Raw genomic sequence first — 72,089 nt, forward strand, 5'->3', positions numbered from 1 at the left:
TGTACACTGCTTTGTCCAAAGTTGCCACGGACAGAGATTGATATTGTTGTAGCACATTGTGCAGCCAACGTGAAGCATTTCAATGTGCATGTCGAAGTGTGTGCATGACCAGCTCATGTATAGATTTGACTGTACATGGACATTACTACTCAAGGGCCATCACGTTGCTGACACAGGTGTGTCATCCCTGTACACATTTGACCTTTAACAAGGACATACGTGCAATTCCACTGAGGATATGTTGTAAGATTGGGGCATGTGTGGTAGCAGATTTTGCTAGTCTTTGTGTGACACATTGGTGACAGTGATCTCGTAGGGAGAAAGTGTTTTTTTACTGTGTTCCTAGTTCCCATCTCATTTCATACAAGTGATGTCACCATCGTTAATGAGTCTGGTGCTGTGTTTTGTATGTGCATATGTGATTTGACTTGTCAATGTTCTCCATGGTGAAATGGATTGGGCAAGGAAGCTCTCTGGCTTTTCAATGATAGTGAGAGCCGGTGTTGTGTGTTGCAGTTTGGCTGCTGTGAGTAGCATGTCTCCTCCAATGCAGTCCAGGTTAGACCTTGTGTCTACAGTGTCTATGACAGTGAGTGGTGTGTTGTGTGAAGGATGCATATGTTGCAGCACGATTTAGGAGTGGAATCCAGCTCACAACAGCACCGAGTGTGAATGAGACCATGCTACGTTGTCTGCTATATTGGTGTGTCCATTCCATTCACTGTCGGATGTCTCCTGTCAATGATGTATATGTGAGTTCCTGTGTGTTTTGTGCAATGTACTATATATGAATCGCCACACTTGTCATCTGCAAGACGCACCTCCACAGCCAGGCCAGGGAGTACCCCTGGACACTGCATCCCCAGACAGTGAGTTTGAACATATGGTTGCAATGGCTGTGTGTGCGACCGTGTTTGGTTTGGCCAGTGCATATGTGTGATTTTCAGCCACATCATTTATCAGGCCCATGTGTCCGACATCTTGCCTGGGCATTATCTTTGTGAGTGACTGGTACCACGTGTGCAATGTGTTTTAGCATAGAAGGTGTGTGTATGGCCAGCATCGGTGTTATTTGTTTTCAAGTCAGGACCTCCTTCTCCCCCAGGCCAGTTATCCCATCATGAAGCGTGCCACCATTGCAGTGGGTGCAGGTTAACTTTCAGGATGTCAGTCAGTGCAGTCCTGGTGTTTGTTGGTGCCCAGTTCCCAGCAGGGCCTTGTGCTCCCTACAACAGAGCCCAGTGTCAGACATCTTGTCAGTGCATTTCCACTCCGTGAGGTGAGCATGGTTCAGTGTGAGCTTGCTGGGCCATGTGGGTGGGTGGGGATTGTCTGTAACTGCAACTCCAATCATGCTTTAGGCTACACCCCCCTTCCCAGCATGCCAATACTTCCTTCCTTTTGAATCTGCTTCCCTGTGAGGGAGTGTGACAGCAATGGCAAGATGGCTGACGGAAGTCCTGGTGTTTGATTGGCTACAAGTCCAAAGAGAGCCCCTGTGCTTCACACGGCAGAACCCAGTGCGATGTATCTTTGGGTGATATTTCACTACAGTGTGAGTCAATGCATTATACCCGGTGAGTTGTGTGGAGTTTGTGTTGAGGGGTGTGTGTGTGTGTCTACACATGCTGGTAAGTATGGTCAGAGCTGTCAGTCTTCCTTCCCAGCCAGCCAGACATCCCACCATGAAATCTGCTTCCTTTGAAGGGCGTGCAAGTTGGCTTTCAGGATGTCAGGCAGTGGTGCCCTGCTTCTGATTTGCGCACAACACCTACCAGGACCTTGTGCTCCCCACAGCAGGACCCAGTGTCAGCCATCTTGTCAGTCATTTTCCACTCCATGTGATGTGGGCATGGTTCAGGGAGGTCTTGATGGGCCAGTTGGGAGGGGGAGCATTATCTGTGACTACAAACCCCATCATGCTTTTGGATACACTCACTTCACCTGCATACCCACTATTCCTTCCTGTCAGTCAGCTGCACTGTGAGGTAGAGTGTTTGTGGTGGCAAACTGTCTGACAGTGTTTATTTAGCTTTGTGCCTCTGCCTTGCTCTATTTGTTGGTAGGTTTGTACATGTCATGACACAGTTACAAGTCACTATGAGATGGCAGGTATTGTGTTTGTCTGACTAGCATGCACATCTTGGGATGATTATCTATTGGTTACTGTGGCTTTGCTAACGGTGCATGGTTTCACTGTCCCCTTGCCACACAATATTGAGTATATTGGTTGTGTACTCACCAGGCTCTGGTATGTCTGATAGACCATGGATGGTCTCTGGTGGTAGGATGTCCCGCACCTTCTCCTCCCAGGACCTGAAGTATACTGGTTTTGCAGGAGGGCCACCACCAGTGCGCTGACTCAAGGCGTGATCCTTCTCGATGAGTTTCTTGACCCTCCTGCACACGTCAAACCACCTGTTCTGGATATCATCCTTTGTGCGCAACCTTGGTGCTTGTGCGTTCACCTTGTCCACGATCCTCGCCCACATCTTTGTTTTCTGTGACATGGGAGTCCTTTGGACCAATGTACCAAACAAATGTGGCTCTACTCTGATGATTTCATCTACCAGCACTTCTAACTCACTATCTGTGAACTTTGGGTTCTTCTTTGGGGGCATGGTGATGGGTGGTGGTGGTGGTGAGTGATGTGTGTGTGAGGGTGCAAGTGAGGGTGGGTGAGTGTCAGTTTTGCTAGGTGTATGTTTGAGTGCTTTTGGTGAGGTGCTAATGGTGTGAACATTGTGTGATGGGTGAATTGTGAGTGTGTCTGTGGTTGCTGACTGATGGTGTTCTCTGCTGTCTGTTCTCTTGAATTTGCAAAGGATCATGGTAGTGATTAGTGTCCTTTATATAGGTGGAGTTGTGGGTGTGTCTTTGTTCAATTTTTTTTATATTTATTGACTTTGTCATTGCTTGTTTGGTCCTTTTTTTTTTTTTCCTTTGGGTTTTCTAGGCATGAAGGAGACGTTCTTCTGACCGAGACAGACGCTGATGTTGGCTCGTGCGGGCTTCTCTGGGTCTTTCACGCTGACTTTCTTCTGTGTTTCATACGTGTCGGTCGCGGAGATCTCTATTGCTTCAGGTCCCTGTTTTCTGTGCGTGTCGGTCATGCGGCTTGGGCTCCGTGCGAGTCGGTCTGGTTTTACACGCATTGCATCGTACTGCGCGGATCGGACATCGCGGGTACGTGTCGGTCGGGTTCATTCCTGGTGCGTGTCGGTCGGTGCGAATCGCGTCCGGTTTCCGGGCGAATCACTGGTTTCCCTACGGTTTGGTCGTACGGCTTGTATTCCGTACGTGTCGGTTGTAATTCACACGCGTTGCATCGTACTGCACGGGTCGTACGGCGCCGGTCCGTGTCGGTCAGTCTCCGTTCCCGGTCGGTGTCAGTCGGTAGGTTTTGCGACCGGAATCGGCCCCTTAGTGGACTTAAAGTCCGCCCATTCCTTACCATTGATTAGCTGTATTGTCCGTAACATTTGCTGGCTTGCTTGCTTATTCGATGGTTTGCCTTGTCCATCATGTCAGTGCCTCCACTGAAGCATATCCTCTTTACAATACTTTTACTTGTCCGGCTTGTATTCTTCAACTGCTAACTTTTAGGAAACTACTTTATTTTATTTTTCTTTATGCACTCCATGCCAGTGCATGTGTTTTCTAGCTCGCACCTTTATGTGCTACTTCTTTCTCCCCAAACACAGGCCCCTGCCTCATCAGTTGCTCTACCTTGTTTGCTTCTTCCCCCACACTCTCTTCTCATGTTGCTTTTCCTCTACTCATCCACCTTTATTTTTCTTTTCTCTTTTTCTCCCTATGCTTCCCCTGACCGTAACTCTGTTGCTCCCTAACACAAAAAAGCACTTTCACACACATTTTTTTTTCATTTTCTGATGTTAACCACGTCTGCCATCTCATGAGAGTCAATATAAAAAAGGAAATGGTTATTGCATCATTTTGTATGTGTGTGCATGAGTGGTGGTTCAGGCGACCATCTGCAGAATGACACAACCTGCAACAGCGGCTGCCTCATTGCACTTTGTTTTTCTTTCCAGCGCTGCACAACATCACTTAAAACATTTTCCTGATACTGCGCAGTATTGGCAAACAGCATTGGAAAATCATTAGGCCCTAAAGGCCCGATCTATTAGCTTTGCCAATGCGTGTTGTATTTCCTACCATAAAATATGTGCGCAGTAAGAAATTCTTCCACATGAGTAATTAAATAAATTATAATGGCAAGTGTATTCTAGCATAGGAAATATAACTCAACACATGTAAGAGTCAAAAGGGAGGGTTGAAAGTCAGATTGTGCATTTCTCAATACACAAGGATGCACAAGGCAAACCATTCGCATTGGATGATTCCTGATCAGGTTGGCTCCGATTGCGGGAAATGCCTATATTTAGGACAGAAGCCCTCACCCACACTTAGAAGTCATGCATCATCATAGAGTTCCTCCTCACACCTCTCACTGAGGTAAGCAGTGTGGGTTGCGACTCCCCCGACAAGGGAGGAGCACTTTGCATATTACCTAGGAGCTGAAAGAACTATCTGAGCTGGTGACATAGTTGCGAGTTGTAAAGGCTGTGAACTAAATGTAGGGATTAAAATTACTAAAAATTGATTCTATTGCCACAAAGGATAGACTAAAAGTAAGTTTCTGTCAGTCTAAAGAACCTATAATGAGGTATTTGGCATTCATCTGGACCAAACATGTAAAGTCCCTCCACCATTAAATAAAGGAAGAAGAACAAGCATGTGTGCTGTGTAACTGAAACAAATAACAAACTTAATTTACAACCAGTATCCCACAACTAATGTGATTGTGAGTAGTCTTCACCACCTACAATAAAAGCAACAATCAAAAGACAGATTTAGAAAATGTTAATATAAAATTTTTCATATTTTTCAATAGTCCCACATGTGCTCCACTTGAATGCAAGTGTATGTGCCAACTATGCACATTGTGGTCACTGCAAAGTACACCCGGCTGACCCTCAATGACTCACACCTCCTCAAACATACAGCAGACAGGGTGGATAATATAACATTAAAAAGGTTGTCAATGTGTGATTAAATGAAAACCTCTTTGATAACATCTTGTAGTTATAATGCTGAAGTATGAATACATACATCATGCTTCATGGTGTCATCGCACACCTGAGGACAGTAGACTAAGGGTATATTTATATGTAGTGTTATCGCAACCATATAATTAGTGCTGTTTCTTCAGGGGGTCGTAGTCATGCTGAAATAAATATTAATTATCATAGTATTTACAAAACCCAACCAAGAACTATCCTGTGTCAAGAGGGAGGGAAGGGTTGGTTAAGGAACGTGTTTCTGAAAAGATAGCAGATCGTCAGAAACCACAGAAAAAGGGGAAGCTTTCGAAGAGTGTTATGTTTTGTTATGTTATGCAGATTCGTAGAGAGCACTATAACCCAGTAGGATATTGTGACACTGAGCAGGTGTGAGTCTGGGCACACCTAGGGCCTAGTGGGACTACTCAAAAAGCTAAGTCTTCAGCTTCTTGCAGAAGTCAAGAAGTGAGGAGGAGGCTCTTATGTGTAGTGGCAGGTCGTTCCACTCTTTAGGAGCAAGTGCCCAGCTTATATCAGGCCTGTGATGTAAATTTCTTTGATTTGAGGGCAACCGGTGGTGCTTGATTATGTGTTGGTTATAGCTTCTCGATGAGCTTCTTAGCCATGCTTACGTAGGCCAAACTGAAATAATAACTGAGCCATGACTAGTGATCTGTAAATATGTCTGCTTTTTGTCTGATGGAACAGTAGGACCTTGCAGAACAGTCACATCTGGACGGTGGACCCCTTTATAACTGCATTTCTATTGGGTGGATAAAAAAAAGGTAAAAGGTCTAAGTAAAAAGTATTCATAGCGTCATCATGTTTTGAGCTATGTTATGACTGTTTGCAACATGTGAGGATGAACTTTATTTGGTCTGCCCAGGAGTAGAATATGAAAGATTCAAAATACATTTTTGGGTGCACTATTGAATTAAATTAGACGTCTTCCAATATATGAATAGGTTCTTCTCTTTGGGCAACTAACAATAAAGAAGGCACTCAAGATATATTATAGTATAAAAATGTGTTGCCTTTTCCATTTACTTCTAAGATCTCCTCAAATGTTTTGCAAAAATTGTCAACATGTTTCAAAATATGATCTCTTAGATTCATCAGGGCAAATCAAGAGTGTATCAGAGGCAACCTTGGTACAGAATAACTTTAATTCTTCTCATATCAGGCAATGTTTTATATTTGTGTTTCTTAGTTTGATGACAGTCAGCAAATCATGCAGCCATGGTCCTAAGGTATAAATACTTAGTGGCCGATTATGATGTCGGTCATAAAGCTTCCAATCTTAGGTAGGAGGCTTTACGACCGTCATCATCAGTTTCACTTCCAACCGGTTGATTACGATACAGCTGGTCGGAATTGAAACTGGCCGGACATTTTGGCTGGCTTCCAACTGGCTCAGTCCGAACCGGCGCATCCGAACCGGCCGGTAATCCCTATGGACGGCGGTTTACGCCATCTGGATTAGGATGCACGGTTTCTGGCAGGGTTTCCATGCCAGCCTTTCTGACAAGCAAACCCTGTCGGAAGCGTGTTTGGGGGCCCCTAACAGGGCCCCCTTTCACTTGCGGCCTCTAGTTGGGGGCAGAGGTGCCCCCCTATTAATCCCTGCACCTTGTGGCAAGCACCTTGAGGTGCCACGGGGTTGCAGGGATTAACACAATCTCCTATTTCTCTATGGGAGCATTTGTTTCGGCCGGTTACGAGGGAGGGGGCAGACGGGACACACGCGCACTCGCACACATGCACATAACACTCACAGCCAGGCATTCCCACACACGCACACACAAACACATCCATTCACAACACTCTTTACCAAACTTTCATACATACACGCACGCACCAAACATTAATTTAAAAGAAAACACAACACACAGCTCTGCCTCGGAGGTTCCAGGAGGCCTGGGACTGCTGCCTTTCCTCATTGGCCTAAGGTCAGCCAATGAGGGAAGGCAGCAGTCCCAACCTCATCACAGAGTGGGATGGGGTCAGTGAGACTGCTGACCCCACCTCACTCTGTGATGAAGTGTCACTGATTGACACTCAACCCTGGGTGCTTCAGGGCTTAAAACTGAAGCGCCCAGGTGCGAAGCAATCAGTGATGGTACCCCTTGTCACTGAGGGGAGGGCCTCGGGGACCTTCGCTATGCTGAGGACATCACGCCCACAGGAGCTGTGGCTTCTTCAGCCCAGCAAAGCTCAGCTCAGGCAGCCATGAGCCTGCACATTTTGCACATGTCTGGCACCTGGATGCCTGAACTGAAAGTGAACAGTGTCTGTCAGGCTGACCTTTGTGAAACCTGACAGACACTGTTCGTGAGGGGCAAAAGGTGGAGGGGCATGGCCCCTCAGCCCCAATGGAGCAGCTGCGCCAGTCTTAATGTGGCATTGTGAACATCCACAGTGTCTCCATAAATATGTAGGTCATCTTCTAAGCATAATCGGTTCTTTACATCCTTCAAATTAGTCTGCATTAACATTTGGAACACTGCAGCCACAGATGCCAAACCAAAAGGCATCCTATCGTACCTAAATCCCCTACCAGTGTAATGAAAAATGTAAGTGATGTAGAATCTGGATGTAGTTCTATTTGATAAGCCATGGATAACTCTAGGGCTCTGAAACAAGTGGCCTACCCCATAGTGCTCAACACCGCATTTATTCTTGTGTCTTTCAATCCATATGGTAATATTTAAACTTCTCAGGGTGATGCATAAACAAATGTATTTGTTTTCACCCTTGTTGACTATTACTATGGGGTCCAACCATTTTAAGCAATCTACACGTTCTCCTCAAATGTAATTCCTATTTAGGTTCTTAATCTCGGGTTGTGGCAACCATGTATTTTATGCTCTGGGTTGGTGGAAATGTTTGTAAGATGTTGAGTATAAAAAACAAATTTTTGTTTTTCAGCTCCATTTCACGTTTCCTTACCTTTCCGATCACAATGATTTGCTTGTATTTTTATGTGAACACATAAATGTATACGTATTGAAAAAAAACCGTAATGGTGATTTGTATTGATGTTTGAGCTTTACAACAGCACAGTGATGAACTTTAAATTACAAGATTTGTTCGGGGTGGCTGTGAATGCCTTGGAAAAATTCAAGCACTTAAATTTGTCTAACACAAACAATAAGCGTTGGCATTGCCAATAGGTGTCGCCTTTGGGACCTTATAAGTGTTTAACCATGCAACAGTTAATGTTGTTGCACCAAGGATATTGTGCTGCATAACTAAATACTTATAAGGTCCCAAAAGCGAGACCTATTGGCTATGCCAATGCTGGTTTTATTTATTCTTGTTTCTCCGTTCCTCTCAATGGACTACTTCATAACCTTTACAAATGGCTGTCTGAGTTTTCCTCACATCTATGCCTTACTTAAACCCTCTTCTGCTGGAGGGGTCATGGCATGGTTGTAGTTATAGTTCCAGGCAGGCAATTTACAGGAATTGCAAAGACTGAGAAGATGGGAAACCACAGGAGAGCTCCAGCAAGCACAATCACTGCTCTGCGCACTGATATAACTAATATCCAAGGAATAGAGACAGACACTGCTTTTTGCTTAATCAGCTGCTAGATGTTGACAAAGCTACTCTTTAGCATATAGAGAGTTAATGATTATTCTGACTTCCTTCTTCAGTGCATACATTTGGTAATTGGAGAACCACTACATACATAGGGGCTGGTGTCTGCCTAACAAGCTGCTCCCCAGAGGTGAGGAACCATCACCTGCAGTCCAATCTGAAGGAATAGCTAACTTGTCCTGGGAACCAAGAACTTCTGCCAGAGGGAGAGAAAATGAGTCTAGCATCCCTGCAGGAGCAGCTGACTGTTAGAAGGGCCTGTAGCAATTGACCCTGGTGGAGGGGGTCAATCCAACAGAGACTCATAACCTGAACGATCGATGTGAATAGCAGCGTAGATCAACCCTTACATTTTTGTCAGAGGAGCTTTAGCATTGCCGAACAGTGCGTGTGATCTCCTCTTGTCATCCCTCACAACGCTGCTATGGCACTGGATCTGAGGGAGCCCGATTGGCCAGCCACACTGAAGCCGGTAATCAACACCTGTGCTTGGCACCCACTATGTACTTATGATCCCCTGACGACGGTGACTGTGGAACTACCAACCTCATGTTATGCAGGCAGTCTTGACCGCCCTTTAGATTTAAAGACTGTAACTAAAGTTTCCCTAATTATGGTGCCCCATGGAATAGAGTAATGTCCAAGAGGTGCCCAGAATAACGCTCTACCCTGAAGCAGAGATGCCATCGCCTCCTGGCAGATTGGAACTCGGCCTCCCGAATCTCTGAGACTCATCTTCACTGACCGGCTAACCTTGCCAGGAAGTAGGGCCACTGTGAGAAGCATTTGCTTCTGCCACAGCCTTCTAGAGGCTCACTGTGTGGCTGACAGCTGCTCACAAAGCGGGACTGCGTCCAGGCCCTGACCATGGGAAGGATCAACTTGCCCTTTGAGCTGAACTAGCAGAAGTGGCTGAGAGTATAAAGGGCTGAGTGCCCTCGCTGACTGTGTGCTAAGAGAGTGGGAGGAGAGTGCTGCAACCCCAAATTAGAGACAATGCCACAGAAACCCCAGAGCACTGACACTGAGCAAACACAGTAAGGAGTGAATAGAGTGCTGATAGAGGGGAGTACCCTATTTGAAGAGCATAAGATTCGTACCCACATAATGAGCATTCAAATGTGATTGTAGTATAGTATTTTGCTTGCCTTTTATAAAGAGAAGCTCTGGACTGGCCATTAACAACCTCATTTACAAGGAATTAACACTGCGCAGTGCCACAAGCCATTTGGCTGTGCCGCACTGTGTTAATTCTGAAGCCAAGGGATCCGTCATTTCTACAATGGTATGACGGATCCCTTTGCTCTCCCCTACACTGGCACACAATTTGCTGCCATGCGCTGATACAGGCAACCTTGCACCATGGTGCAAGGATGCCTGCATCACCGGCATGATTGTTTATGTGCAGGAAGGTATTCCTTCCTGCACATAAATGATCTAAAATGCTGTTTTTCTGTGTATGCTGCATCAGAACACATAGAACAGGCAAAGCGTCCTTTTTTTATGATTTGATTATGTGCAGGAAGGCACACTTTTCTGCACATAAGCCATCACCAGATGTGTTTTCCTCATTCTATGTGTGCTACAGAATGCAGCACACATAGAAAGAGGAAAAAACGAGGAGAAATTAATACATTTCTCTTTGTTGCGCCTCCCTACGCCTTCCCTGCGGAGGCGTAGCATTCATACTCCTTTCCAGGTTTACAATTTCTCGTAAATCTGGAATTGTGTCAGGTTCAATGGGTGTTGTGTGGAACACCCACAGGAACACCCATGGAACGCCCCTTTCACACAAAGTGCTGCATGTAAAGGGGCCGTATTTACAAGGACAGGAAAAGTCATGCAGGATGGCTTTTTCTGTCCTTGTAAATATGGGGCAGCAAAATGCACTGCCGGTGTGTCACAAAAAGTGACACACTGGCGGTGCCAGGGTCTTGTAAATAAGCCCCTTAATTTATTGCACTGTTATGGGTGGTGGTGATTGCTGAGCCTGAGTAAACCCACAAGAATCTCCTTGAGAAGACTTTAACGACTCACCATTACTATCACTGAGAGTCTAGTGCTGAAAGGGTTCTACTTGGCCCAGATAGCAGAGCCCTAATAGGCCCTGGAACATAGAGGCAAACAGCCTCAGTCCCCACAGCTGTGGTCCAGGAAGCCCCTATCTGCCCTGCGGCCTCCTGAACAGGATCTGACAACAAAGTTATCCCTCATAAATCACATCCTAGTTACCTTGTATATCAAGGATCCACCGCTGCAGTTTGGACAATGGAAATGTCTTTCAAACTTTCAAATACTTGTTCTAGTGTGTTGTGTTTTCGATATCTGCTCTTTTGTAAGCTTGCTCCTGTGCAGTTGCAATTGTGAGAAAGCAGGGGCTGAGGAGCCGACTACAGTCATGTCTGATCCAAGTCGAACAGAATGCTGGTGCTGACTGGATCCAGACAGCACATGCGCGGAAACCCTTCTGAAGTATGTTTGACAGTAGCCTACAAACTCTGGCGTGTCTCGAGATGTGGCCATCTTGGATCTTCAGATCTAGTTTTGCTCGTGGTGCACACTATTCATGCTTGACAGTCAGGCTACAAGGTTGCTGCAGCCAGGCCCTTACTACATTGATGTTGGATTTCAAGTGTCAAGATCTCTTGCTTCGTAAAGGATTGCACTATGGTCATGGTGGATTACAGAGCAGTACCCTAATGGCATATGTGATTGAAAACTACATTAGAACTCTTTCATGCACATTTATTTTGAACTCTCAAGACTGCGGGTGTATGTTTTGCCAAAAGTTCCTGTGAAGAAAGGAGACAGATTCTTATGTTGACATTATATTTAAAAGGTGTGTCTTCACAATTGAAGTTACATTTGGTATTCTAATGACATGTTACTTATGACATGTCTTCATCTTTTAGAGAGCCACTACAACCTTTAGACCTACTCGACGCAGAAGTGACAAGACGGAATGTGGAGTCCTATGCGTCAATATTCTCTTTTATCACATTCACCTTTCCACCATTCTCCCACTGGCCCTAATATTATAGCATATGTGGTCACTGGTAGGGAAGGTGAGAGACTGAAAAGAGCATTCCCTCAGTTGGTTCTTAAAATGTTGGTACACTCTGAGAGGAGGTTCTTTTCCAGGGTCTTGAGCCATGGCCTCAGTGGATATGCAGGGTAGATGCAGAGTATTTTGACATCACATGATTTATATGACTTCATCCAGCTGAGTCACGTGATGTGCAAGTAGCACTAGGCCTTGGAGCCTTGTCACAACCCAAAGTATTCCTATTGCTGCTCAAGGCACATTTATTTTAGAAGGTGGTGAAGTGTCTCCTTGGTGTTTAGGATTTGGATGTTCCCCATGATTGTCAATGGTGGATCCAGAAAATCAGACAAAGCAGTACGTGAAGAACAGGTCTGCATCACAGGCCGTCTTTATGTTCTGCATCTTTCATTTGTGTTTCATCCTCTCTGTGGCCCTGAAAGCAAGCAGTATAACATAAGATCAATCCAGAGCTCTTAGTAGAAGAGAGAACCCCGCAGTTTAATAGACTTTCACCTTCACAGCGTCCACAGGGTGGGACTCTGTAAGAAAGGTAGTGTGCTGGCTCACTGGATTGAATAGGGTGCACAAGGCCTGTCTCAGGATCTTTGAAAAGGTGGTCTGTGAAAGCCATACACAGGCCCACTGTCTCTATGCACCACTGGCACTGGAATGGACTTCAGCGGTTCGTTGTTTGGCAGAGGTATCACAATCTCTAAATCAGTGGTGGCCTTGAGTGTGTCACCACTAGAGGCCAGGTGGCCCTCCTGTTCACTTAGGCCAGGTGGCCCTCATGTTCGCTTAGGCCAGGCGGCGCCTCATGTTCGCTTAGGCCAGGTGGCGCCTCATGTTCGCTTAGGCCAGGCGGCGCCTCATGTTCGCTTAGGCCAGGCGGCGCCTCATGTTCACTTAGGCCAGGCGGCGCCTCATGTTCACTTAGGCCAGGCGGCGCCTCATGTTCGCTTAGGCCAGGTGGCACCTCATGTCCGCTTAGGCCAGGCGGCGCCTCATGTTCGCTTAGACCAGGCGGCGCCTCATGTTCGCTTAGACCAGGCGGCGCCTCATGTTCGCTTAGGCCAGGCGGCGCCTCATGTTCGCTTAGGCCAGGCGGCGCCTCAAGTTTGCTTAGGCCAGGCGGCGCCTCATGTTCGCTTAGGCCAGGTGGTGCCTTATGTTATGTTATTTACATTGGTACAGTACCATCCACAACTGTTATGTCATTAGATCACATTTCCTTTCAGGGCGCCATTTCACGCGCAATCAAGTTGAAGGAGCCATCCTTCGACCGTGCGTGTGGTTTGTGTTTGGTTGTGAGTGGTCAGCAGGGTTTTTTAAGTAATAATTTTCAAAATGGCTAATCTGAGTTGGGATTAAAGGAGTGAGTCTGCTCTTCGATGATCCGCCAGTGTTTTGTGTCTGGGCGGGTGTGCAGAATGGGTCAGGGGTTCATGCCCCTTGCCATAGCTGAGTGCCACCCTGCGGATGCAGAAGTCAGAGTGATGCCGAAGAGAAAGGCACACCTTTCTCCGCAGGGACCGTTGAAACGCGCCACCCAATTCTCAGTAGTATAAACATTGACATTTTTTTAAAAGCACAATAACCTATAAATGGAGAACTTGGTGCTGAACGGGGAAATACACACATATTTACTTAGATCGCTTTGTACCAAGACCTTGCGTTTCCGAAGGTACTAAACAGCTAGTAACATGTTCATCTTTGCTTGTTTTCTACTTGAAGCATTTCGAGAGTGTGGTATCGGAGAGTAAAGTTTATTTTAGAGACAGGACCAGCAAGAAAAAAGGAATTTGCTTTTTATGTGCATGCTGTGTGTTCTTGTTTTGTAATTGTCAGAAATTCTGAAGGTGCGTTCGAATGACTTTTTCATGGTCTTGAACAGACTACGTCACGCGGTGATCTCCCAGTGTTCCCATATGGAGTAATAGCAAATAAAAAAGTGACATTTAGCGAGTACAGCGGCGTTATTCATAGGCTGCCCCCACCTGCCTCTCAGATATTATCGTAGAATGAGATTGTGCAGATAAAATGCTCCGGTGGCCGCGGTGCACACGGGGTACTCGTGTTCCCGTGCTTGATAACGTGTCCGCATTCCAGTTTCTTTGGAATGCTTGACTGCCTATTTTAAGGAATAATTAGCTTATAAAAACACAAAATGTCTGGGAGGTACACGCACGGCAGCTCTCGGTTCACTTTACGAGCACCTGCCATCGACGCCACCGGCGTGTGAAACCACATTAAACCCTTTCTTCTCCTGGCCTGGGAGCGCCGGGCGCTTGCTTTGATTGTTGACCTGCAATAGCTTGAGGTACTTCAGCGTCCACTTTTTTTGTCAGTGGAACAACACCTCCTTTTAGTATTTTGACTAGGAGCCTTTGTCGTTTTAAAAATGTTAAATGCGTTACACGCGGTTTAAACGAGGCTTAGCACTTTGTGCGGTGTGTCACACACGGCCGTTTAATGAGCACCTCTGGTGCCGGGATCCGGGCGACCCCTGAACACCTGCAAGCACCGTGGAGCTCTGACAGACATCTTTGAAGTGCAGCTTTGATCCTGCGTGAAAGCAACTCGCATTGTCAGCTTCTGACTTTGTTCTGCCATCTTTAAAAGATATATCTAATCCAGCCACGGGCTTGTATGTGCACCACTGGCGTGTGTGCACCGACCAGGTGATCCGTAGTTGCTAGATTGCTACTATAGAACCGTGATGTACACTGGGAATGACAGCAGTCGCGCAGGTTTAAGAGGGTGATGAATCATTCAGTGCTGTTCCTTCCATCTCGCTACCCCTAGGCCTGCTAGATTTCAGTTCTAAGGAGATGCTGTGTAGCGGTCAAGCTGGAATCTGGGGACCTGCTTGGTTTACTCACCAGTAAACTACATTATTCCGCGTCATTGTCTTCTTCATCACAGTCTTTCACTACATGAGCGCTACTTTTTTCCTCTACAAACGTCCCCTATACTCAGGGCCACTAGACTTATGCAGCAGGAGAGGGCCAAGTTATGTGGCAGGGTATGTGGCAAAAAAAGACAAATTATGCGGCACATTTTTTATAATAGTATTACTTCATTATTTTGTACATTTTAAATTTAGTAGCACTGTCTGAGCATTGGCTGCACTGCGTCAATGCCAGTTTAACACCCAAACATAGCAATAACCAATAAAGAGGTGACCAAAAAGCCTTCCACCGTGTGGAGACATGTGTTGATGCGTTTTTAGTGACATTTGAACCGTTTGAGCTAGAAACAAACATTTTTTTTGTTAACATCTGCAGATTATGCTCCAGATGATGATTATGTGGCAAATGTGGCAAATCTTACATGGTAAAGGTGAATCCTGGAATACCAAAGAACCAGCTACAAATATAAACAAGCAATGTTATCCAGAATTTAGGGCAGAAAGTCAGATGCGATGAGGAAGACAATGACTCAGAGTAATGAAGTTTCCCAGTAGGTAATCCGAGTATTACCTCCTCCTTGGTTTTTCTCACTCGACCTAGTCTTTCAGCACATGAGCGTATACACAAGCTGAAAACAACTGCTTTGGGCCAAAAAAAAAGAAATGTACACATAAATTACTGCAACATCCAGTGCTATTTATTAAAATATAGAACTAAATCATGTGACTGTAGATAACACTGCTTCACTAAAAGATGAGGAGAATACTCCCCTCATTTGGAGTCTAAGATGAGAGATGAAGGTGTTAAGAGAAGCCCAGGTTGCAGATGCACAAAGGGAGATTGATTCTATCCCTATTGGAGGTATGTTTTAACACCTCTTATATAATTATGTTTTTATGGAATATTTCTTGAAATATACAAATTTATTTTTATTTTTATATTTTTTCCGTTGCAAATTGGTGGAGGGCTCAGATCATGTTCCTTGTGATGTACAAAGGTAATCGATAGTGCTTTTCTAATATTATTTGAGAAATTAAAAACCTCATATTGCTGGTGAAACAGCCATTAACATAAATAAAGATATGTCCCTGCGGAGCGTAAGACAGGATGTGTTTTAATTAAAGGCAACATGAAAAGATGTGAGGGACTAACTGTTTTGTCCATCCTCCTTCCTTTATCTTTCCATATGCAGGTTTTTATTTGTAGCTCTCCACATATGGAAAGTTGATCGGGTTGAGCGTGTCTCTGCAATTTCCGCAATCTGAATGCTCCTCACCGGTGAGTTAGCTAAATTAAGGATACTGAATGAATGAATGTGGGTCTTCTACCTCACTATTTGAGATACCTTCAGTCATGAATTGAGTATGAGGTGGCTTGAGTATTCTTTCAACTTTTTGACTTTTTTGTGTAGTAAGGACCTGTATGCATAATATATGTTAACCACTGTATGTTAATATCTTATTGTTTCATGATGATATTTATGTGAATTTGTGGTTGTGTGCGTTTTCCACACAGGATGTTTAAGATAGCAATATTCTTAGGAGGGGAATATCCATGTTGTCCTGAAGAAAGTGGTTTTATATTTTATAACCCACCAAAGCACATCAAAGCATAGAGTGTGTTAAATTTGAGGAACATGTGATCACATCAGAAAATAAATTAGTTTCTGCTACGTGGTGTTTTTATTGATTCCTACAAATTAACTGGATTCAATTACAGATGTGACTGTCTTGGACTGTTTTCTCTCCTTTACATTATGGTATTTGTGTGGTTTTTATGTCCATATTTATGACTTGTTTTTATATCTAAGAAATTTTAAATTTACAAAACATAACAAAATGTAAGACATTGAAAGAAAAAAGTTTTTATCAAATTTGGAGCTATAAAAATTTAAGTTATTCTGCAGCACTCGACTCTTTCAGGACTGGGGTAATGAATGTGAGGGGATTCGATGTTTGTAATTCCAGTTGACTGAATGATCAGTGATTTCCAAGGGAGCTATTTACGACTGTCACTTCAGATGGAGATGCATCAGCAAAGAGAATAGTACCCCCAATGACAAGCCAGCGGCGAGGGAGTCCACCTTGATCAAAGATTAAAATTCTTCCTGAGAGCCTTCCAGAAGGTATCTACTCGCCAGAAAACTAGGGAATGAAGATTCTTCCTGTTTGCCGAACAAAACTTTCCTTATAGCTTTGTGAGTAGAAAAAGAATCTAGGTCTTTGTGTCAATATTGCACAAAAAAGTCCTCATCATTAGTTGCTGCTGAAGATTCAGGCAGAGATGATTAACCTAATGTGCTTAATTATATGTGTGCGGTCGAGTCCTAAACATATCTGCCTCTTTTTTAAGTTTCAAACATTTTTATTGAAATAAGAGATGTTCAAATATTACAGAATACAAAGAGAAAAATAAGAAAAACAAGAAAAAAGCAACTAAAAACAGAAAAAATAGCTAGTTAAGTAATGGCAATATCATAACATAAGTTATAGAGTAAAATATCCCAGAATAAGAGAAAATATAGGCAAAAACTGGCAATTGATGTGAGATACAGCATTTAAAAAGGAATATGAGAAGTACAATATAATCAATAGCAATGTTGAAAAAGAAAAGAAGAACACAAAAGAAGTACCTTGTTGAGAAAAAACAGGAAGTCATGGAGGTTTAGAAACTTCTTGCTGTAACGGGAGTAAAGAAAGAGAGGCGCGGGCATTTACGTCAAAAAATACTGTAACTGGATTCCATAAGTCTCTTCGTTTAACGGCTAAAGTTAAGGGATAAACAAAAGTAGTGTCTAATCTATGATTGTAGCAAACAGCATACCACCACGCTTTGTAAGATAATTTGGTAAAATCCTTCCAGTTTTTGGTGATTTGTTGAAATGCCACAGCTATTAGTAAATCAATTATTCTAATACTACTAGTGCAATGTTCCCAGATGGGAGATAAACTCCCTAAGAAAATGTGAGATAGAGAAAAAGGATGAGTGGAAGAAAAAATCGTGGTAATTTGAGACCAAACCTGCCTCCAAAATTTAAGAACAAGGTGACAGCCAAAAAGCATGTGGAAAAGGTCCGCATGTGGTAGGGAACAAGACCAACACTTATCTGAGGTATCTGGGAAGTGACTGGTGAGGGTGAGAGGTGAAAACAATAAACGATTGTAAATAAAAAATAGTGTTTGGGTAGTGTTGGCCGCCCTAGAGGATGTACGAATTTTTAACCACAATTTGTCCCATAACATAACAGGCCATGAAGTTTCAAAATCATGTTCCCAATGTTCTTCTGTATTGATTTTGATGCGAGGATACGACAGAGTGTGAAAAGAGGCGTATATTTTGGAAGCTTTAGAATGTGTAAGAAGTAAAGAGTACAAGGAAGGCGTATCAGAAGATGTGGGAGTTAATGAGGGAGATGCAGCAAGATGAGCTTAGTAGGCTTGCTGTAAGGCGCGAGTCAACACTAAATATTTGGCTTGAAAAGTAAGAGGAAGGTTGAAAGAAGTCGCAGCTAAAACAAAGGGAATGATTTGAGTATGATGGAATAATTGCCTCACCCAAATAAGACCACGTGACCTCCAAGATTTCCAAAAGACTGGCTTATTGTTAATTAAAATGGATGTATTATGCCAAATAGGTTGATCGAAAAAGGATGAACTAGGTAGACAAGGAAAAATTTTGGAAGTATGCTTAAGAATAGGGGTGGAAATGGATTGAGGTCTTCGGGAGAACAAAAGATACTCTTTGAAAGAAAAGGGAAAAATGAAAGACTGCTCTAAGGTTAACCAGAGAGGAGATGTTATTGAGATGTCCTCAATCCAATGAGAAACTTGATGTAACAGGAAAGATTTATGGTATAGGGAAAAGTTAGGAAAATTTACCCCACCCTCCTTTTTAGGACGCATCAGTTTAACCAAAGACATACGAGATTTTTTATGACCCCATAAAAAGGAAGAGAGAATAGAGTTAATCTTCTTGAAATATTTCAAGGGAATAGGAAGTGGGATGTTAGAGATTGTGAACAAAACAATTGGAGAGAGCATCATTTTGATGGTATCCAACCGTCCCCACCATAATAGATAGAGAGGATGCCACTTGCTAGTAAGAATAGTTAATTTTTGTATACAGTCCTCCATAGACTTCGTAATTGTACCCGAAAGAGAGGATTGGAAGAGGAGGCCTAGATATTTAATAGAATTAGGATTCCAAGTAAAACCTGAAGGGGAGAAGTCATCCTTGAAAGTTCCTTTAGTGAGTGGTAAGATCTCGCATTTATCTTTATTTAGCTTATAACCCGAAACTAGAGCAAAGGAATGAACTTCATCAAGAAATGCTGGGACGGAGGTGACTGGCTGAGACACAAACAACAAAACATCATCAGCATAAGCTGCCATTTTAATGTTGGAATCATGAAAAGTAAAACCGTGAATATCATCATTCTGACGAATTCGTAAAAGAAAAGGTTCTAGGGCAAGATTAAACAAAAAGGGAGAAAGTGGGCATCCTTGCCAAACCCCCCTTCACAACGAAAAATAAGAGGACAAGCCTCCATTCGCCGAAATGGCAGCTCTAGGAAAGGAAATCAAGGAAGAGATTTTTGGTCCGAAACCGAACCACTTAAGAGTAGCAAATAGATAAGGCCATTCAACTCGATCAAAAGCTTTTTCCGCATCCAAAGCTATGGCTGCAAGGGAGTGAGGGCAGTGCGAAGTCTTAGAGAGAACGTCAAAAAATAATCTGGTGTTGTCTGATAACAATCTGCCCTTAACAAAGCCAGATTGTTCTTTCCCTAAGAGCTCGGGTAATGAAGATTCTAAACGCAAAGCCAATACTTTAGAGAAAATTTTGTAGTCAATGTTTACCAGAGAAATAGGGCGATAGTTTTTACAATACTGTGGATCTTTACCCGGTTTCGGAATGATGCAAATAAGAGCATCGGAGAATGAAACAGAAGCCGAACCAGTTTGTAGAAAAGTGGAGAGAAGTAGATGCAATTTAGGAATTAGCAAGTTTGAGAAACAGGAAAAGAATTCAACAGTAAAGCCATCCGGCCCCGGCGCTTTACCGTGTTTGAGAGTATGAAGAGCTTGAAGAAGATCTCTATGAGTAAGATCAGACTCTAAGGAAGAAAGGTCCGGGGGGGGTATCAAAAGGACATGATATAGTAGACAAAAAGTGGGAAATGGATTGTTCAGACGAAGATGTTTCAGAGGTATATAATGTTTTGTAAAAAAGCAAGAATTCCTGTAAGATGTCCTCATTTTTATGTTTCAGCAAACCATCCTGACCATAAATAGATTCAATGTTAACTTTGTTATGTTTGACCTTTAAATAATTAGCCAATAGTTTACCAGCCTTATTCTGCCCACCATAGAATTTGGTGCTAGATTTTAAGAGAAAATTAGAGGCATTGAATGTAGAGTCTTTATTAAATTGAAGTTTGGGAGAGACGAGGTCATTTAAGCAATGTTTTGAATTAGAAGTATAATATAAGTGCTCTAAATGTTTAATTTTGGAAAGTAGAGTAGTAGTATCCTTTTGGGCTTTCTTCCGTTTACGAGAAACATAAGTAATGATAAAGTCCCTAGCCGACGCCTTAAAGGCATCCCAGACTACAGGGAATGGGACCTCATCTGTATGATTAAGCAAAAAATATTCATGAAAAAAAGACGTGAAAGAAGATATAAATTCTGCATCAAGAAGAAGAGCATTATTAAAACGCCACTTTTTAAAGGAACTAGGATTTTGTAACCCATCCAATGTAATGGAAACTGGGGCATGATCTGATATTAGAATGGAACCAATATCAGAAGAAATGAGGGACTGAGTAAGGCGATGTGAAAGAAAAAAATAATCTAGTCTAGACTGAGTGTGATGAGGGGGTGAGAAGAAAGAGTATTCTCGGGAAGTGGGGTTGCAAAGTCTCCAGGCGTCAGTAAACTTGAATTGTGCGCTAAGATGAGTAAAAGCTTTTTGTGACTTATGAGGAATGTAGGTGCTAGCTGAGTGCCTATCCAAAAAGGGGTCACACACTCCATTACAGTCCCCTACTAGAATAAAATTATCAACATAATGTTGAGTAATTAGCGGAGCTAAAGAGGACCAAAAAGAGGGATCACCACAAGTAGGGGCGTACACATTTAAAATAGAAAGGGAAACATTATCAAGAGTAAAGTTGACTAACACCCATCTACCTGAAGTATCAGCGAAATGCGTTACTGAGTGCATTGGGAGAGATTTTTTAAATAAAATCACAACGCCTTTACGTTTACCATCACCTGGAGAAAAATACACTTCGCCCACCCTACCCCTTTTCAATTTGGCAGATTCCACTGCTGATAAATGTGATTCCTGTAAACAAGCTATATCTGCATTAAGTGTGGTCAGATGGGATGCAAACCTCTAACATTCCAAGAAAATATTTTTAAAGGCATGAAGCAATGTTAAAAGAAGAATATATCAACATATCAGTAAAAGGAGAAGTATAAAGATAAACAAAGAAAATGATATGAAAAGCATTCATATAAGATAATAAGAGACAACAAAGATAAAGGAGAATAGTGTCAGAAAAAACATCAAAGTGAAAACCAGTAACAAGATAAGGAAAGAATGGGAAGGTGAGAGCACATAAATGTAGCATAAATAAGATCAGGAACGAAGAGAGATGGAAAAATTTGATCAAGATAAAGAGGAAAGAGGGATCTAGCGAGCATAAAGAAGAAAGAAAAATAACAAAAAGAACAATAAAACAGAAGAGGAAGGATAATAAACTTACATATTGTCGAAGACTAACAAAAGGGGAGGAAGGTGAAGGCCACATAGAGCAATGACGAGCCATAAGCTCCCAAGGGAAGGCAGGGAGGGAGGACAACCGCAACGAACTCCAAGGACATGAAGGTAAATGGTGACTTGAAGGAGGAAATCTGTAATAAGGGGGGGAAGAAAGGGGAGAACATTAGATGTGAAGCACATATAAAATTAACAGAAAAAAAAAAAACACAAATTGAGAAGACCGTATAAACAGAACAGTCATAACAGACCAATCAAGAACAAAGCGTATAATCGTTAATACAATATCTGTAAATGTAACCAAATATTATTAAGAACTAGACGATGCAGCAGTGTCCATGCTGGTAGCGCTATGAGAATACAGAAAGCTCTTCAATTTCAGCGGATCATCATAGGTGGTAGTCTTGTTATTGAAAGTCACCTTGAATAGGCAAGGACGAAAAAGCCCATATCTCGCTCCCATAGAGCGGAGCTGTGGACGGAGTGAAAGGAAGTCCTTACGCCGATCAGCAGTAGATTTTGCATAATCCTGTGAAAAGAAAAGCCGACTACCAGACCATGTGAGTCGAGGAAGTGCCCTGGCAGCAGACAAAACGGTGAGTAAATCGGTGTATTCCAAAAAATAGAGTATAACACCTCGCGGCCTCTTAGCATGAGTGGACGAGAAGCTAGTTGGAGGAGGACCTAACCGGTGAGCCCTTTGGATGTTCAGACTAGTAGTATCCGGTAACTGAAGAATTTTCGGTAGAAAGGATTTGAAAAATGCTAAGGCATCAGATCCCTCTGAATTTTCCGCCAGGCCATAGATGCGAAGGTTATTTCTCCTGCCTCTGTTTTCCAAATTCTCAATTTGTTTGTGGAGCGCAGACACTTGAGCACACAATGGATCAACCTTGGCAACTGAGGAAGCAAGATTGTCAACATGTTGTGCTAATTGGGTAACACGACCATCAATACTCGACCATTTATCGGAAAGTAGCTGAAGAGTAGATTTGGTTTCCTCAAGGGTAGATTTAGTTTCCTCAATAAAAGGACGTAAAGCCCTGATTTCTTCCAAAAGTATATCCATCGTCACTGATGAGCTTTGCTTGGGAGGAGATGGAGGATCTTTTTTTAGCCTTTTGGTTGAAGCTTTAGTGACGCCACTCGTGTGTGGAGCAGAGACTGAAGAAGGGCTCTTTACCGATGGATCAGAGGAGTCATCCATCTCTAGGCACCTGTATCTAGATCCTGTTTGAAGAAGAAATTTACGAGGAGTTGGAGAAGGCTTGCGTAGCTCCTTGTACAGTCTACCCATAGATGTTAGAACAAAAGCAAAAGTAGTAGCCACAAGATGAGGAAACAATGAACAGCAGCACAAGGTGACGTAGGCATCCAGAAGCGTGACCAAGTTAGCACTGCATCAGAACATTTGGAAGAACCAGGACGAAATAACTTGTAAATGAGGCAACAATCAGCATAGAGCGCAATTAGAAATCTTCGTACTACTGCCAGGCGACGAAGAATAATGTTAGATAAGAGCAACAGTGAAATGGCAGTTATATGGACACGTAATAACTTCACATAGCTTTATGAGGTAAACGAACAAATGTCAAATTGTAGTTAGATAAAGAACGTGGCTCATGTCTGGTAAGCAGTAGGGGAGATAGTTCGCAAAATAATGTTCAAACATAATGCAGTGTCGCTGTGAGGAAGAAGGAAGAACCAGATATGAGAGGAAAATTGCATAAAAAGAAAAACGGTCAAAAAAGAGCCAGAACTCCGCTCAAACGGGAAGAAAACACATCAAGTCGTGCAGCAGGCTATTTAGGTGAAGAATGGTCAGGACAGTCCACCGTTACCTTCAATAGACAGGAAACGCCATGTTTGGGGCACCGTACGCGCCGATGCAGGAGTTTTCTTCAACGAAGAAACAAAATGGCGGACACGGTGACTGAAACCGGCGCCTCACATATTCGTTGACAAAATTGAAGAGATACAGGCAAATATGAGGCGCCAAAGTCACCCCAGCAGTGCCACAGCCATTCCGAAGGACAAATTCACGATTTCCATGGGTGCAAGACACGTTGGGAGTCTCGCTGCGGTCTCTCCACACCACGCCACCCGGGAGAGCTACAGAAACGCCGCCATTGTCCGCGGGCGCTAGCCACGCCCCAACATATCTGCCTCTTAGTCCACTTGCTCCTCAGAAACATCAGTGTCCGGATCCTGAGAGGAAGGATTGATTCCTCTTTGAAGTAGGAGAACCTTCTCTTGCTTTAAAAGCTGCTCCTGTAACTTTATTAATCATGTGTTACAAAATGCCCATCTGTTGAAGGTAAGGAGCATTATTTGCTGTAGAAGCCTGATGAGGGGGTTCAATGTCCTCCGAGTCCTTCTCTGTTTGCTTTCTTTACTGTACTGTGCCCATTTTCTCTCCATAGTACCCCCAGGAGTAGCAGCTACAAAGTAACTGTGAGATAATACTGAGTGCAACAGGCTTAACATTCTGCTTTACAAGGTTGGCAAGCAACCCATTCAATCAGCAGTCTCACGCTAATCAGCACCATATTAGAGGCAGGCAGAGCACAATTCAGACACCTTGATTCAAACCAGTGAGAGAGTGTAAGACCTTAACCATTAGAAAACAAATGTTTGTTATTGTCATTGTTGAGTGGGTGCTTCAATATTCAGGGAAGGCTTATGTTCATGCTTGGATCAATCAACAAGAGGGGTGAAATAACGGGATATCACTCAGCGCTCACCTGACAGTCAACACAACATGTCAAAATTATAAATAATCAAAGTGGTGCTCATACGGGAAGAATGTTCACCCCACATCCAAAATTCGGAACCCCTCACAGGGTCCTATACATTGTATATAAATCCAGCTGGTACACACTAGTCAGTACATAAGCATAATTTGAATTCATAATCTTTCAAATTTCTATTGCTGTATTTCTTTAAATTTCTGAACGCCACACTTCAATGTGTAAATCTTGGATTCCGCAAGTCATTTATTTTGTTTTTGAACAGAGCAGAATGTCTCAGTTGCTAATGATGCTTATACATGTCACATGAGACACTGATATCTGGTATTAAACGCAAGATGGTTTTTTGAATTCTCACACCTACCCACATGTATTCGTTTACATTGTATGCATGCAACGGGAGTACACCGTGAGACATTGGTGGAGACAATATGGTTGCTTCTAATTGTTTTTCTTTTTATCAAGCCCAGAATGTCTATATTCCTATTTTCTTTAATATTGTAGCAGTGACGAAGTCAAAATTGTCGACGAAACACATGTTGGCCACTGAGACATTCTTCTCTGTGAAAAATCAAAATCAATGACTTGTGGAGTCCAAGATTTACACATTGATGTGTGGAGTCCAGAATTTGAAGAAGTACAGCAATGGAAATGTGGAAGAATATGAATGCAAATTAGGCTTTGTGTGTGCCAACTGGGTTTATATTTTATGTGCATGGTTGCTCTCAACCACTGAGCGGGAGGGAAGCATAGTTGTAAAATTGGTATGGGTAGGACAAACGTGCAGGAGGCTACAGAAGAAGGACCTGCTTGGAACGGCCTATCTGTATTGGCCCAGAATTATAAAATAGACAATAATAAAACAACAGTTACAAATGATAAATACACACAATACATTGCATATACAGCAAGGAGCACACTATGACGATAAAATGAGAAGTGCAATTGTTCAACCTGTCTGTGTAGGCTGACACATATAGTGATTGTGTCAGCCATATTGATTGGAGAGAATCTCTTTTTTAACTAGTATAGGTGATGTTTGTGCAGAAGAGACTGGTACTCACGTGGTGAAAGACTTGGATCAGGAAGACTGAGGAGAAGATCATGGGTCTGAATCCCCACCTTGACACTCGACAAATTACTTAATCTTCCTCAGTTGCAAAAATTTTTATGCGAAATGTAAGGGTAAAGATAGAACATATAATTGGGTAATTCCAAAGATGTAAATCCCTGCTTGATGTACATGATCTTGCATGGCAAAGAATGGATAATCTGTCAAGCACCTTTGAAGACCAGTCACATGTTGATGGTGATTGCGCAATAGCACATTTAGGGTCATGATTCAATCTCTGTTTGCATCAACTCCGGCATCGCTGTAAGATCTCTTGTGCAAATCCAGGATGCAATATCCTTATAAAATCTAGTCACCTTGGGGTGTTTACTTTCTCAAGTACCTGAAACGACTCCTCTTTAAGTCTAACAAAATATTCCGGCTGTATGCACTCATGATATGTGCATAATGCAAAACCTTGGGAAACATTTTCCCAAGATTCCCCTTATCGGACACTAATTGCCATATGTGTACCATTTTAGCTGGGATCTGTTTTCTCTACTTCACCTCAATAACACATCTCCTAACCACCAATTATTAACTAAGCTGTGACAGCTATGTGTTGGGTTGAGTTGGGTGCCAGCAGTATACATGCTGGTACCCAACTAATGCATCAATCCCCAGCACTAATCAACATCTGTTTTCTACCTAGCATATGTTCCATCACAATCATTGCCAGACCTTTAAAGGAGCAAAAACATTAACTACACAGATCTGTTACCTGATCTTTGTTCAGCTCATCCTATTAAGAAAACTTGTCACCTTAAAATACCTTCTTCACAACTAAAGACCAGTAGGCAGTAGATGTACATCCTGTACTATTGTTTGATGTTCAATGATCATTGGTCTGTTAAATTGTTCTGCATGATGATTCTTGGTGCAGTACCTGCTTTGAGACTTAGAATCCCTTATCTTAGTCTTCACTTATTTCCTTGCACATCATTAATGGGTTGATTGGCTTAATGCCACCATACTTTCAGCTGCTACTGAAACCTTATACACCCTTGCTCCGAGAGGCTTGAAAGTAGTTACTGTGTTGTGTCTCTTACTCTTACTTTAGGCACACAAACAGTCTAATGGACACAAGTTGTAGTGCTGCCTCGTTACGCCTTCTAAACGTTAGGTAATTGGGGTGAGACAAGAGGCTTTGTGCATGTTTGAAAGGCATTAGCTTTGAAAACTCCTCTCATCTTGAAAATGAATTATCTTTGAGGCACGAATAACTAGGGATCTGTCCTACTCCTTCAACAAATAAGGGACCTCAACCAAGACCGTTCACAGGCAACTTTGGTGAGCTAGCCTTGCCAGAGCCATGTGGACAGTTCTTCAAAACTGATGTTAGACTTGATAGTTGCATTGCATTTTTGTTGTTTTTTGGCCATCTCTTCTGTCTTGGTTTTTGCTGTTTTACCACCCCGTTTCCTGCTCCTTGCCTCCCGCCTCCCGGTGAGCCCCTCCCACCGCCTAGGACTACTTATGGAGGGTACTGCATGGCTGTGCCAAAGGCAAGCCCGTCTGCACCTATCTGTGCCTGGACCGTGCCCAGTGCCAGGAACCCTGGCTGTTCTACCTGGCATAGTTACATCGCCGCCGACTTCTGAGCCCTGGATCCTGGACACCTCAACAATGACTGCTGCCTCACATCCCCACACACCACCACAGGTCTGTACTCCTACCAACATTGCTTTTTCACTTGCAGGACCAAAGCAGACAGCAAAACCAGAGATACCGCAAATACGACCGTGCCCACCACGTCGACTAAGACCATCTAGGCAAACTCCAGTGCATCCTACTCAATGCACGATCACTCAGCAATCACACCACGGAGATTTGGGACACCATCCCTCACCCCGGACATGATCTTTCTCATGGAGATCTGGCTGAACCCCACCCTGCACCAGAAATCGCCATCACCACCCCTGAAGGATACAAAATAACACACTGGGACAGAATCAACAAACAGAGAGGTGGAATCGCAATCATCTACAAGGGCACCATTAAATCCATGACCTCCCCAGATGACCCAACCACGATTTTGAAACAGCTCAACTACACACAGATGAAAAAAGCACCATCAGAGACACCCTCGCTTACAGACTACCAGGACCACGCACCAGCTTCTGCAACACCATCATGAAGCTCATCACCCCTACTGGCATCAACTCTGAGCACTACATCTTCCTAGGGGACCTGATCTTACACCTCGATGACCCTAGCAATGCCAACACAACAGACCTTCTGGAGAGCATGTACAGGATTCGCCTCAAGCAACTGGTCACCGACCCTACCCACATCACAGGACATTCACTCAACCTCATCTTTACTTCCAGAGCCAGAGTTAAATACAGCCATGCCACACAGCTTACCTGGACCACCACTAAAGTATCTTCTTCACAATCTCAATACTCACAAATGCAGACACCATGCCTCACAGTCCCACGTGCAGATATTGGAAATGGATATCAGAAGACCAATGAAACAACACTCAGCTTCCACCTCCCAAACTCAACATCCGACCCAGACAAGCAGCAAAAAACTTCTCCCGGTGGATCACAGAATGCGCAGACAAAATCGCCCCAACTAAGAAAGCCAACACCTAAGGACAAGGACCAACCAAAAGAGCCAATTGGTTCACCAAGGAATGGAAATCCACCAAGTACATCAGCCGGCAACTAGAAAGGAAGTGTTGCATCTACAGAAAAACAGAAGACTGCGCCGCCTAAAAGAAATGAAGAACAACCTAGCAGACCATATTGAAACCAGCTCAAACCACAGCACAGAACTCTTTGCCATTGTGAAGGAATTCTCCAACCCCACTGATGCAGAGAATGACATCACACCCTCCCAAGAAGACCTGCGCAACACCCTGGCAGATTTCTTCCACAGCAAGATCTCTGCCATCCACGAACACTTTGAACCTCAGCCCTTGTCTGCTCACAATATCAACCAGCTCACACTCACAAACACAAACCGTGAATACCTCCGCAAGCAATGGGACTGCCTTACCACGCAAGATACCATTTCCATCATGAACTCTGTGCACTCGGGAGCACCCGCTGACCCTTGCCCCCACCACGTCTTCAACTATAGAAACAAGATAATTGCCGAGGAACTCAGAAAGGTCTTGAACACCTCCATCACATTTGCCTCCTTCACTGAAGACTTCACGCTGAAGTTAGACCCCTCCTGAAAAAACCATCCACCGACCAAACCATAAAAAAGAACTACTGGCCCATCTCTCTGCTCCCGCTTCCAGCAAAGGTCCTTGAGAAAGTGATCAACCGGCAACTCCCTCATCACCTGGAGCACCACAACCTCCTGGACCCCTCCCAATCTGGATTTGGAGCAAACCGCAGCACTGAGACGGCTCTGATAGCAGCCACTGACGACCTCAGGGCCCACCTGACCTCAGCGAAACGGCGGCCATCAGCCTCCTGGACCTGTCAGTCACTTTTGACACCATCTCCCATCATACACTGATCAACAGACTATACCACATCAGAATCCAGGGACATGCCCTCAAGTGAATCACATCATTTCTCTCCGGAAGACCCCAGATGACCTGTATCCCTCCATTCACATCAGAGCCCAAGAAGATCATCTGGGGAGTCCCCCAACTGAGGTGCCTCAGCCCCATGCTCTTCAGCAGCTTCATAACTTCCCTGGCACACATTATCAGATCACATGAACTTAACACGATCTCCTACGCCGACGACACCCAGCTCATCCTCTCGCTGACTGGAGAACCCTCAACCACCAGAAGCCTCTCGCACACTTGCATTCTGAACGTCATCGAATGGATGAAAGACATTCAACACGGACAAAACGGAAGTCATAATTTTTGGCAAAAACACCTGCATGGTGGCCTATGAATCTTGGCCCACCACCGGCCCTAACAGACCCAAGCCTGCAACCTTGCCATCATCCTGGACAGCAATCCTTTGATGGAAAAACTGGACAATGCAATCTCTTCTGCCTGCATTCACATCCTCCACATGCTACACAAGATCTTCAGGTGGCTCTCAGTTAAAACCAGAAGGACTATCATGCAGGACCTCGTCACCAGCAGGCCGGACTATGGAAGCACACTCTGCATAGGAATCACGGCACGCCTCCTAAAGAGACTTCAGACGATACTAAAGACAGTGGCAAGACTCATCCTCGACCTCCCCAGAAGGACCCACATCACACCCCACCTCCAGAAACTACACTGGCTCCCAATACAGAAGAGAAGCCAGTTCAAGATACTGACACATTCATACAAGTCTCTACACAACGAAGGTTCAAGCATACCTCAACAAACACCTGACCTTCCACCAACCAGCCAGACACCTCCTATATGCCTCCCTCTTCCTTGCAGATACCCCCTGGTCCACCGAACCAACAGAGAACAATCTGTTTTTGTACCTGGCAGTCAAGTCATAGAACGTCTTTCTCCTGCACCTCAGGACAATCCCGTCGCTCCAGCAATTCAGAAAAGAACTTAAGATGATTAAATGAAAATCCACCATGCAGCAGCCAACATCGCCAGCGCCTCGAGTCCTCACGGGTGAGTTGCTGCACTTTACAAATGTTTGATTGATTGATTGATTGATAGTAAGTGTGTTTGGAATTCACAATGTGTTTGCATTAATCACTGTTGTTCAGCGTCACTTGCTCTATCACAAACTTTTTGATAACAAGAATGGGGTACGTACCCCTATGGGAATTGATACGATCTTGTTTGCTAACTGGTTTCCATTCTACGTCATATGACCACACTCTACTCCAGGAAATACAGCACATGAAGACAAACGTAACCCCTTTTTATGCTCCTATTTGCCTTTTCTCTCATGACTGAAACCCAAGACTGAATCTATGTGTAGACAGACATGGAGAATAAGTTAGAAGTAGAACTCCTGTACTGATGAATACGCCAGACTCGTATGGGCTTATTATGGGCAGAATCATCTTGACATTTTATCAATTAATAGCTTGTTTTTATTAATGTGTCTGGGAAGCACAAATAAAATTATGTAATTCAGTAATCATTTTCTTCTACACATTTTTAATTTGTTTCTTAGGGTCCCAGTTTACCTAATTTGTGAGATGGTGTTAAACCAGATGCTTATAAAGCACTCAAGGTGGAGCCTACTGTATATGCTCTGTGTGTTTGCAGTGAGAAGGGGCCCAATGATGAAGCATGCCACATAAGTGCCACCTCCGTGGGTGAGGGAAACCATCTGGCAAACATCCATCTAGAAGACATCTGCAATTTGGATGCCTCTACATGTCCTCTAAAGAGAATTAGATACTCATTTGTGCTTTATGTACTTACGGAGGTTGTACCACAATTCTCTGAAATAATGCAAGAACGTATTATGAGCAGTGATGAAGCCAAGCTTTATTCTAGATCCTTGCAGTCATATGGAAAATGTTTAGGAATTACATTTTTAATTTGCCTATTTCTAGAGCATAGACCTTCTTGTTCTTTTTACTTGCTCCATTTTTAATCTGTCCCTCTGAAACACTCTGTCTCAGGCTTACCCAGCTTGGCTTCCTCTATTTCTATCTCCATATGGTTTATTTGGCAAACTATAGCATCAAAAGATTATGGTGCTGCAGGACTACCTGGGTAATTTAGTATGGCATTAGAGGTAACAAAGACAAATCACTTTAAGGGAAGGGCCCCTTCTCCATAGCCTGGTTCTTAAATAGGAGATCCAATAGCACTGCTATGAGCCCTACCCTGCTGTTTTGAGCTACCTAACTAGGCCTTTGATGGGGCTAAGCTCTGGGCTGGTCGCCTTCCTCTGTGACCTGCATGAGGGCGCCAGGGTTGTATTCTGGCCCCCTTTTTTATATTCTTTATATTAATGGTTTGGAGTCAGCCCTTTTACAAATTCGGACTGATGTTGTGTGTGTGAACGATCGTCAGTAGCCTACACTCTTATATTCGGATGATGCAGTTCTAATAGCTCACCCTGCCATGCTTCTGCAGCCACATCGATACCTATATGGAATTTTCATGGATGGACTTGATCCTTCTTTTAACTATTCCAAGTCCCATGTTATGGTTATAGGAAGGACCTAGAAATCGGTTTTGGAGCACGGCCACCATCTTCGGTCTCTCGCACTCTCACGCTCTAGTCTTGCTGCCTATAAAAACAGCAGACTGGCGCAACCGCGCAGAACTACAGTTCTAGGACAAGTCAGCGCTAGTGTTCTATGTTTAATGTTAATCTGATCTGAATTTTAGATGTTTGTGAATTTGAATTGCATTTTGTGTATGTCGCTCTACTCAAGTGCCATTTGAGGCTGCCTTACCTGGGGTGGGATTAAAACGTTGTTTACCTCGTGCATGTACCTCAGCACTCCTCTCCTTCTTTTTTGAAACCTTGACGGCTCCCTTAAGAGCCGGGCTGCCATCTTAGGTCTCTAGTGCTCTTACACTCTAGTTTTGCTGGCTATGAAAGCAGCAAACTGGCGTGACTGTGCACAGCGGGCATGCTTCAGCGCACCAAAGGCAAGCCCGTCTCTGCCTGTCCGTGCCTGGATGACGCCAGGGTTCAGGCACCCTGCCGGTTTTGGCCCAGATTTCGTGCAGTACACACCGGACAAGTTATGATCTTTGCCGCCACTTGGTAAATGTGGGCATAGGTCCGACTGTATGCCTTGGGGGCTCCTTTGTGCTGTCTCTAAAGCCTTCAGAAAGGTGGGAGGGCAGTAACATCTGTAGCAGCCCGGAGTTCGCCCACTGTCTCTTACTTAATTGTCGTTCTCTTCCCAAACAGAAAAATTAAATTGCCAACCTTATATTGGCCCAACAACAGGTCGCTCTTTTCCTGGTGGAAACCTGGCTACATGCCCAGTCTGCGCCAGATATTTTAGAGGCTATTCCCACGGGCTATGCAATGTTAAGACTGAACAGACCAAAGGGGAGGGACGACGGTCTGGAGGTGATATATAAACATCTGAGCTGACGTCTGTCTGAAGTGCAGATTAGTGGATCTGAAGCAGCCTTCTTTTTACTTTCACTAATGGCCCGCTGTTCCCTTAATGGTTTTCTGATTTATCGCCCTCCTGGGTCTCCCTCCTCTTTCACCACGGCTCTAATGGACATCATCCCTGCATATGCTCTGCAGTATTCTAACTTTCTAATCTTAGGGGAGTCTAATCTTCACTTTGATGATCTGACCTCACACATAGCTACACGCCTGATGGAGGATTTAAAGACGCTTCACCTTTAACAGTTAGTGCAGGAACCCACTCATTCTGAGTGGCATATTCTTGAAACCATTTTTACCAATTCTGCCTTAGTCAAAGTAGCTTCCCTGGCTCCTATTGCCTCGTCCGATCACACTCATATCCCCTTCCAGATCCTTGATACGTATCCTTTTCCCAAACCATCTCCTGCCCGCTCTATTAAAACTTGCAAATGGACCTCAATCACTCAAGAGGACCTTACATCTGCCTTGAGCGGCAGACCTCTATGCTTAGACACCGTGTCCCCAGGTTGCAAATCAGCAGGTTTTGGCCTAAATCGTGGAGGCTTTAGATTCTATAGCCCCATTGAAATCGCGAAACATTTCTCGCTCCAGACCTTCTGCTGCCTGGTTCACGGAGGACCTTCAACAGATAAAAACCTCATCCAAGCCCCTAGAACGTAAATGGCGCAAGAGCTATTGCATCCTAGACAAAGACATCTACTCACAAGCACTGAAGGAATATCATAAGCAGATCAGGCTAGCTCAGACCCGATTTTTTTTATACAGAGAATAGATGAGGCCAATATTTCCTCCCACGAGATTTTTAGCATAGTTAAATCTCTCACATCTTTGGACACAGCGGTCGCGGTCAGATCTCCTACTTTTAGTAGATGTAATCAGATTGGAATTCCTTTTCTGATAAAATATCATCTCTTTATGCCTCCTTTCCGGAAAGTTCTAATAACCTTAGACACTCTCCTTCGAGAATGATTCTCCCTCATTCATCAGACGGCTCTTTCACCATAGAGAACATCTCAGTGGAACAAATGTGCCTCTTAGCTGCTAAAATTAAATCTGGCTCACCATTAGACCCCACGCCCCCAGCTATTCTTGAGCGTGGGCTCACCACCCTTGCCCCTACATTATGCACTCTGCTTATTTCATCCTTTGAAGCAGCCCAACTTCCAGCAGAGTGGAAGCATGCCATGGTGGTTCCACTTCTTAAAAGATATATTTTTTAGACCCCATTCCCCAAAACCAGAGAATGTTTTTACCTATTTCTTTGCAAAAAGTGAGGAACAGCATGTACATTTTCAACTAATGAAGTTCATTGATGAGAACAGCCTCCTCCATGAGACACAATCTGGTTTTAGGCCACAGTATAGTACAAAATCTGCTCTCCTTCTAGCTTCAGAGATCCTATGAAGTTTGGCTGATGAAGGTAAAACTGCTGCACTTGTCATGTTAAACTTAAGTGCAGCGTTTGACACTGTTTCGCATGGTTTGTTGCTAGAATGGCTGTGGTCACAGGGCATAAGGGGAAGAGCTTATAAATGGCTGTTGACTTTTTATACAAGTGCTCGTTTCAGGTGTTCCAGAAGCCAGACACCTCAGATATTATCCCTCTCCAGCAGGGATCCGCTTTGAGTCCCATCCTGTTTAACCTGTATTTCCATCCTTTGGCAGACGTACTTGAATGCCACGGCATGAGGATTGTGCCATATGCTGACGACACTCAGATGACAATCACTTTGGCACAAGAAGACGGCAGTGCCACAGTAAACTTCAAATCCTGTTTGGTAGATCTTGTGGCATGGATGGATACTAGTTGCCTGAAATTAAATTTGGATAAGACAGAGATCCTTGTGATTGGGAAACAGCCCTCAATTTGGTCCTCTGCATTGTGGCCATGGAAACTTGGCCCCACCGTGATCCCTAAAACGAAAGTCAAAAATCTGTGCATCCTTTTTGGTGCTCTGTTATCTTTTGTGAACCAGATAAAGGCCACACCTGGCACTTGATTTGAAGTGCTAAAGTTGCTAAGGAAGATTCTAGGACTCCTACCAGACTCAGCAAGAAAGACAGTAATTCAAGTGCTGCTAGTGCCCCTGCTTGATTATTGTAATGGACTCTATCTGGTGGTCAAAGGGGCAGGCTGGGAATGCTTCAGAAAGTACTGAATGCAGCAGCTTGGATGCTGTTAAAAATTCCAAAACCGTTTGCCATTAGCCTGGCTTTTGCATAACTATCTGGCTCCCCATCAAGCACAGAGTTTCTTTTATAGCACTCTGTTTTACTCATAGGATACTGAATCAGAGGGGTCTAAGTTATCTGTATCCTCTGATTCAAGCCTATACTCCCTCCAGACATCTTAGTTCTTGTTAAGCGGCTTTATCTGGAATCCCTAGAGTGCGCAGAATGCACCAAGGGGCAGGTCCTTTGACTCTTTTTACTCTGGAACTCAATGCCATTGGATCTGAAATTCCCTTCCTTAAAAGCACGTTTCCGCACAAATCTCAAGACCTGGCTGTTTAGGCAAAGTAAGTAGAACCATCTGATTCTTCAAACCACACCGATTCTACCTGACTGCAGACTGGTACTTCTTCATTAGCGCAGAGTAACCAGGCACTTTATAAATCCTTTAACATAACAAATGCTTTACATAACACATTCCAGCTCCAAACAATTTGTTGTGAAAGGGCACCACGTTAGTAGGGTCGAGACCATTTATTATTTGGACATACTAATGGACTCCCACTCTTCCTAGCAATCCTTACTCAAGAAAATAACATGTTGTTTAAAAGGGTGGTGAATAGTATCAGACCTTTTTCGAATTGCCTAGGCCAGACTCACATTGAGTCGATTCCTAAAGTCTAAAAGGCTAAATGCATTCCTGTTGCCAGTTTTTGGTGTGAAATATGGGGTTACGTGTCCCCTACTCCCTTACTGGTGGCTGAAAATATTTTTTTAGAGGTTTCTTATATGTCCCCCAAGGTATTCTCATTGAGATAGTATATGAAGAATTGGGGTGGCGTCATCTCTCATCTCATTCATCTTCGGCCCCTGCTTTTATGGTTATATCTTTGGCTGAAGGAAGAGATAATCTTAACAGATTCATAGTGTGCCACTGTATGAACCTGGATCACATGTCACAGATGCCCTGGATGTCATTCATCAAGAACATTTTTACTAAGTTGGACAGACTGTAGAGTCTTTGTAATAGAGTGTCATGGTCAACTGTGTCAAAGGGGGCTGAGAGGTCTAAGAGAAGTAGTGCAGCAACCCCGTTCCGGTCAACTGTGTTCTTGAGGTCATCCCAGATGCCAATGAGGGCAGAGTCTGTGCCTCTTCTTGGACGGAATCCTGTTTGGAAGTTTGAAAGCATGGAATTATCTTCAATTAATTGAATTGCCCAGGAAACCTCCATCTGTAGTTGTCAGTTTAAGATGGTCTAGGTTTCTTTTCTTTAGGAATGGGTGTATGTACACCTTTTTTTGGACGTCTGAAAATATTCCCTTAGTTAAGGAATTGTTGATAATTCTTCTTACTGGTGTGGCAGTCGAGGTAGCTAGAAGAATTTTCTTGAAGGTATGTGGTGGACACGGGTCAGAAGGGCTGCCGGCAGGCTAGCTTGACCAGGTCCTTAAATTCATTGTGTGATATTTGTTGGAAGGAATGCAGAGGCTGCGTTAGCCTACTCATGGAGGGTTGTTTTGGATAAGGGTAGGTGCTGGTGGTTTTTCTTTGTTTTAAATAGTAGTCCAACGTGTCTGCTTTGGTTGTGTAATGATTGGCCAGTTTGTCTGTGAAATCTTGAGTAATGGGATGAAATTTTAAGTCAATTTATTTAAATTACTCATGGTTTAGGAAAACACCAACAAAAAAAATATATTAGACATATAATGTATACTTATGTTACAATTAAATGAGGATGTTCGTCCTGATAGTCAAAGACACAGACAAATTGTGTTTCACTTGCAAAAAGCTCTTGAAAAGAAACTTACTTTGTTGCTTAAACATGACATCATTGAAAGCTCTACTGGTCCAACACCATGGATTTCTCCCATTGTAGCAGTGCCTAAAAGAGACAGTGAATTCGCTGTACGCATATGTATTGACATGCGTCAAGCTAATAAGGCAATCGAGAGAGAGAGACATCCTGGTTCAAACTTTGCTGATATGATAATACAGTTGAATGGTGTGAAGTTCTTCTGTCCACTCGACTTAAATAAAGGAAATCACCAGTTGGAACTTGAAGAAAAATCCAGGTACATTACAGCCTTTTCTACACATATTGTTCTACTTCGCTATAAGTGATTGAGTTTTGGTGTATCTTCTGCTGCAGAACTTTTCCAAGACATAATTCAACATATCATACAGCTTGTAATAAATGCATTTAACTATAGGGACGATCTATTGGTTTTTGGAGCGACACAGAAAGAGCATGACAAAGGAGAGCTTTTGGTTTTTGAACAATGCAGGCTTGAATCTGAATGATGACAAATGTGAATTGCACACAAAAAGCTTAACATTCTTTGGTCATGTCTTTTCTGATGGGGGCATGAAACCTGATCCAGCTATAGTTCAAGTGTTGTCTACTGCAAATCTCCCACAAGACATTTCTTGTAACAATCATTTCTTGGAATGGCCAGCTACTTTTCTAGATACAAGACTTTGCTACGGTCAGTGCACAGTTACGAGAACTAACAAAAAAGAATACTGTTGAAATCCATGCCTGGAATTTGGGGTCCCCTCATCACGAATACTTTTGACACTTCCCTATCTACTTCTATTCTGCCCCTATGGTCTACTGCAACAATACTACCCATATTTAAAAAGGATGATCTTATGTCACTCAAGTGCTATCGATCTATTTCACTCATCGACAGCACAATCAAAATCATCGACAGGTCGCCTGGTCGAATAGGCAGCTGTCAAGGACATACTTTCCCCTTTTCAATTTGGATTTTGGCCTAAACTAGGAACCAATGAACCTCCCTCTGGTGAATTTGTTATACTGTCTGCACTCAGACCTTTAAGCCTGATTTGTCTAAATTCACTTGGGGAGCTTTCTTCTGAATTCCCTCTAAAGAGTGGGGTGAGGCAGGGTTGTATACTGGCACCTTTATTATTTATTTTGTATATTAACGGATTACCAGCCCACTTATTTTCTTCCTACACAGAATCGTAGGCCCTCTAATTCCCGCTTTATAATATGCGGACAATGCAGTATTGTTAGCCCTCACTTCAAAAGCCATGAGACATCAGGTGGACTGTTTTGCATCCTTTATGCACAATTTGAATCATAACACTAATTATTCCAAGTCGCTCATCATGTCCTGTGGCCCGAGCAAACTTAAGGCTAAACAAAATTAGTGTTAATGGGCATGTTTTGACGGCTGTTGAGAATTTTAGTTACTTAGGATTAAATTTCAGTTCTACAGGGTCATGGAATCCCCATTGTGCTCAGGTCTGTGTCAAAGTAAGTAAAACTGTGGGCACAGTCTGCAGCCTTATTAGAATGCAAATCAGGGGGACTGTGTCTCCACCGGACTGTGTCTCCACCTCTGAAAGTTTATAATTCACAATGTATCAGTGTAGCTACCTACAGAGCTGAGGTATTGGTTTTCTGTAAATGCGGTTCTCTCCAGGCAGAGGAAAAATGCTTTTTGCGTAGGTTGTTAAGTACACCGCCGTCCACTCCCTGCCTCATTACCCATCTCGAGCTAAGCCAGGGCAAAATTGATGACAGTATCCAGCTTGCACCAATCTTATTATGGGTTAGTATTCGGTTGAACCCAGCCGCTAAACTCTGTAAGGACATTATATCTGACTGCCTGGCGCTATATAAGGCTCGCTCCATACCCTGCCTAAGTCTTATCCTAACCTAGTGGCATCCCCAAAAATGCCAAGTTGTAGTTGAAAACAATATTCAAGCCCACCGTGCAACCAATAGGCTGAAACTCGAGTAATCTAAACCTTCGGTGTCGCAGTATTATAGTTTTTTTATACACAGATGCTTCCCCTTTGTATTTGTTGCTGGACCTGTCAAGATGGGAGCGGTCCCTTCTTTTCCGCTTCAGAGCCGGGCCAATTTATTGGTCTCTCTTTTCTAAACACTTTTTAGACCCAGAGGGGAATATAGTTTGCTGCTGCCACTGTGATAATTACTCCGCACAATCACTATTGCACTTTGCTTTGTTTTTTTGCAATCTGCACAGCTTAGCACGAAAGCACTTTCTGAGACCCCTTTTAAGGAGACTAGCCCTTCGACTCTGTATTACAGCCCTCCTCCACCTACAATCTCTATGTTCATCTGGAATTGATTTTACTGTCTGTGCCTTTCTGAAAGCAGCACTCAGGGCTAGATACACTATGATGGGATAGTCTGTCAGAACTCTATGCGCAGTTGTGGCATAGTACACACAACTTGGCAGGTATGTTGGGTTGACTAATGGGGGATAGTAGGAGCACATGGCAGACCCTATTTTAGGTTTTTGTTCTCTCTCCATCTCCCCTTAATGCGCTCTTAAATGCAGCTACTGCCCTTCACTCTGTAGCCCCGCACTGAAATCTGACTGATCTGTATTTCTTTTTGCTCATCTAAAGCATACATATTTCATGCATTACTTGATGTGTCTTTCCTGAATCCTAAAAGTCCTTTATGCACTTTTATTTTTTATGCTGCTTTTTACTCATGACCATTTTAAAATGTATGTGTGATTACAGCTATATGCAATATTTCTATGTACTTTTATGGCCTATTGTTTTCAGACCGAATAACGTTATATTGATTGATTGATTGACTATGTCTTTTGATTGGTCACGTGAATGTGAAAAGAGCTTACAAAAAAACAAGCAAGTTATTGAAAGTGTCACTGAAATGGCCTACTTTGATCCCAAACTTCATACAGAGGTTGCAGTTGACGTTAGCCCTGTCTGGTTAGGCACAATCTTGCACAGCACAATGGAGGGACAAATTCCCTGAGACATATAGTGGCAAATGAGAGTAAAATCTTGTCACAAATGGTACATGCTGACTCGCAACCTGAAAAAGAAAGTTTGGCAGTGATTTGGGCTTGTGAATATTTCTATATATTCTTCTACGGAAAGACTTTCACAGTAGTGACTGATCCTCAGGCACAGTTGACGATATTTAGCAATCCCAAAGCCAAGATGCCTCCTTGAATTGAATGTTGGGGTTTGAGGTTATATACAGTTCTTCATTGTCTAGAAAGATCAGAATCCTGTTAATTCTTTTTCAAGAGTGCGATTACAGTGCCCTGGCACCCCATCTAAGACAGTGGAGGCCTACATCAATTTTATTGTGACATTGAGCAAACCAACTGCCATGTCTTTAGAACAACTTATCACTACAGTGAGCCAAGATAGTGACATGTTAAAATTAAAATACTTTTTTGCTCATCAGTCTTGGACTCAGCACTCTAGACCTCTCACTAATGGCAGTGAGCATTTGAAGTTAAAAAATGTAAGAGATTAACTTTCAGTGACTCAAGAAGGCCTCATTCTGCGAGGTACACAAATTGTTATTACTGAAAGACTACGACAACAAGTGATTAAAGTCACCCATGAGGGTCATCAAGTAAAAGTTGCCACCAAGAGAGCTCTCCGTGACCATATCTGGTTTCCTTACCTCGATGAAAGGGTAAAAAGAGAATTAAAGACTTGTCCTATATACAACTGTCATTCGTTTTAAGTTATTCAGCACCCTTTGAACATGTCAGACTTGCCACATCATGCTTGGGAGAGAATTGCTATTGATTTCTTTTGTCCTCTGGAGAATGGACATCATCTTCTAATCATTGTTGATGAATACTCCCATTTTCCATTGGTAGAAGACCTTTTATCCACTACAAATTAAAAGGTTATACACAAAGTACATGGCATCTTTGCAACAAGATGCTACAATCTTAAAATCTGACAACAGCCCACCTTTTAATAGTTGAGCATTCAAAGACTTTTTAAATCATCTCAATATAAAGCATCAATAAAGCACTCCTCTTCGGCCCCAGGCCAATGGTAGGTTCATGAGTACTCTAAAGAAAGCTGTTCAGCATGCTGCATTGGAAAAGCTCAACCTCAAAGTAGTTTTGAACACTACTCTTCGAGCTTACCGTTCGACCCCTCACTCAAAAAAAGGGGAAAGCCTTGCAACTCTCATACAGTCATGACAACCAAGCTGCCACAATGGACCAGCCTCAGATTCAAGATTGAGGAGGACATTCATACTATGGACTTTGGTCGCAAACAGAAGATGAAAATATATGCTGACAGACGACATCATGTAAAAGATGTCACCTTAACAAGAGGAGATCGAGTGCTTGTCAGACAACACAGAAAAGGAAACTTTGATGCTCCTTTTGAGGCTGAGCCTTTTACCATGACTAACACCAAAGGACACATGCTGACTGCCCAGCATACTGGGAAGTCCCTTATCAGAGATTCCTCTCATTTTTTACATATGGCCCATCACTCACCAAACATCAATGTCAATGTAGAGTATGGGTCCAGACAGACTGTTGATGAATCTGTGTCTGCTGATGATTCCACCACACCTGTGCAGATCACTGACACATCAACTACCAGATCCCGGTTTCCAGTGACCCGATCAAGACGTGTGATTCAGGCACCACTGCTCTTAATTGAAGATTTATAATTACCTGTTTATCTATGTATTGATCCATGTATTTATTCGTATATATTTGTTTATTTGTATATTTATTTTGAAAAGTTGTAACTTTCTATTTAACAAAGCGGGAGATGTAGTGTATTGTAAATAAAGGAATGCGGTAACTCTCTTGGTTCTCACTGTACACCGTAGGTCTGTGATGTAAGTGTTGGAGAGATGATTTGAAGACATGCTTAGAATTTTGAGTTCTGACTTACACGCAGCAGAATAAAGACGTGTAAAATGACTCTGTGTGTGGCGTGGTTATTGGCGAGTACCTGGGCTGGAAAGATGCTACAAAAGCCACTAACAAGCAGCAGCTGTGAGCAAATCCTGGAGGGTGAGCAGCCCGGAAGTGTGGGTGCTATAGAATTGAGAACAAAAGCCGAGCAGACTGGGGGAGGAGAGGGATGAGATGGGGCAAGAGCAACATGTAGTGCTGGGGTCAGGGGTGTAAAGGGGGAAGCAGTACACAGGAGAGAGGGGGAGGGCAAATAAACACATTCACGCCATCGAGTTCTAAAAGTAAAGACAAAAAGCAGTTCCTTAAAGGAAAGCAGTGGATGTATACAAGTCATATAATCCAAAGATAAGTAAGGACGCTATGCTCCAGGGTAGGAACAAACACAAGAAGAGGAAGGAAAGACACTGACTACGAAGCAAGCAAATGAGTGATGATAAAATACAATAAGATAACCCAAAGCCCACTGTAGGTATTGGTATTGTCCATAAAATCTTTTCAACACCATACTACTAAAAGATGTTCATAGATGGGACCAGAGCAGCCAACGCACTGATGGCCAAACAGTTGTTCTGCATTAACACTTCTATTGGAGGTCCATACGAATAAACAGATACATCAGTGATATACAGCCCTCAGAGTTGGTTGCCCTCCATGGGTGTAGATTGATAGTACCAAACAAACACAGAGGCTTCATTAACATCACACCTGCTCTTGCAATCGGCATGAATTCCAAAGAGGCTGTTATGTCATTTTCACCATAATTTAGCTGCATGTTACAAGTGGAACCCTTTTGCCTGTGTGCATGAAGCTGTAAATCTCATTTGTGTTGGTCCATCTTCGGGATACCCCATATCCCTTGCGAGATGGTAGGCTTAACTCTGGACCTTGCTGGGTAGTTCTTGGTAGGCGGCTTCCTGTCCAGCTTCAGGTGAAATGTCTGTTTTTGGGGTTATTCATTCATTCATTTCAATTTTAGCTGGTCCTGCCATTTGGCATTCTGTGGGAAATTGCCCATCCCACTTTGCAATTTTGCTGACAAGGATAGGGGAGGAGCTATTTTCGTAAGCTTGATCTTTTAGGGCTTTGTTTTCCCCCTTAAAATGCTGAGGGCCAGTCCCCGGCTGGTGGACTTCATCAAGTTCATTTCACTTTACACACCACATCCCCTCATTAAGCAAGCTTTTTTTTTAATATATATATTTTATTAGTTTGCAAATGAGAAAATTGACATGACTAACATGGCCCATTTGACAAAATACATGTGCATGAAAATATATAGTGGACAAATAATATAGGTAACATAATAATAAACAAATGAGGGAAAAATAAAGATTGTTAAGCCCAAGCCACCCCCTCTCCCACCCCACATCTGTGACACAGTATCATACTAACTCAGTCTGGCTTTTGTATAACATCGTATCAGTGCGCTCATCCCTATGTGGTCGTCCCTCTGCCATGGAAGGTCTTTATTTCATCATCTATGCAGTTGCCTATTCGATGGACCCATGGCAGCTTGATTCCCCTGTATGTTGCCAATCTCTGCCATATTTGAGAAGGGCCAACCGTGGATTTTGGGGGATCTGACTGGAAAGGACTACACCTAGGCATGTGAACAACCCCGCTTAAATTTGTCTAGTGTATGACAACTCCATATTGTGTAAATGAAAGTACCTTCGTCTGCATTACAGCGAAGGCAGTTTGGAGAAGAGATCTTTCCCATACGCCAGAGACAATTATTTGTCAGATATACCCTGTATATGTATTTGAATTGAATCACACGAAGCATGGCTGCAATTGCATCCGCTCGTGGGGAGCCTAGAATCTCTGTCCAGTTCGCGTTTCCCAACTCCCCCATATCTGCTTCCCAGGCTACACGAAGGGCACCAAACCTGTCTGGTTGGTTAGATATGAGGGTCTGATAGATTTTTGCAACTTTGTGGTCTGCTAGATCTCCCATGATGAGTTTACCCTTAAAGGGATTCATTCAGGGAGGCTCAAAGAGGATTTATGTAAGAGGTCAACACATGGTGGAGCTTAAAATATCTGTAGAATTGGCAGCAATGGAGTTGGAATTCCTTTTGGAGATCTTATAAATATTTAAGAACCATGTCTTGCATGACATCCCCTAGAGTGGAGATTCCAATGAGATCCTATTTTTGGAACCCTGATAACTTGGCCATGTGAAAGAGCCTGTTTCCCTACCAAAGGGGTGTCTGTTCCATCAATCTTCCCTCCAGTTCATCCGGTGAAGTGTTGAATGCCAAGATTTATGGACAGTGTGTGTCACCGGGCGGGGGGAGCAATATTTCTTTCTGTGCTGTAAAGATATGCCACTAGTGGTGTAGTACCCATTGACCATTTGTCTAGTGCATTTTCCGGGTCACCTTGTGTATCATACCATCAGTCATTTATAATCAGGAGATGGACAGCTGCTAGAAAATAAGATTCGACATCTGCTGCTTCAATGCCCCCACAGTAGGTGGACTGGAAACATTGGGCGATAGCAAAATGAGGGGTACCTCTGTCCCACAGAAAGGTTTAAAGGATAGAATTCAGCTTGCAGCACCAGTGTTGTGGGGCGTCATATGGTAAATGATGTAATTGATAAAGGAATTTGTAGAGGGAGACCATTTTAAAGATTTCTGTCAACCCTAAGAGGGACAGCAGGAGCACTGATCAAATTGTAATATCCTCTTTAAGGTGGGTAAGTACCAGCTACTGATTGGCATTCCAAGCTACCATCGCATCAGGGGACAGAAACACACCCAAGTATTTAAGCCCGCTGGTGGTAAGTCATAGACCTGACGCCCATCGCCGGTGATGGGGCCCGGTGCCCACTGCATAGACCGTAGACTTTGATGTATTAATGTATAGGCCTAAGGTTCTCCAAATATATGCATGATCTGTAGCACTCTGGGACCTGTCTTGTTCAGCGAAGTAAGGAAAAAGAGAAAATCATTTGCATATAGGGAAATTTGATTTGATAACCTGTTCCCCCATTTGAAGCCCCATACCTGCGGATCCATTCTCACCAATACTGCTAGTGGCTCCATTACAAGAGCAAACAGAAGGGGGGATAGGGGACAGCCCTGCCGTGTTCCCCGCCGTATCGGGAAGGAATCCGAACAGGCACCTGCCACCCTCAGTGATGCAGCCAGGTCTGTGTACAACAATTGGATGTATGAAGTGAACCGCTGGCCAAAATTGAGACACCAGAGAAGGATGGATAGGTACTCCCAGCTGACAGAGTCTAATGCCTTGTCTATATCGGCTAGAAAAATCATTGCTGGCTCCTGTAAACTATCTACCATAGCAATCGTGTTGTTTATGCAGCAGATATTGTAACGAGTTGCCTGATGGGGCATAAAGTAGGACTGATCGGATTGAACCAGATCTGGTATGTATGTGATGAGTCTATTCACTATTGCCTTAGCCAATAGTCTTGCCTTGAGTTTCAATAAGGAAATAGGATGGTATGAGGTGACATCATCCACTGAGCCGCCCGGTTTGCTGGAAACCACTATTTCCACATGGTGCCAATCTGGCGGCATCACTGCCCCACCCAAGATGGACAAAATTGATTCCAGGAGATGATCCAGGAGTTTATGCATATATGCCTTGAAAAATTTGCAGAGGAACCCTTGGGGTCTAGGAGCTTTGCCGGGTCTCATGTCAGCAACAGCCAAGGCAAGTTCCTCTTGTGTGATTAATGTGTCTAGTGCCTCACGGGCCACAGGAATAAAGATTTGGAGCAGAAGAGCCCACACAAACTCCTTGATTTGTGTGGTCGACACCACTTCTTTCTTGGTATAAACTTCTATAAAATGAGAGGGGAAACCACGTACCACCTCTCTTGGGTCTGTAAGTTGTGTGCCTGAGTCAGTTTTACTGAAAGGAAGGGGAGGTGTCTTGGGGAATACCCTAGCATAGTCTATGGAGCATTTGACTCGACTTGTCCCCACACTGGAAATATGGCTTTGAGATGCCCTCCATGCCAATCGCGCTTCATCCATCAGCACTGGGTGGTATAGTTGCTTTACCTGGACCAGCAGCCTAGGTGCATGTTGTCCGTCTTGTTGGCAACCCCGCATGTCCAGGTCAAAGATCCCGGTCTCCAGATCAATTAGATGTCTCAATTTATGCTGTCACTCATCCGTACAATAGCCAATGTCTGTCCCCTGAAGTGTGGGCTTCATGACATCCCATAGTGTCAAGGCAGATGTAACTTATCCTGTATTATGTCCAAAATAACCGTCCAGAGAATCCTCTATATATTTACGGTAGTCAGGGTTCTGGAGATGCCAAGGTGACAACCACTAACAAAATGTTTGGTGCCCAGGGCCACCGGGGGAGTGATCAGATCGGCCCCTTGAAGTACCATAACATCAGTTACTCTGTGTAGACAATTATGGAGGACCAAGAAATAGTGTGCCTTGAAAAGAAAGCATAAGCAAAAATTAACATAATAATGGCAACATCACAGATCATTGCATTTGTGTCTGAATAGAAAAACTACAACTAAGAATAGCAACTTCCTCCCCACCCCATACTTCGAAAAACTGAAGTATCTGTCTCGGAAACAGTCGGCGTCTGTCCTGAACTGTTCCAATGAATTGCCCCACCCAACACTGACAAACTTCAAGGGGTGGACAAGTACTCCTAATCACCATGTTGCGTGGCCACCAATGGCAGTATATATGGGTGAAATCAAGGAGAGCTTGAACTAGTGTACATACAGATTAATGTCATTTAGTCCGCACTAGAAGTCTGGGAAATTGGTGACCCCCCCGCTCTAGTCATTGAAGTGTCTGCCATTCATAGGGGTGCCACCAGAATGTGCTTGAGTGCAGATGGCAAGTCGACTGAGCTCCATTGGTCTTGTTCTGTTTGTCACCCTCAAAGGAATCTGATTCCATGTGCGGTGGCGTGTGAGATTTAATGTGGGCCCGCTCATCTGTCCATTGCAATACCGCTTGTGGGGTATCAAATAATAGTGTCTTTAATTGATATTTTACTTTAAGTTTTGTTGGTTATTGGAGCATGTAACAGATGTTTAACTCGCGAAGGCACCATTTTGCGGCCTGGAAGAACTGGTGCTGCTGCTGCACCCTCCCTCAGCATCCTCCACACGTTCCACCAGCTCCTTCTTCGCCGAAGTAAGTTTAGTTGCTGTTTCCTGTAGAGATGCGACTGAGTCCTTCACCCCTGACACTCTGTTTTCAGCCTCTGTGATCCGCTCGACTGCATTACGGAGGTCCTGTCTAAGAAGAGTAACCTCGGAGTCCACAGCACCTATCCTAGCATCCAGGGCATCACATGATTGTGTTATGGCTGCGAGAAGAGAAGCATTATTAAGGACTATAGGGGTGTCTGCCACCGCCTGTGCCAAGGGCCCGCCCGGCTGGGTATGTTTGTCGAGTGTGCTTTGTTTGACACTTGGTGGTCCCCGGTCTTTAATCACAGTCTGCTCGCATGTGTCCAGTCTCTTGTTGGGTCTTCGGAGAGTCCGCTATGGTCGATTCCTGCCCAGCCCCCACTGATTCGCCATAGGGTGGCACGAGCAGTCTGGTGTCTGGCACACCGAGTCCGTTAATTTGTAGGCCTCATCCCTGAACAGCAGTGCCAGGGTGGACGCAAGCTGAGCCGTGTGAGAGGAGGGGGCCCACTCCACCACAAACCACACCGACACCGAGGTCGGCCATCTCCGTGACCAGTGTGCCCACCCCTACATTGCCCCCTAATGGGGTTTGGAGTAGTCCGGTGTAATGAGTTCATCCTTGACAGAGAAGCATGGCGTGCACGAGGGATCCTGAATCAATTCTACCTGTCACGGCCCTTTGCGTTTATAATTCCTCCACACCTGATATGACCGGGGGCATCCAACCGCACCAGCTGCAGACAATGTTAATGTAGTTGTACCCAACTCCAGTGAGGCAATCTATGATTCTGTCTCTCTCTGATCCTGGATCCTCATGCGTCAGATCTATTCCATGGCAGACTGCAGCCCAGACTCCCGGTCTCCAGGCGCTGGCCTAAGCACTTTCTCCGGGTGCCTAAGATGTGTTGGCTGTTGGTTTCAATTAATAACCCTGCAGGATAACATCGGATTGTAGGTGGCCACTTGGAGCTGTATTAAAACGCGGCCACCATGTTTGTGGTACAAGCCTCGCCCCCATCATTGGATGAGCTTAATGGTGCTCTCAACCTCAATCCTGTTGTCATTTGTCTGAACTCCATCTGCCATGGGGAGAGGGGTGCCGCCCTGCCATTTCCATTTGCACACTATGTGCACCAAGCTCTCAATGGGAAATTACATTGAAATTACATAAACTGGCAGGTGGTGCACATTAAGTGACAGATTCTACAGGCACCATTTGACAGGGGCACAGAGGATCGTAGGGACAGCAAAGAAGTTATGCAAACACAAATGACACTCCACTCCCCTCCATGGGGTGAATCTTGGCTCATTTTCATAAACTGGTTAGTTTCTCCTAAGGAGGTATCAAAAGTGGGCGTAGCCTGTCACTATTTGTGCAAGGGAAAGTATCTATCAGTATCTGGGCTTCAACCAGGCCCTTAAAGGTGGGCTAAAGGTCCCATAGATACACCATAAGACCCTCCAAAGTCCCACTTCACTGTTGGGGTGATCACCTGCAGAAAAACAGGGAGCGAACCGTGAAGTTACACTATCCTTTACATCATGGGTACTCACAAACATTTGCCACAAACATGGGGCCACAAAGTACGGTTTGTGGTGTGACAGAGGGCCACATGGATGTCAGGAGGGTGGCGGTAGGGGGTCTGGGTGGGTCAGGGATTGTGTAAGGAGGTTCGAAAACACGATAAATAAACAGGCAAGCATGTATGTGCAGGTTAATAAATGCTTACCCATTTATTTAAAAACAAAATCTGAATATTAGTGCTAGCAAGTAAACAGCAGCTGGTACTGCTGTTCACCAAGGGGACCACATTTAAAAGTCAAGAGGGCTGCAAGCGGCCCCCGGGCCGTACTTTGAGTATCACTGCTTTACATGTTCTGTTTCCACTAGAGCATGCTCTGGAAACAGAATCTTTTTGTTAATGGAGCACAAGGCCTCAGTCCATACCAGTATCACCTGCTACTGAATTACCTTAGAGGCTCACAGCCCTGTTTACACCACTGAGAAGTCTAACTAGCTGTTGTTTGTGGAGCATATGCTAATTAAGTGAGTTATCATGTTCTCTGGAATACATTGTAAGTCATGCAATTGCTTTCTGAGAGGCTACCTCCAGCCTCCATCTTGTTTACCATCTACATACACAAGATCCAAAAGTCATTAGTGGGCTATGGCAGTCAAACACAACAAAGACACCAACACTCATCCTACTTACACATAGTTTGACCATGCATGCTACATTCATGTGCCACACAGACGGCATGAAGTATAGGGTTGGACAGGACTAGCAAACTGTTACAAACAGGAAAGGCCAGTAGGCAACTCTCTGTGTGAAAGCAACAGATAAGAAATACTTTCTTGTAGGTAAAATCAATCACTTCCACCCCTCTCTGTCCTCTGCACTTGGGGTGCTGATTGCAGTCATGCATATAAAAGGAGGAGTGCGCATAGGGCGGTATTACACAAAGCGCCCTGGGGTGGGATAGGTGTTTGCGCCCGCTTTGTGCACCCCTGGCGCACAATGCCGATATTACTGAAGGGGCTGCAGATGCTTGTGCGGTCCCTTCTGTAATACTAAAAGTGCTGGTGCACATACAACACCACAGCTTTCTCAAAGCGTGGCCATGTGTATATGAGGGTATCCTATTGCGTCTGTACCGCATTACAGACGCAGAGGCAAAAAATCTGTCAGAGGGTGCACTGAGGTTGCACCACCTAAAAGGTGACGCATTGTCAGTGCGTCCCATGATAGCAGCCTTCAGCTACAGACCTCAAGACATACTCTTGCAGGCGGGTGCAGTCACTCACTGCACTCGCCTGCAAGGGGTTCGCTTATCCCCTTTAAAAGTGCAGGTGGGCTGCCGCCTGCACAGTGACACACGGAGCGACTGTTTCAAAGCTGCTCCATTTTTCTTAGCTGTCCTGAGGGCAGCGCATTCTATGTAATAGGGCACACTGTCTCTGCTTGCGGTCAGCGCAACCTGTTTGAATGTGTACTGGGCACAAACAGGGAAAGTGCGCCCTATACATAATAGGGCCTATGGTGCGCCCCCAAAGAGCCCTGCCCTGGGTTTCACTCCTTTCCATGCAGGCCCTCGCCGTACACATGTGATTGTTGTGTGTGCTGAGAAGGGATGTCCGGGGCCGGGCACACAGTCCCGAGGGTAATGCAGGGAGACATTTCCGCTCCCCCACACTTAAAAAGAATTGTTGTTAACTAACTTTGTGATGGTTATCAAATTGATTTATTTTCACTTCTATATATATAACGTGCTTGAAAAGTGGCAGACAGTGTGAAACGTGTTGACAAGAGCAGTAACATACACAATGCAAAAAGATGTAATAAGTAGAGGCTTTGAAATCTGAAGTGTCTCCATTAATTTTATTCACATGCTTTTATTTAGTGCTTTTGACACAGATTTTGTTATTACATATAGCTATAGTAGTGCTCTTATTACTAAAGTTAACAATAGATATTCGATCAATTTCAGAACGATGCAAGATTGATTCAGCCCTGTCAGGATTCAAACCAGCGACCTGCAGTTGGTACAGATGTTGCAGCAGTTCTGCATGGGCATAGCTACATTAGCCAAATAATTTCCTTTTCATCCAAAAGAAGAGAGCCATTTGAGTACGCAGATATCCAGTGGTGTGCCACATGCGTGCAGAATGTAACCTAATTCTAATCAGGCCTCTGTTTCCGGTGTCTCTGAATCCCTGTCACTCAACAGAACACCAATAGTCAACTCCATGTTTCCTAATTGGCTCAGAGGCGCCTCATCCCCTCTCGCTCAATCAAGCTGTGAAAAGGTTCTGCTAGGTGTCACTAAAACGGTAACAGACTGTATGGCTTGTGTGTGGAAGGGACAGCCAACCCTCTCCACCAGCTTGTTGATAAACAAATGCCGCTCATTTAATGCTTAGCTGAAACCAGGATCAGATGTTAAAGCCTTTCTTTGGAAAACAAACCGAACAAACATTTTAAGGCTATTTGCGCTCCTTCCATGAGTGACACTTCCTTCTTCCCGTGCCTTCATCTGCATTTGACCATGTTAGTCAAGCCTTCCTTTAAATGAATGGGGGCTTGTTCTCTTACTACCAAAACAGCCCTTCCTGAACCCAATGTATACAGCACCCTTTTTTTTGTTGCATATTTATATAGCGCCAACTCGACCCGAAGGTATTGGAGCGCTTTACATGAGCACCGTAGTTACATTACACATTCAGGCACAGGGAAATTAAGTGATTTGCCCAGAATCACAGGATGTGGACGCGACCTCGAGGCTCGAACTCTGGTTTCCAGCACCAAAGTTGGCAGTTTAAGCCCACGGGCCACATCCTCAACCATCTGACTTTGTGCAGCTGTCAGGCCGGGTTTTTTTTTATTTTGGTCTGGCGTTAGCCAATATCTTTTGTTTGAACTAAAACTAAATGTATAATATACTTTCTTATAGGGTTTTTCAGCCAGCCTTTTTCAACCTTTGGACTGGTAATATGTCAATGCCATTCACATTTTTCGTCTACTCCCTCACTACAACATACAGCATGGGGCAATGTGTCCGCCCACTCCAGCCATTGGCTAACTTCTCAGTGACTTAAGACATTATTCACGAAGAGAACATCCTCACACAAATTAGTTCTCTTCAGTAACAGGGACTACTACCACTTTTTTGCTTTTAGACAATTATTTCTTTGAGATTAACCATGGCCCAGCAACTTCCCCAACAAACGTTTCCAAAAATCAAGGCAAAACGAAATAATCATTCACAATGCCAAAAGGCTGCCAGCCAGTGCCAAACCTATTGACTTTGCCAATACGTGCTCTACCAGGCGATGTGTGTAGTGGGAACTGATCAGGGTGCACGCCAGAATAGTATTTATAGACCCTCCTTAAAACAGAATGTGAGGCGTTCAATGAGAGGATGGTTTGCTTTCATAACTCCAGTTTTTCACTGTTGAAACTGTATTTGGTCTATCGACATTGTGGCTAAGGATTTCCACAAGAAGGGAGACTGAAGACACGTAGGGGCATATTATCAAGCACGGCATTAAAATTATCGCCGCTTTAGCGGCAGAAAACTGCTGCTAAAGCGGCGATAATGGGCTTGATAATATGCAGCAGAGAATTCCAATAGAAGCCCATGTTGACACCAGAACATGGGCTTCTATGGGAATTCTCAAAGACATATTATCAAGCCCATTATTGCTGCTTTATCGGTAGTTTTCTGCCGCTAAAGCGGTGATAATCTTAACGCCGTTTCTTGATAATATGCCCCGTACATACTTAAGAGATTCTTGGTCACAGTCAGGGCCGTGGATATCACTAGTGCGGCAGGTACAGTGGGTCCAGAGTCCACGGGTTTCGGGGGGGGGGGGCACAGCACCCTAGGTCTAGCTGTTTTTTTCAGTACCCAACCTCGGAACTGGGGACTCATTTTCCTTCCTAATGCCCATGGCATCCTTGCAAAGCCACTGATCACAATCAAGTTACCAAGTGTGTATTCTTGCACACATTACTTAGCTCCATCTCCATTACTAGTCCATGCGTGGCATGCTTGTGAGACTGGTGTGGGACTTTTTCAGCTGATGAGGAAACATGTCTGACGTTCCTTGCCGTCTCCTGTAATGAGGACACACCAGTCTGCCAGCATCCTCTTTTTGGGGTTTGGGCTGACTTGTCTACAGTGGATCACCATTTGTGGAAGTAAAGTCGTGGTAGACATGACAGTAAAGCTTCCTGGGTGCACTCCACGGGATTTAAAGCCATTAGCTCGAATCACCTTTCTCTTCTCTCAATGGATGACTTACCACTGATGTTAAAATTAGGCAATTTTTAAAAAATCAATCAATCAAGACATTTGTAGAGTGCGCTACTCACCCGTGAGGGTCTCAAGGCGCTAAGGGGGTGGGGGGGAGGAGCTACTGGTCGAACAGCCAGGTCTTGAGGAGTCTCCTGAAGGTCAGCAGGTCCTGGGTCTGCCGTAGGTGGGCGTGGTGGATGTTCCACGTCTTGGCGGCGAGGTAGGAGAATGATCTGCCACCGGTGGTTGTTAAGCGGATGCGTGGGACGGTGGCGAGGTCGGCGGACCGAAGCTGGCGGTTCGGGGTGGAGAAAGATAGTCGTTCGTTAAGGTATGCTGGTCCGGCGTTGTGGAGTGCTTTGTGGGCGTGGGTGAGGAGCTTGAAGGTGATCTTCTTGTTGACCGGGAGCTAGTGCAGGTCTCTAAGGTGGGTGGTGATGTGGCTGTGGCGAGGGAGTCCGAGGAGTTATGCGTGCGGAGGCGTTTTGTATGCGTTGGAGTCTCTTCTGGAGTGTGGCCGTGGTTACTGCGTAGAGGACGTTGCAGTAATCCAGCCTGCTGCTGAAGAGTGCTTGGGTGACCGTCCATCTGGTTTCGGTGGGGATCCAATTGTAGATCTTTCTGAGCATGCGGAGGGTGTTGAAGCAGCAGGAGGAGGAGATGGTGTTAACTTGCTGGGTCATAGAGAGCGTGGAGTCCAGGATGAAAGCCAGGTTGAGTGCGTGATTGGTGGGTGTCGGGGCAGCTCCCAGCGTGGCTGGCCACCAGGAGTCGTCCCATGCGGAGGGGGTGGATCTGAGGATGAGGACCTCTGTCTCGTCCGAGTTCAGCTTCAGCCGGCTAATCTTCATCCAGTCTGCGGCGGCCTTCATTCCCTCATGGAGGTTGGATTTGGCGGTGTCTGGTTCCTTGGTCAGGGAGAGGATCAGCTTGGTGTCGTCGGCGTAGGAGACGATGTTGGCGAGTGGTGCCATATAGTTGTTAAAAAGGGTCGGGCTGAGGGATGATCCTTGATATACGCCGCAGGTGATCATGGTGGCTTTGGGTCGGAAAGGGGGAGGCAGACTCTCTGGGTTCTGCCGGTGAGGAAGGAGGTGATCCAGTCCAGGGTTTTGTCTCGGATCACTGCGTTGCAGAGGCGTGTGCACAGGGTGTGGTGGCAGACGGTGTCGAAGGTGGCCAGGAGGTCCAGGAGGATGAGGGCCCCGGTTTCGCCGTTGTCCAGTATGGTTCTGATGTCATCAGTGGCGGCGATGAGGGCGGTTTCGGTGCTGTGGTTGCTACGGAATCCGGATTGGGAGTGGTCCAGAACGTTGTTAGTTGTCTGTTGGCCGTCTTTTCAATGATTTTCGCTGGGAGCGGGGAGATGGTTCGGAAGTGCTTGAGGTCCTTTGGGTCTGCCTTGGGGTTCTTGAGTAGGGCGTTGATCTCTGCGTGTTTCCAGCTTTCTGGGAAGGTGGCGGTCTCGAAGGAGCTGTTGATGATTTTTCGGAGTTGGGGTGCGATGATGGAGCTTGCCTTGTTGAGGATGTGGTGGGGGCAGGGGTCGGAGGGTGAGCCGGAGTGGATGGTGTTCATGATTTTGATGGTGTCTTCATCGTTGATGTGGTTCCAGGAGAGAAGGAGGTCGGCGTGTTTGGTGGGTGTTGAGTCGGGGTGGTCTGCGTCTGTTGTTGGCATCAGGATGTCAAAGCTGCTGTGGATGTCTGCGATCTTGCGGTAGAAGAAGGTGGCCAGGGAGTCACAGAGTTCTTGTGACGGTGGGATGTCATTGGAGCTGGAGCTGGGGGAGGAGAGTTTTCACGATGATGAAGAGCTCTTTGCTTTTGTGACCGTTGATGTCGATGCGTTCCTTGAAGGAGGTTCTTGTGGCGGATCGGATGAGTTGGTGGTGTTTGTGTATTGCGTTCGTGAGGGTGGCGTGGTTGTCTGGTGTCTGGTCAGTGTGCCACTGCTTCTCGTGTCTTCGGCAAGTGTGCTTGGAGTTCAGGAGGTCGGTGTTGAACCCGATGGCTCTCGTGTTGGTGCACTTGTTGGAGGGTTTCCTGATCGGGGTGAGGGTGTTGGCGCAGTCGTCGATCCATTGTCGGAAGTTGTGGGCTGCTGCGTCGGTCTTGCAGGGCTCGGGTGGAAGGTTTTGGGCAAGAGTGGTGATGAGCTGGTCTTCGGTGACTTTTTTCCAGCTGCGGTGCGGGATTCGTTGTGGTTAGTTGTGTGCGGTGTGTTTCTCGAAGGAAAACAGGATGCAGTGGTGGTCAGTCCAGTGGAGTTCGGTGGTGTGGCTGAAGGTGACATGGTCACTGGCAGAGAAGATGGGGTCGAGCGTGTGTTCGGTGTAGTGGGTGGGTGTCGTGACGAGCTGTTTGAGTCCGAGGTTGGCGAGGTTGTCGATCAGGGTTGTGGTCAGGGTTGTGGTGTTACTGTCATTGGCGTTCTTGAGGTGGAAGTGCAGGTCCCCAAGGAGGATGTAGTCTGTGGAGGCGAGGGCGTGTGTGCTGATGAGGTCGGCGATGGAATCGCTGAATTGTGCACGGAGGCCAGTGGGTCGGTAGACGAGGGTTCCTCTGAGGGTGGTGTTGTGATTGACATGGATCTGGAAGTGTAGGTGTTTGGCTATGCTGAGGGAGTCTTCGGTGCTGGTTGAGACTCAGATGGTGTTCCTGTGGATGATGGCGATTCCTCCTCCTGGTTTGTTGTTGTTACGATCCCTGCGGGTGATCTTGTAGCTGTCCGGGATGGCTATGGCTATGTCAGGCGCTGAGGAGGTGTTCATCCAGGTCTCCATCAGGAAGGCGACATCCAGGCCGGAGGAGTCGGGCAGGTCCCAGAGTTCGACGGCGTGTTTGTGGACTGAGCGGGTGCTGGGTAGTATGCAGCTGAGTTTGTTGTGGTCGGCGGCGGTGTGATGGGCAGGGCGTGCAGGTGTGCGCTGTCTGGTCTAGTTGCAGTTTCGGCATGTGAAGGGTCTGTGGGTGAGCTTTGGGGTTGGCCTGAAAGCAGGTGGAGGGTCGGCTGGCAATGAGTGCGTGGAGGGTGTTGGAGTCGTAGTGGCATCGGCTGTCGTGGCGCAGGGGGGCCAGGGGGTCTGGCGCTGGGCGCGGTCCAGGCGTGGACGGGTGCAGACTGGCTTGCCTTAGGTGTGCCTTTGGCATGCCAGCGTTGCGACCGCACAGCAGTTGCCATTAAGTAGGGGAGGGGGGCAGGAGTAGAGGTGGAGACGGGAGTGGGGCTGGGTCAGGGGGCGGGGATAGTGGGGGTGCAGGACACGGTGGAAGCGGGAAGCGCTAAGGCGCTAAATCACAGATATGCCCCAGAATCACATAACAGTAATGCCCCAGAAAAATTGCACAACAGTAGTGCCCCAGAAAATTACACAACATTAATGCCCCAGAAATTACGAAGACACAATGCAAAAAGAACGCAAGACCTGAGGCAGAGTCGGGCGTGAGGCTCGAACTCTGCTCGTGGCGGACTGTGAGCAGGAGATCAGCTGGCGGAGCTGCCGGGGAGAGTGCTGCCTGGACCGGGGGTCTTCGGGAACTATAAAGTGGAGAGTGGGCAGAGGCTGCAAGTGGTAAAGTCATGAAAGGTGGAGTGATGAGGAGAGGAGTCAATAATAGTTAGCCCCTGCATTATTTTTTATTTTTAAACCATTTCACACAGACATCGCCAACATGGAAAATATAGTGGTAAATATTTTCTAGCTTCAGGAACCGATCTCAAAAAGGTTGCATAACAGTTCAGGTTTTTAGACACCTACTGTGGAGATCTCGGTGTGTCCAGTAAGCTTCAGGGTACTGCACTTGTAAGTTAACTCTAGGGGTTAATGTGCTTACTGAAGAGAGATCACTGGCTTCAATCATCAGAAAAAAGCCTCGGAGATTATTGTTTCTGTTGCAGAACATTAGATGTAATATCTAGGTCACAGGTTTATATTTGATGTGCGGCTGTCCAATGGGTACATTGTTTCATTGTAGAGGCCCTTGTGTAAATTGTAGGTCACATGTTACAACCCTGCTAAAATAGCACAAGGATCTATACATCCTCGACAAACAGCTGCACATTATCTAAAATTCATGGTTTGAAACCTTCCACAATTTAAGATTTTGTTTTATATTCTAAGGTTGATTGGAAGGATTCCATTTAGTGGTAATGAACATTTAGGGCCTGATTCACAAAGGAACTTACATTTTTGATTGATTTACACTTTTCAGTAAGCTTACCACGTTTTACTATTCACAAAATCCAGTTTAAACTTACTCCGAAAGTGTAACATACACTCAGATTTTGTGAATTGCCAAAAAGTAGTAAACTTACTCAGAAGTGTAAATTGCTCAAAAGTGTATGATCCAGAAGCCCCTTTAATTTGTTGAAGACATGTGAGTTACACTTTGGGAGTAAAAGTAAACTTTGATTTAGTGAATAAGCAAAAAGTGTAAATCAAAATTACACTTTGATTTAGTGAATAAGCAAAAAGTAGTAAACTTTCTTAAAGCTGTAAATTACTCAAAAGTTTAAGTGCCCTCTGTGAATAAAGCCCATTGAGTCCTATTCACAAAGGTAAATTTAAACATGTAGAGATACCCGTGTGTCAAATTACTACTGCACCTAGTAGTAACATTGCACTTTTTTGTTGTTCACCATTTCTAAATGTAAAATTACTACTACGTTCAGACTTACATGCTGCCACCTCCGCTACACAGGTGGTGGAGCACAATAGAACATGATTTATGAGTGCCAAGTTATTACTAGTAACTTTTCATATGGAGGTCCCCGCTACCAAGGTGGAGATCTCCCAATGGTAAAGTACAGGGAAAAATAATAAAGCTGAATAATGACAAAAAATGTATGAAACGTATATGTATGTAAAATAAAAATCAAAATTATTGGAAATAATATATATTACCTAGACCAAAAAATAAATGTTACAGAACATGAACTTGTCTAATGAAATTTTTAATAAACAATTACATAAATGCATTTATTTATTTTATAATTATTGTTATTTTTAAATCTCAACCTCACTATCAATTTATGTTCAAATATTATTTAGTAAATCTTAATGCAACTCATTTGTTTAATTAATTTCAATGTATTTATTCTATAAAAAATATAAAAGTTGCATATAATTATCTTTACGCAAAAAATTAAATACTAATGTGTTTCATTAAAAACATATATTGAATACAACTGTTGACACTTAAAATATATATAGATGTGACTTAAAATTTGAAATAATTTATATTATTTAACATTATTTACTAAGGGGTGTTATATTAAATCCCTGCCTCCACTACTTTGTACAGGAACATGTTGTAGTAATTGTGAGTGGCCCTATGTGATGCTGTGCTTATTCCATGGCTTGGCTGAAGTACATTTACAAATGTTTTGGGTCTGTTTTGGCTGCACTAACTTTATAATTGTAGCTTGTGTCGAAGAATAGTCTAACTCTTTTGTGGGAGGGTGGGTGTTTGTATTTGCATGTGTCTCCCTTAAGCCCTCCTTACCTCTTCCTAATTCTCTCCTAATTAGTAGTAAGTATATGTATTCCTAGTTTTGTGGAGACCTCCACAACCGGGGTGGAGAACGGCACATCGAAAAGATACGAGAGGCGGAGGTCTACGTCCATAGGTTTGCGAATACCATTTTGTAGTACTTGAGTAGTACTATGAGTGTATCGTCCGGGAGAGAAGCACAACTATGCTGTCTTGTATCTAGATGCGTCCTGGAGTGGAATTCAAAAGAGTCAACAAGTCTTAACAACGATGAATAACTTTTTGTACATCTAGGCCAATAGGAATAATTTTAATATTGAGCTATGTTATGCTTTCTTTCTTCCATTTTGGTTGTTTAATAAACATGAATTTGATTATTTCCTTTATTGTGTAGGTGGTTAAATTTGTTCCAAAAATCGATACTATTGCTATACAGAGCCAATGGAATAAATTAGAGTGAACTGTAATACAGCAACGCTGGATATATATAAAGATCTATTCCATTGTATTTTGGAATTTGGGGATTTGAGATGATGATTCTCCCCTTGAATAGATTTCAAGATGAATAGAATCATAATTCTGTTATGCTCACTGGAGTGAGATGCTTGAGTAGAGAAACAGTGTTTAAATGTAAAAACAATTATTGGGATAATTGACGTAAGAACACTGCAATACATTAATATGGATCAATAGGACTGGATTGCTCTTAAATGTCCACTTGGATTTAATGATCATTTTTGGACTGAAATTATACTGGAGTGATTTTTATTTGTGTTAACAAATTATTACCCTGTATTGCTGTACCCTGTATTGTTATCAAATGATTACCCTGTACTGTACGATTCAAATTAAAGAGTACATTGAGAGACATGAAACTTCAAAGGTATTGTGCCATTTTTCATTAGTCAAATTAGTCACTGGAAATATATATTCACATTTTTAATTTGGTGCCCTTATGTGAGCAAGGCTTGGAGTAAGCTGTAATGTGTCATCTGTGTCTCTCACTGTTGGTGATGAAATAAAGGCAATTTATATATCAGACTAGTGCCGGCACCTGTTCTTCTTAAACGACAAGATATATATAAATATGTTGTTATGATTAAGTCAGAGTTAACATTGAAATGGCATTTTTGTGTTCTTAATACATTTGGTGCCATTTGACAACTCTGTATGAAACTTTCAAATAAAAAAAAAAAACATCTGATTTGGCTTTAGCATGGTGAGATTTGGCCAGATCCATCAACTGTGGGTTAAAGTTGGGGTCTGTCAAAAAGAAACATTTCACATTTTAATTCCCATAACATTCTTTTTTCTTGGATACAGAAAATCCACTGATCAGAATTACACCCCACTTGGCATAAACGTATAATTTTACTGAAGAAAGTACCTTTGCTTGGTTTGATGTAAAGCCACTCAGTATCTTTTGAGAATTAAGCACTTAAAAAATGGTGTTATTCTGCAGAGGTCCACAATCCCAAGATAGCAGAACTTCCACAATGAGAACATTAAAAAAATGCTCAAATCTGATTGGATGAGGGAGCTTTTCCTTCCGTCACCCCTTTAGAGTCCACAATTCTAAAACTAACACAGTGGACCCAAATCTCTCTGAAAGGCAGGCTGCGACTTCAGGAAAAAAAGTTTTGCCCACCATTATAGAATGTGGGCACTCGGCCCCTGTGTCCTGATAAAAATTAAAGGAGACAAAATGGAGCTGGCACAGGTGGAACGGCGAAGGGATCCAATGTTTAAACATATGCCAATTTTGCTCCAGCGTTTGTGGAACCCACAGATTGCTCCCTGGCAAAAGGACTGGTCATCCACAGCTAACTTAAAGGCTGAAGGTAAGGAACTCTACAAAATGTACAGCATTTACCCATGAGACGAGGGTTGCAGTGAAACATTAAAGACATTTCTTTTAAACATGGCCCTGTGAAAGGTGGCTGGCTGGCCACTGTGGGCTAGATTTGGGGCCTGGGCCAGCACCTACTGTGTACTGCCTTTGGCCGTGTGGAGCAGGAGCAGTGGTTGGCTGCCCATGGAAGGTTTGGTGTAGAATACTGTTGAATGTGGTATATGACAAAAAATGCTAAAAAAAAATGGTCATGGAGAAGTTAAGGTGGGCCATAATAACTGAACGCAGGTTTAATAAACCATAGAAATTCACAGAAAACCCTAAGGTTAGTGCACAGTTACAGTGACTGATTACACATGAAAACACACAAGAATTCGCAAGTTAAGGTTAGGACTGCTATTAATAACTTGCTAAGCGGTGACATAACTATAACCCGCACAACAAATGCAATGTTTCCCTGTAAAGTTTGTTACACACAATCTGACATATAAAAACCCACATTTCACAGGGAACTGTGAAAAAGGAAAAATACCTTACAGCCTGGGAGTTACGGATTTCGTCATCATAATGACAGCCCCCAAACCACTCTCCAGAGTTTTAACGTTCTCAAGGATACTAGAATAATGTAGCAAGGAGGACCAATCTGTGGAGCAAAGTCCTAGTCTAAATTATGCTTTTTATACAAATATATCTATCTGTCTATCTATCTATCTATCTATCTATCTATCTATCTATCTATCTATCTACACACATATATCTACACATACACACATATATATATATATCTACACACATATATATCTACACACACACACACACACACACACTCTTAAATTCACTGAAAAAAACTGAGGTTGAAGGGATGTTATAGTTAGGCTCAGACTACACTCGTACAAAACCAGTGAAATTTAGCAGTCATAGTCACATGAGCTAACTATAACTTACGCCCCCACAATGCACTGCTTATGCCCTCATAAATCATATCACTCATGACATGGTCAGTGACGTCACTGATGACATCACTGATGACAGTATCAAGTGAGTGTGTTTTCTAAGAGTTTATGATTGTTAAACACATATACAAACCTACTACAAAAGTTAGATTAGTGTACTAGGTGTACTACTAATGAGTGATACTATTTGTTAGAAGGTGGTTCTGACACTATGGGCCGCCCGGATTTTTCGCTTTTTGAGCACCTAATTGTGGAGCTTTTACTGTGGGGGAGCCTCATAAGTTGGGACTCACCCACAGTGAACTCAGGATGTAAGAGACTGCATGGGGATTTTACTGGTGTTCCCCTGGCTTGACCAGGCCACTGTTCAGCAGCTGGAGTAAGGGACACCGGGCTAGTTGCATGCAGACACAAGTGTACATGCGTGTGCACACGTGTACGGGCTGCGCATGGGAGATTCCTAGTGTGCGAAGTCCAGGAGCAGCTACAAAGTGAATGGTGTGGCAGGACTTATGCAGTATTGGGTGGTGACATGGAATAGGCTTTATACCCTGGAAAGAAACATGCCAGGGAAAGTCAGTGTGTCTTACTGTTTTTTCACTTCATTATTCCCCTATAGGAATGTGGAGTCAGGGGCTAGATTAACTTCCATTAGGCCTACAGATTCCAGACACGCACTTAAGTCCAATGTAGCAAATGTGAAAAGAAGTATTCTGCAGAGTCCAAAGTCATATTTGTACTGCTTTTGGGTCATCCAGAACTGCCATATTTCTCAGAGCCAGCCATGACCAGACCCAGGCTGAGGGCGGACCTCAGCTGGATGGATTGATAACCTTTCTTCCACAAGCTAGGGCCTCCTCTCCACGAAGAGAAGATGGGAGGGGCTACAGGCCAATCCATCAACTGCTGTCACTGGGTGCCAGGCACCAGGCTGCACCAAGGAGGGAAGGCAGCGTGGGGGATGAGGCTTCAGACATGTGGCCAGAAACCCTGGACGACACCATTTTGAACAAGCCCAGAGGCTGGACAAGAAGGAGGGAGCAGGGGCAGGGACGTGATGTGTCGCTGTTTGATAGGACCAACAGAGACTTCCTGCCAGCCCCCTACTCAACTTTTAAAAAGTGCTTGCACAGGAAGAGAAGCTCTCTGGGGTGTGGTCGGCTGAGGCTGAAGGTGCTGGAGCCTGGCGCAATGGGCAGTTGGAAGGAGAGACCCCCTGACTGCCCCCAGGACCCTATCAGCACCAGAAGAAGAGCCCAGGACTGGTGCACAGAAACAGGGGCCTCTGCGCAGGGAGAAGAGAGGCCCGGAAGGAGAGCCTGACGAAAGGCTGGCGCAGGGAGCCAGTGAAGACAGCACACTGCTGAATCTACCCTCTCAGAGACCCAGAGGGCAGAGGAGTGTGTTCCCAGTGGCTGGGGCTCGTAGAGAGGAGCATGAAGCACCCCATAAGGCCTTGCCAGACATTTGGAAATCTGCCGTTTTGGTGCTTTGTGGCCCTCAGAGGAGGGGGGTCACCCTTACTTGTGAAAAGGTGCTGGGGGAGCTGCTGGAGGAGCACAGTTTTTCTCCCCCCAGCACGAAGAAATCTGCCATTTTGGTGCCTGGTGGCCCCCAGAGGAGGGGGTCACCCTCATGTGTGAAAAGGGGTGCAGGGGGGCTGCAGGAGCACCGCAGTCTCCCCCAGTATAAAGAAGAACAGTCCACCCCTAAGTTTCACTGGGCATCTGAAAGAATAACCCCTCAAGGGCTCAGCCAGCCTTTAACACCTTCTAGGCTAGAACTTATGTTCTACAGCTGAGGGTTTACTATGAAGTGCATCATGGAGTGAAGGGCTGAGTTGGGGATGTCTGGAGAAGGGCATCCTCTGGAGGTGAAGTGGTGTAATTGCACCGAAATGCATTTACTATTGGTTATTTCTTTTTAGGTGGACTGAAAGTCACATGTGTAAAGTGAAGTACATGTGTAAGTTGATGGAGTTATGTTGCTGGACCTTCCTGCTAGGGGGTCTGGCTGTATTTACGTAATCTCATGCTTTTACCTGTGATTCCTTTTAAAGTAAAGAGGCGCACTGCAGGAGAAGTGTAGTTGCCAGGAGTACTTCTTTTGAAGAGACTGTAAGTCACATGTGTAAGGTGATGTTAAGCTAAATGGAGTTATGTTGCTGGACCTTCCTGCTAGGAGGTCTGGCTGTATTTACGTAATCCCATGCTTTTACCTGTGATTCCTTTAAAAGTGAAGAGGCCCACTGCAGGAGAAGTGTAGTTGCCAGGAGTACTCTTTTGAAGGGACTGTAAGTCACATGTGTAAGGAGATGTCATAAGCCAAGTGGGGCTATGTTGCCAGACAGTCCTGCTAAGGTGTCTGGCTGTATATGCGCAATCCTGTGATTTCATCTGTGATGCCCTTAGGGGCTGTAATTGCAATGCATTCAAATGATGAACCAAGGTGATGAGTACTGTCATTCTAAAGTGTGCGTAAACATGGATTATTGCTGCTGCGCTTAGGTGAAGACCCCAGACTGCTAGCCCTTAAGATATAGAGGTGCCTACTTTATGGTCAGTAGGAGATGCTCAGTCAGGGTCATGTGTCCCCTTTTTAATGCTTGTTGAGGTAATGGGGTGGGTCGCCACTGGGATGGGGCCAGTGCGCAGGGCCCTCGCTCCAGGTTATGTTCAACTAACTGCATTGGGGGCAAGTTGATGTGCATACATGGGAGTGGTGGTACTAGACCCCACCCCCCCTGCGGGAGGGGTGGAGATGTTATCCAATGTCTCAAAGTAATTCCAACAGCTTATGTATATTTGTAAATTGGTGCATAGTATTGAGTGGTGTGTGTGTTTAATAAATGTACTCTTACTTTTATAAAGCAAAGTACAGACTGGACAATAAATTGAGTGTTATTTTTGTGCACCTGCAAATGGCGTTTACAAGCCCACACCACCTCCCTTGAGTGAGCCTCAGACTGCTCTGCAACGCTACCCTCTGAGAGTCAGGCGCTACAATTGGGTGTTTGGTTCCCAGTGAAGGACAAATGTAGTCATGTTGTTTGTGCAGGCCTCACAGATGCTGCCTCATTTTCCAACACTATTTCTAACATATGTGATCTGAGTTGCTGTGTGACTGTCTGTACCAGTGTGTGAGTGGGTGTCTGAGTGGCTGTATGGGTGTGTGTGTGGCTATATCAGTGTATAAGTGGTTATGTAAGTAGTTTTGTGAGTAAGTGTCTGTGTGAGTGGCTGTATGGGTTTGCGAGTGGCTTTAAGGGTAGGTGAGTGGGTGTGTGAGTGACTGTATGTGTAAGTGAGAGGGTGTCTGAATGGCTGTATGAGTGAGTGACTGGGTAATTAAGTGGGTGTATGGGTGAGTGAGTGGCTGTTTGAGTGGTTGTTTGGTTAAGTGAGTGGGTGTATTGGAGACTGAGTGTCTGTGTGAATAGCTCTGGGTGAGCGAGGGCATGTGGGAGTGCTTGTATGGATGTGTGAGTGGGTATGTAAGTGATTGTATGGATGTATGAATGAGTGTCTGAATGCTCATATGGTTGAGTGAGTGACTGTGCTGAAAGGCTGTATGCATGAGTGAGTGGGAATGTGAGTGGCTGAATGAGTAAGCACACAGCTGTATGAGTGGATGTATGGGTGAGTGACTTGTTGTATGAGTGTCTGTATGGGTGAGTGAATGTTTCTGTGAGTGAGTGAGTGAGTGAGTGAGTGAGTGGGGTGTGTGAGCAGCTCTATGGAGGAGAGAGTGGTTCTGTGAGTACATGTATGGGTCTGTGAATGGGTGTGTGAGTGGCTGTATGGGTGTGGGACTAGGTATGTCAGTGGCTGTATCCATGAGTGAGTGGGTGTCTGAATGGCTGTGAGTGAGTGACTGGGTATGTAATTCGGTGTATGGCTAAGTGAGTGGCTGTTTGAGTGGGTGTTTGGTTAAGTGAGTTGGTGTGTGAGTGACTGTATTGAAGAGTGCCTGTGTGAATGGTTATAGGGGTGAGTGAGCAAATGTGGAAGTGCTTGTATGGATGTGTGAATGGGTATGTAAGTGGTTGTGTGGGTGTGTGAGTAAAAGTTTGAGGGCTTGTATGGTCAGTGGCTGTGTTGAGAGGCTGTATGGGTGAGTGAGCGGGTGTGTGAATGGCTGTGTGGGTGAGTGTGTGACTGGCTGTATGGGTGAGTGAATGGCTGTGTGAGTTCCTGTGTGAGTGAGAGGGTGTGTGAGTGGCTCTATGGAGGAGCGAGTGGTTGTGTGAGTACTTGTATGGGTCTGTGAATGGTTATATGAGTGGTTGTATGGGTGTTTGAGTGGGTGTATGAGAGGATGTTTGGGAGTGTGAGTGGGTGTGTGAGTGGTTATGTGGATGATGTCATCAGTGATATCATCAGTAATATCATCAGTGATGTCATCAGTGATCTCACTGACCATGCCATGAGTGATGTAATATGTGAGGTCATGAGCAGAGCATTGCAGGGGTGAGTTATAGTTAGCTCAGGTGACTATAACTGCTGAATTTCTCTAGTTTTGTATGAGGGAAATCTGAACCTAACTATAATTGTAACCTTTGGTTTTTTAAGTGCATTTCTAATTTTTTGTTAAATTCTATCTACTAACTATAACTTACCTTTAACCTTTAGTTTTTCAGTTAATTTCTAAGTTTTTTTTAATTCTATTTCCTAACTATAGTGTCTCTGTAACCTTTGTTTTTTAGTGCATTTCTACTGTTATAATGTTATTTCCTAACTATAACTTCCTTGTAACCTTTGTTTTTAAGTGAATTTCTAAGGTTTTAAAAAGTTTATTCCCTAAGTGTAGCCTGTAAACTTAGAGAGTGAGTGTATGAATGAGTGCATGAGTGTCTCAGTGGGTCTCTGAGTGGGTATTTTCGAAGTAGGCGAAGCAGGCAGCGCAACGCACACGCCAGGGCGAAGCGTAGCTGCCTGCCGCCCGCCACCCGCCTCCCGCTCGCCCTCCTTTTAAATCATATCTTGCATGTTAAATAATTAAAAGTAAAGAGACTTACCTGAAGCGCGGCGTCTCCGGGGCTCCCTCTTCCTCGTTTTCAACTTCTTGCGACAAATGCGCATGCGCGGATTTTTGCTGTCTTGGAAAAGGAGTCTGCTTCCAAATGTGAGGCAACTGACCAGTTTTGAACTGGGAGAAATCCTTCACATTTTAGTATTGATGGTTTCATGAGACATGAGCAACTGAAAACAGTAACATAAGCTTGCTTGTATAGTTTTTTAAAATCTATTTTAGATGCCTTTTCCAGATGTATGACGATACATCGTGAACTAAAACAACGCATGCCTTTACATCGCAGTTGTTAGTTCGCATGTACCGTCACAAAGCAAGTCATAACATCGCAAACCATTACTTCGCATTTCCTTAGAAATGAATAGAAAACCCCTTTACAACGCACACCAATCCCCCACATGCTCTTACATTGCAATGTTTTTCCCCCCAAGCTAACCCCCCAACACTAAGACAGTACCCTACATAACACACACTCCACAACACTACCCTACAGGACAAAACAATACAGTACCCTAAAGCCTAAAACCTAAAGCCTTAATCACTACCCTGCACTACGACCCCCTGACACGACCCAAAGCCCTAAACCCTAAATGAGTACCCTACACTACGACCCCCTGACACAACACTAAACCCTAAGCCCTAAAGCCTAAAAAGTCCCCTACACTACCACCCCCTGACACTACCCTTAAACCCTAAATCAGTACCCTACACGACGACCCCCTGACACAGCACTAAACCCTAAGCCCTAAGCCCTCAAGCCTCAAACAGTCCCCTACACTACCACCCCCTGACACTACCCTCAACCCTAAGCCACTTACCTTTCTCTTATCGTGCTCTCTCCCCGTTCCGGTCCCAGCGTCGTCTCTTCCTCGTCTCTGTCCGTAGTGATGGTCCGCGTCGTAACGTCGCTTGCGTTGTAACGCTTGCAGCGTAAACGCATGCGATGTAACGCTTGCTTGTGATTGCTGTTCGCCGCCTTTTCCCTGCCACAGTTTCACCATGAAACTCTCTGAACAGCCCCGCCCCCCACCAGCAACCCTCCACCCACCTTTTCCCCTGTTCACTTCCTCTTCCCCCGAGGCAGTGGCCCCTTGATGGTGCGGTTGGTCACTATACTGACCCAGTGCTGGTGAGCAGTACTCCTGACTGCGGCCTACAAGACAAGCAGTGGTGGTGTCATATATTTTCATCCTTTTCAATGGGTTGGGGCCCAGCTCCTAGGGAGTCACTTAGACAGATGGGAGCGTGAGCGCTGTGCTAGTAATATATGGTTTATTTGCCCTATTTTCTTATTTTGTTGTGTTATTTCATAGGTATCCGCCTAGGACCCGTCTGCCATTTGAATATGGCCCATATATATTCAGGGGGCACAGGCACTGATCTGTAAGAGGTTCCATGTTTATCTTCAGTCGGCATTGAAGAAATTGAGAAAAAAATCACAAAATATATGAAGAGCAAGTGAAAGTGAACGGGCGGAAACTGTTCCCCTTCTTCCGCCTTTAAAACCCATTCAATAAGAGCAGGGAGGTAAAACCACACAAACCCACCCAAGATGATGAAGCTGTTAACCCCGGCCCTGACCCCTGTGCACTGCGGCAGACAATGTAAAGGCATTTTCCTTTTGAAAGTCTCTCTGGCCTTTGAAACGGTGCGGAGTGGAAAGGGCAGGGGTGGGAGGAGGCCGGGCCGCCATTATCTGTGCGCCTGTGGATAGCTCCCAGCCACTGCTGGCAGCCGGCGCAGTGTCAAGGAGGCCCCGCGCTGTGGGGAGGGAAGGCTGCAGTGGGTGGACGGGGGCGACGATTTGGAGTTCATTGTTCCTAAGGGGAACTTTTCAACTGTCTTGACTTATTCCCATGGGCGAAAGAGAAGGAATGCGTTCTACCCATACATAGGAGGTATACGAGGGTTGAAACCTATGTCACAGAGAGGCTTTCGCTCATCTGAGGGAGAGAAGGTATGTTTGCGGAAGGTTAAGTGACGGGTTTATACACGCTAGCATCCTTTTCCTTCTTTGTGCTTTTACAAATAATGTTACGTAATAAGATTTAAGGTGGGCAGAACACGTGTCCTCTGCCCTGAAACAAAGCAGTTAAAGTCAGCATAATCACGCCCGAATATGTCAACTATCAGGCTGGTTACTAGACAACCGTGAGCATCCCTTTACACGTCTAGGGTGCAATGCGCATCTCTTTTTTATTGCTAAGGTACCACGAGCATCCCTTTAGATTGCCAGACTTGCATTAGCATCCCTTTAGATTGCTACAGTATCAGGTATCATGAGCTTCTCATTACATTACTGGGATGCCATTGCTAGGTTACCATGAGCATCCATTTACGTTACCAGGGTACCATGAGCTTCCCTGTACATTGCTAGGGTACCATCACTAGGGTACCATCACTAGGGTACCATGAGCGAGCATCCCTTTACATTGCTTGGGTACCATTGAGAAGTTGCTATGAGCATTCCTTTACATTGCTAGGGTACCATGAGCATTCCTTTACATTGCTAGGGTACCATGAGCATTCCTTTACATTGCTAGGGTACCATGAGCATTCCTTTACATTGCTAGGGTACCATGAGGATTCCTTTACATTGCTAGGGTACTATGAGTGTCCCCGTACATTGCGAGGGTACCATCACTAGGTTGCCATGAGCATCCCTTTACATTGCTAGGGTACCGTGAACATCTCTTTACATTGCTAAGGTACCATGAGCATTCCTTTACATTGCTGGGGTACTATGAGCTTCCCCGTACATTGCTAGGGTACCATCACTAGGTTGCCATGAGCATCCCTTTACATTGCTAGGGTACCGTGAACATCTCTTTACATTGCTATGGTACCATGAGCATTCCTTTACATTGCTAAGGTACCATGAGCATTCCTTTACATTGCTGGGGTACTATGAGCTTCCCCGTACATTGCTAGGGTACCATCACTGGGGTGCCATGAGCATCCCTTTACATTGCTAGGGTACAATGATCATCCCTTTACACTGCTAGGGTACCGTGAGCGTCTCGTTACATTGCTAGGGTACCATGAGCATCCCTTTACATTACTAGGGTACAATGAGCGTCCCTTTACATTGCTAGGGTACCGTGAGCTCCCTTTACATTGCTAGGGTACTGTGAGCATCCCTTTACATTGCTAGGGTACCGTGAGCATCTCTTGACATTGCTAGAGTACAATGAGCGTCCCTTTACATTGCTGGGGTACTATGAGCGTCCCTTTACATTGCTAGGGTACCGTGAGCTCCCTTTACATTGCTAGGGTACTGTGAGCATCCCTTTACATTGCTAGGGTACCGTGAGCATCTCTTGACATTGCTAGAGTACAATGAGCGTCCCTTTACATTGCTGGGGTACTATGAGCGTCCCTTTACATTGCTAGGGTACCGTGAGCTCCCTTTACATTGCTAGGGTACTGTGAGCATCCCTTTACATTGCTAGGGTACCGTGAGCATCTCTTGACATTGCTAGAGTACAATGAGCGTCCCTTTACATTGCTGGGGTACTATGAGCGTCCCTTTACATTGCTAGGGTACCGTGAGCTCCCTTTACATTGCTAGGGTACTGTGAGCATCCCTTTACATTGCTAGGGTACCGTGAGCATCTCTTGACATTGCTAGAGTACAATGAGCGTCCCTTTACATTGCTAGGGTACAATGAGCGTCCATTTACATTGCTAGGGTACCGTGAGCTCCCTTTACATTGCCAGGGTACTGTGAGCATCCCTTTACATTGCTAGGGTACCGTGAGCATCTCTTTACATTGCTAGGGTACCATGAGCATCCCTTTACATTGTTTGTTTTATTTTATTTTTAGGAAATATACCACAAGACAACATACTGCTATTGCAGCAGTACAACAAACACACAGGCTGGAAGCTGCAAGACTACGACGCTGGTCCAAGTTCAATGGCTTGGACAACCCTGTAGAATATGACAATTCTGGCTTTAGCAAGGTAAAGGGAGAAAGTTCAGAGCAGAACTTTGCATAGCATTGAGGCGACAGGAGTTTCACCTTTAGAAACATTACTGTACCTGTTTTTCTCTGGTGCTTGTTTTGCACAATGCATAGAAGATGCTTTTATGCATAGACAGGGCAGCGTCTAAAAATGGAACAATATTATGCACAGATTTTTGCGGTCCGTAATATACTTTAACAGGTGAATATGAAAGGCTTCACGCAGTGCTTGAACTAGGAATCCAGAAGTGCAGGTACTCCCTATCCTAGAGTACCTGCTTGCTACTGAGAAGATCGGTTTGTGCTGGGCCGGGGACTAGTATGAATGAAATTAATTGTCTTCTTACCACCACCCACCACAGAAGCCTTTCCCTTGAAACATGTCCTGGAGCTCAGGCCTTATGCCAGGGCCCTTGTGCACTTAAAGGAGGCAGAGCCCTCTCTCTGAACGGTGTTGTTCTTAGATTAATAGATATTTCTGGGAGGCATTGCCCACCAGGCCTACCTAGTTAGCCCGTTTCTCTGCCTGATAGAACACCCCACCTCTACTCACTTTCCAGCTCCAGTGCGGCCTCCGGTTGGAAAACCAGCTCTAACCTATTTCTTTATTGAAATAAAACAGCTACATCATTTACAAAGCCACAACGACCAGCACCCCTGCTTATCTTGCGAGATAAGCTCACCATCTGTGAGTCCTGGCACACCCACACCTGCTGGCTGAGAAGTGTAACACAGAAAAAAAGCAAGGCAGTGCGCCTTCGCCATGTATGCACCCAGGATCTGGCACCGCATCTCCATAGCCATCGGGTCCGCCACAGCTCTTTAAAGAACACTCCATCACTGTGTCCGCACACCAGCCACCTCTCTTGTCATTCGCTGACTGAATGCTGGACTCTGACCATGCGCAGCGCTCCACTGCCCTAAAGCTAGATGCGTGCAGTAGAAATGCCACCAACATGACTACAAATAAGTGAATTAAAATATTCAGAAAATAAGCTCTGTGCACCCCTTGAGATGCGCTCCTGCTTGTGCCGAAAGAACAGGCACAGGTTTTTGCCGCCATGTCTGGGCCCTCAGAATATGTCGGTGGCTCTGGAAAGAGGAAAACAGGACGGCTGCTTTCTGAAGCCTCCACTGCCACCCACCAGACACCTCTTCCCATTTCCTGCCTTTTCTTGTGGTGACGTCAGAACGCAGGGCCATACAAATTGAAGAGAGCGCGCGCTGTCATGGTTTCTCCCTTGATGTGTGTGGTACAAATGAGTCACCGGCTTTGTATCTATTCAGGGGCGCATAAAAGCCCTTCGATTTCCTCCCCTTGGCGACAGTGACATTTCGCACACAGTCTCGCGCTGGGGCTCCTCGGAGGTAGCGGAGTGCAGTAAACAGCGGCTATCACCCACGTGTTGACACAGCGCAGGAAGGAGATACATGTAATATCAGTTGTTTGTCTGCCACAGTGCTTCTCTCTGATGGGCTCTGCATGGAGCTTACCCAATCAATGGAAACCGAGTAAAATGCTGTGTTTAATCTGCAGCGAGGCGCATCAGAACCTTCTTCCCCGTCGCCATCTTACTGCACTCTATCTGGGGCGCCACTCAATCCTTCCTACGTGCTGAACTGCATCTTACATTGGAGGGCCCAGGACCAGTGGCAGGTCTATAAACTGTGGTCCAATAGCCTAATCCATGCCATGGGGCATATTTGTGCAAGGATGATGCAAAACCCAGGTTGACATTTATCAAGCCACGCACGCCAACCTTGCGTGGCCCTGTGTGACTTGGGATATGTGGAAGACACAGGGCAGCTTGCACTGCCCTTGCATTACTCTGGACAAGGGAGGCATTCCATAGGTGAAGCTTGGATGTTCCCACACATTCCACCCATTCCCAGGGTTACCGTTGGTGGTAGCGATGGGAATGCATCAAAATGCTATGTCTCTCCAGGGGAAGCGTAACAAGGAGAAACAGGCTTATTTCTCCTCGTTTTTTTCCTTTTTCTCTGTGTGCTGCATTCTGCAATTGTTTCTGTGCAGGACGGTGTCCCGTCCTGCACAAAACAATCCTGCCTACAATGCAGGCATCTTTGCACCATGGTGCAAGGGTGCCTGCGTTGGCGCTAGGCCGCAGCTTGTGCATCAGCGCAGGCAGAGAGGAGGAATGAGCATACAATGTTAAAACCGGTACATTCCAGCCTTCTCCCTTTCACGCAGCGCAGTAAGGTGGTTTGCTGCATTGCATGAATATTTGATAAATATGCCCTCATGTGTCTCTCCCTTCAATCCAGTTGCCCTGGTATATCGGTGTGGTTGAGGATATCCACCTATGAGCCTAAGCAGCGGATCACTTGAGAGCATCCCCGGTAGACTCCAAAGTATAGTGCCAAGAAAGGCGCTCACTGGTGATGAGATCTAGTTTCACCGGCTGAGGCTTACGAAGAGACATATTGCACTCACATTCTCATGCAAGGGTCTCAAAGAAAACCAAAATAGGCCATTGGACTTCCTCATTACACTGTATATGATTTCATTCCATTCTGTTTCAGTATTTTTCATTGAACGCTGACTTCCTCATTACAGGTACCACGGCCAAGAGGCATGTTCTAACTCAGCCATATTTCTGCAGTCTTCTAGCATCC

This window comes from Triturus cristatus, chromosome 2_2, assembly GCF_964204655.1.
Source record: "Triturus cristatus chromosome 2_2, aTriCri1.1, whole genome shotgun sequence".
NCBI classification, from domain to species: domain Eukaryota; kingdom Metazoa; phylum Chordata; class Amphibia; order Caudata; family Salamandridae; genus Triturus; species Triturus cristatus.